At 34.2% G+C, this 72,089-nt stretch overlaps 1 protein-coding gene across 2 annotated transcripts; it reads left to right on the top strand.

Moving 5' to 3' along the window:
- The first annotated feature begins 28,890 nt into the window (after positions 1 to 28,890).
- Positions 28,891 to 70,564, top strand: LOC128211058 (polypeptide N-acetylgalactosaminyltransferase 13-like). Of its 2 annotated transcripts, none has more exons than XM_052915575.1 (14): positions 28,891 to 28,974; positions 30,675 to 30,905; positions 39,208 to 39,373; positions 42,329 to 42,501; positions 43,617 to 43,721; positions 44,375 to 44,477; positions 47,661 to 47,831; positions 49,117 to 49,234; positions 50,309 to 50,489; positions 52,990 to 53,129; positions 53,854 to 53,952; positions 56,447 to 56,572; positions 62,783 to 62,861; positions 63,643 to 70,564. In XM_052915575.1, exons 2-14 carry the CDS (start codon positions 30,704 to 30,706, stop codon positions 63,696 to 63,698), a joined length of 1,719 nt encoding a protein of 572 aa, XP_052771535.1. In that variant the 5' UTR covers positions 28,891 to 28,974; positions 30,675 to 30,703; the 3' UTR covers positions 63,699 to 70,564. The 2 variants fall into 2 exon arrangements, with proteins under 2 accessions (XP_052771535.1, XP_052771458.1); XM_052915498.1 differs by lacking the exon at positions 56,447 to 56,572 and adding an exon at positions 55,205 to 55,339.
- Positions 70,565 to 72,089: the final 1,525 nt, after the last annotated feature.

The raw sequence follows: 72,089 nt of genomic DNA, 5'->3' as shown, positions 1-72,089 counted from the left end.
ATGGCATTGTGTCAACCTTGATTGATCATCACAGATGCCCCCTGCTGGGTCAGGTGTTTCCGCCATCTAATATAGAGGTAATCAAGACGTATTCGTGTGAATCTAGGACGACTGATACATCTATGGCATTGTGTCAACCTTGATTGATCATCACAGATGCCCCCTGTTGGGTCAGGTGTTTCCGGCATCTAATATAGAGGTAATCAAGACGTATTCGTGTGAATCTAGGGCGACTGATACATCTATGGCATTGTGTCAATATTGATTGATTATCACAGATGCTCCCTGCTGGGTCAGGTGTTTCCGCCATCTAATATAGAGGTAATTAAGGCGTATTCGTGTGAATCTAGGACGACTGATACATCTATGGCATTGTGTCAACCTTGATTGATCATCACAGATGCTCCCTGTTTGGTCAGGTGTTTCCGGCATCTAATATAGAGGTAATCAAGACGTATTCGTGGGAATCTAAGATTGGTACATCTATTGCATTATGTCAACCTTGATTGATTATCACAGATGCCCCCTGTTGGGTCAGGTGTCACCGCCACCTAATATAGAGGTAATCAAGACGTATTCGTGTGAATCTAGGACGACTGATACATCTATGGCATTGTGTCAACCTTGATTGATCATCACAGATGCCCCCTGTTGGGTCAGGTGTTTCCGGCATCTAATATAGAGGTAATCAAGACGTATTCGTTTGAATCTAGGACGACTGATACATCTATGGCATTGTGTCAACCTTGAATGATCACCACAGATGCCCCCTGTTGGGTCAGGTGTTTCCGGCATCTAATATAGAGGTAATCAAGACGTATTCGTGTGAATCTAGGACGACTGATACATCTATGGCATTGTGTCAACCTTGAATGATCATCACAGATGCCCCCTGTTGGGTCAGGTGTTTCCGGCATCTAATATAGAGGTAATCAAGACGTATTCGTGTGAATCTAGGACGACTGATACATCTATGGCATTTTTTCAACCTTGATTGATTACCACAGATGCCCCCTGTTGGGTCAGGTGCCAACACCATCTAATATAGAGGTAATCAAGACGTATTCGTGTGAATCTAGGACGACTGATACATCTATGGCATTGTTTCAACTTTGATTGATTACCACAGATGCCCCCTGCTGGTTCAGGTGTCACCGCCATCTAATATAGAGGTAATCAAGAGGTATTCGTGTGAATCTAGGACGACTGATACATCTATGGCATTGTTTCAACCTTGATTGATTACCAGAGATGCCCCCTGTTGGGCCAAGTGTCAACACCATCTAATATAGAGGTAATCAAGAGGTATTCGTGTGAATCTAGGGCGACTGATACATCTATGGCATTGTTTCAACCTTGATTGATTACCACAGATTCCCCCTGTTGGGTCAGGTGTTAACACCATCTAATATAGAGGTAATCAAGACGTATTCGTGTGAATCTAGGACGACTGATACATCTATGGCATTGTGTCAACCTTGATTGATCATCACAGATGCTCCCTGTTGGGTCAGGTGTCACCGCCATCTAATATAGAGGTATTCAAGACGTATTCGTGTGAATCTAGGACGATTGGTACATCTATGGCATTGTGTCAACCTTGATTGATCATCACAGATGCTCCCTGTTGGGTCAGGTGTTTCCGCCATCTAATATAGAGGTAATCGTGGAAATCTAAGATTGGTACATCTATGGCATTGTGTCAACCTTGATTGATTATCACAGATGCCCCTTGCTGGGTCAGGTGTCAACACCATCTAATATAGAGGTAATCAAGGCGTATTCGTGTGAATCTAGGACGACTGATACATCTATGGCATTGTGTCAACCTTGATTGATCACCACAGATGTCCCCTGCTTGGTCAGGTGTTTCCGGCATCTAATATAGAGGTTATCAAGGCGTATTCGTGTGAATCTAGGACGATTGGTACATCTATTGCATTGTGTCAACCTTGATTGATCATCACAGATGCCCCCTGTTGGGTCAGGTGTCACTGCCATCTAATATAGAGGTAATCAAGACGTATTCGTGTGAATCTAGGACGATTGGTACATCTATGGCATTGTGTCAACCTTGATTGATCATCACAGATGCCCCCTGTTGGGTCAGGGGTCACCGCCATCTAATATAGAGGTAATCAAGGCGTATTCGTGGGAATCTAAGATTGGTACATCTATGGCATTGTGTCAACCTTGATTGATCATCACAGATGCCCCCTGCTGGGTCAGGTGTTTCCGGCATCTAATATAAAGGTAATCAAGACGTATTCGTGTGAATCTAGGACGACTGATACATCTATGGCATTGTGTCAACCTTGATTGATCATCACAGATGCCCCCTGTTGGGTCAGGTGTTTCCGGCATCTAATATAGAGGTAATCAAGACGTATTCGTGTGAATCTAGGACGACTGATACATCTATGGCATTGTGTCAACCTTGATTGATCATCACAGATGCCCCCTGCTGGGTCAGGTGTTTCCGGCATCTAATATAGAGGTAATCAAGACCTATTTGTGTGAATCTAGGACGACTGATACATCTATGGCATTGTGTCAATATTAAATGATCATCACAGATGCCCCCTGTTGGGTCAGGTGTTTCCGGCATCTAATATAGAGGTAATCAAGACGTATTCGTGTGAATCTAGGACGACTGATACATCAATGGCATTGTGTCAACCTTGATTGATCATCACAGATGCCCCCTGTTGGGTCAGGTGTTTCCGGCATCTAATATAGAGGTAATCAAGGCGTATTCGTGTGAATCTAGGACGACTGATACATCTATGGCATTGTGTCAACCTTGAATGATCATCACAGATGCCCCCTGTTGGGTCAGGTGTTTCCGGCATCTAATATAGAGGTAATCAAGGCGTATTCGTGTGAATCTAGGACGACTGATACATCTATGGCATTGTGTCAACCTTGATTGATCATCACAGATGCCCCCTGTTGGGTCAGGTGTTTCCGGCATCTAATATAGAGGTAATCAAGACGTATTCGTGTGAATCTAGGACGACTGATACATCTATGGCATTGTGTCAACCTTGAATGATCATCACAGATGCCCCCTGTTGGGTCAGGTGTTTCCGGCATCTAATATAGAGGTAATCAAGACGTATTCGTGTGAATCTAGGACGACTGATACATCTATGGCATTGTGTCAATATTGAATGATTACCACAGATGCTCCCTGTTGGGTCAGGTGTAACCACCATCTAATACCATCTGAGGTAATCAAGAGGTATTCACCGGGATCTTTTACTGGGGAGCCATAATAAAGTAGTGACGAGCATTTATTTGCTTTGATGGGTGCTTATTGAAAGAAATTATGCTCTCGTTAAAAGCATTTAAGCATTATAATAATTTTGGTTTGTTTCTTGTATTATATTGATATTTAGTAGACCCGATAACGGGTATATACATATTTGTAACTTTTGAGTGTTATAGACTTAAGATTTTAACAAAAATACACATTTTAAAGTCTCTGTACTGACTTTAACGTTTGCCTTAACATTAAATCCCTAACATAAGTTAGTTGAAAACCCTTATCTAAGCCAAATTTCAAAGAATTTTACTTAAATTAAGAACAAATATAAACGTTTTCAAGAATACAGTTGATGATTTGTGAATTGCTCAGTTACGATCGATAAGTAAATAAAAAAAAATAAATAATAGTTTGTCGTCAAGACCCAAGACCATTAATGCGATGACATATAGATACTAACTAAAGGAATGGTATATATCAAATAGATTTAATAAGATGGTATATAGACAAGGCCCTTAAATAAATGATATTTAGACAAGACCACAAAAGGTATTTATAAAAGGTCCTTGAAAATCTTGTATATATAAAAGCGCTAACGAGTTTAACCGTTAGAAGAATGGTAAATACAAGAGATCCTTCAAGATATTTTATATGGACAAGACTCTTTAAGAGATGATATATATATATATATATATATATATATATATATATATATATATATATATATATATATATATATATATATATATATATATATATAAAGACAAGACTCGAAGTATTGTCTTACTGTTTAATTTTCAATTAATGCACACATGCATAGCAAACATACCACTGATGCCAGAAGACATTATCATAACATATGATTTGAAAGAAATCATCCCCTGAAATATTTAAAACCTTAAACAATTGAGACAGAAACAAATAATCATTTATATATTAATATACACAAACAATTTAAAACCATTTAAACAACAATGTCATGTTTTGATTACATATCCATTAAACAATAGCACCTGACTTGTGCAGCCGCATACATTTTACGGTGCCATTCATTGCATAAAGTGTATGTATATGGTGCAGCTCATTTTTTCCGATCACCAGACAAAGGAGTGGGCTAACCTCTATTTTTTGTAGATATTCAAAACTGGAGTCATACTTTTTCGGTGTTTGCTAGTGTTTGAAAATTGGACTCCGTTTTCTATGGATAATCAAGCCTAATCGGACCAAGTATTTCGATTTATTATCGGACAATAATCGAAACTTCATAATATCATTTAGGAATACATCTATACATGGTTTTATCATGCTCAACTAAATGGTTTACCATGGAAACAGTATGGGCGGTGATATATTCATGCTTTTTGCAACAGAAAGTCAAATTCCATAACCCTTTTCTGTGTTAAAGAACTTAATGAAAAAACCAAACAACAAAACCCATACTTAATAATTGCACATCAATTGCAAAATAATTCACACCGCATCAAGTCAGTTATTTTAGCATTTTATCCATGAAAAAGCATATAAAATATTTGTTAACCAGCTTAACATTCAATATAAACCTGTTATATAGATTATTTCATTAAAATATCGGAATTTCAAAAAAGTAAATTAGTTAATTACGAACGCTATCAAAAACAAGTTTCAAGAACAGAATGCATTGAGCCGGAATCCACGGTATTTGCAGGTAAGACCGGACCCAATACACCATAAAGACTGATTATTGAAGAAGGTTTTATGGAATATATAAACAATCAAAAACACTTTGTAATTTTGAGAGAGTTTGTAAGTTTTTAAGCAAAAGGGATTTCTTTCATCTCATTTGTGTACGAGAGTGACCACCTCAGTTAAAACGAACTCAACGAGAATTTACCGGAAAGAAAGAATAACATTTAATCGACTTTTTACGCATAACAAAAAATGCGTAGTTACCGGAAGTAACATAAGCGACATCGATTTTGGAAAATCACTTTCGATTGTCTCCGACATAGCATTGTCAGCGACGATATATCGATTGTACTCGATAATCGTTTCATCACTAGTGTTTGCTGGTACGTTCGTCTGAATCGATCGTAAATTATTTTTATCAGAAAAAATGAAAAGTCTTAGATCGTTATTAGCCCACACAACATGCAAAAAGTAAATGCTACCTTTTGCGACTGACACTAGTTCAGCAAGTACGCCTAAGTGGAAAAATATGCTATTTGAAACTATTCTTGGTGCATTCGTCAAAATCGATCTACGTTAAATTAATAAGAACAACATGAAAACAATCCTCAATTGTCCATCGACTTCAGAAAAATGCACCAAGTATATGCTACCTTTTAAATATGCCTCTAGTTCAACAAGTAAGCCTTGTTGGGGAAAAAGACAAAATTAAATTTACTCTATGAAACTATTTTGTGGATGCATTCGTCAGAATCGATCAGAACATTTGAAAACTCTTTTATTGTCATTCGGTTACACACTATTACAAACACGAATATTCAATAAGGGTGATTCAGAGAATTCCCAATCAAGCATTGTCATTATTTTATACCAAAACATGTACTAGGAGGAGATAATGAATTCTCATACATCCGCAGTAAGTTCAAAATGCATTATAGTCATGAGGGTGAATGCATGCATTGATTAAACTGTTATAAAGGTATTTTATCTCTACGCTGTGTCCTGCTTTGTCTTTGAACTTGATGAAAGTCAGTTTGGAAACATGTGACAGTTAGTTAATAAACTGTGTGTAAGCTTTCAATTATACTGATAGTTCAATGTTGGCATGTCCGAGAAATATTACTTTGTAAAACATTTGAAAAATACAGTTGATTTCAATTGAATTACATTGAGATCATTTGCTGTTTCAGTGTAATTATAAATCGAAAACATGTTCCCTTACTCGAGTTAGAAGCAGCATATTGATGCAACCTTAAGCCCTTTGCGTGAATTATGGCACTGATTGTTAAACGTCCATACCACAAATGCATCCCTAATACTCCTTCTCGGGGCAGCGAAACTTCTAGCGCGTGAATAAAATTAATGTTATTAAACCATAGTGTCGCAAAAACTAAAAAAAGAAAATAATTGAATTTGTCTACAAATAATATGAATTCAAAGTGATTAACCATCAGTTTTAGAGATAATTGTGTGAAATTGTTATTGGTTGAAAAATTGTTATTATGAGGAAAACATGACCTTTGATATCTGACATTGGATTGCTGAAACAGATTGCTGAAACAAACCTGGAAGTAATCTTATGTATTGGCACTTTATCAGGATTAGAAGAAACAATCAAATTTCAAAGTAATTAAAATCACAAAACTTCTGTATACTGTCGTATCGATAAAAAATATTTATATGAAAAACTACAGAAAAAGCACAGTAGTCGAACGTTTTAACACAAACCTCGTTTAATGGCACAGGGTCAACGCCAACGACATGGAAACTCCCCCCCCCCAAACAAAAAAAAAACAAAAAAAAACAATAACCAACCAGAAACATGGAACAGTAATTCATCACAGATATTTAAATTGTAGTTGTTGTACTATTTCAGATTGTTACGAGTGCAGTGCGAGTGTTTCTGAAAAACAACAAGTTTTATCTACTATTGAACCTGAATCATTCCGGTCTTTTAATATCAGTTTTGGTACGAGCAATCCAAGTGTGTGGGTATTACGGGTAACTCTGACAGGCGAATCATCGTAAAATAAGGAAAATCAGTTTGATATGGTAATATTTCAAATTTCATTGAAAATTTGATTTACAAATTCAGGTAAGTTTTGACTGACTTCTTCTCTGATTTTTTACATAGATATACATTTTAATATATATATCTGTTCCACTCAGCGATACTAATAGCACGATTCGATCGCTGATAATGGTGTCCAATATGTATATAAGCTATTTTAACAAAGACTGTTACGCTATACCTGTCTGGTTGTCATATTTATGGCACCATGATTCAGTTTTATAGAATACCGTAAGTCAATATATTTTTATAAATGGTTTATTGAATTTAACGTCCTAGGATTGTATGGAAAGCATTCAGAGTTCAAAGCGTTCTTACAATCACGGCACCTAAACCTTATAACTACGTTAAATGCATTTCTTCATTGCGCGCAGTGACATTTATGATTTAAAGATTACAAGATCTACTTTCTTAGTGTCTTTGATGGTGATGGTTTAAAGGGCCGCTCTTACGGTTTGTAGCTTGTCTTGGACATAACAACCTTTTATCATCGAACCTTAAATGTCACATGCATTACAGTTGTCTTTGTTGTTCGACTAGGCCATACCAAAGGGATTGTTTGTTTAGTTTATTTTGTTTGGGATATTTTGAGAGACCACGAGAACGTACACCAGTGTGAGGAGCCGACTACATTTCGGTACAGAGACGGACACCTGTTTGAGGAGCCGACTACATTTCGGTACAGAGGCGGACACCAGTGTGATGAGCCGACTACATTTCGGTTCACAGGCGGACACCAGTGTGAGGAGCCGACTACATTTTGCTTCAGAGGCGTACACCAGTGTGAGGAGCCGACAGCATTTCGGTTCAGAGGCGGACACCAGTGTGAAGAGCCGACTACATTTCGGTACAGAGGCGGACAACAGTGGGGGGGGGGGACAATCCATCACGTGCCAGCCAGATGATGATAGAAACAAAATCACTTTTGCATGGCCCTAATTCGTTGAAACATCCATCACCCATTGTCACAATCTTTAAGTCAAATCAGCCAGACAAAAGGATAAAAAGAAATGGAGAAGAATCTTAATGACGTATCAAATGTTTAGAAGACCTAACCCGATGTTGGCTATTTACAGGAGGAAAATATCATGCCAAAGTGATTCTCTATAAAACAATCTGTTTATCTTAATAATAGATTTGGTACTTCAAACAAAACAGAACGAAATAAATTGCATTTTGGCGCAAAAATAGGACATAACATTATTATTATAGCAGAACATAAATAAAAAATACCGTACTACACTTAAAGGTCTATAAACCTTTGTTTTGGTGTAAAACTGTAAAAAAATAAAAATGAAATGTGGCGGAATTGGCCAACAAGTAGCGAAAAGGCCGATTTTAAGCGAAAAATGCTGACAGTGTAGCGAAAAATGCTGACATTGCGGCTAAAATTGTCGACATATTAGCGAAAAATGTCAACACTCAATAGAAATTGTATATGGCGTGTAGGCTAGGCAAAACAATTGTAGAACAAAGTTCCTTTTTTGTCTACACATTTCTCTATGTGGCAGAATGTAATAAAGAGGCCTAATGTTACACGTCATTTATTTCTTTATTCATAAAAATAAATGAATAAATTGGCAAAAACAGAGACTAGCTATAATTTAAACTTACAGAACATAACAAGGTACGGAGTTGTATTTTATATCAAAGTTTTATGCTGAATGACTTGCAACTGGTTGATGAATTTATTTACATAGAATACCATGTTTTTAACTTTAAACCCAAGTCTTAACGACGCATCATCAATGTGTCGTCTCATGTCAGGTCATGTTGTTGCGCGATATATGATTTCGTAATATCAAGTAACATCATCTCATTTCCACCATATACTCGCCCATGAACCAATTATTAAATGGATGCTTAGAACAGTGTCGATGATTACGAAATTCGGAATAGACACAGTTAAATTAGATGATGGACTTAATCTGAAAGGTTGGGGAAAATATGAGGTTGAGTTCTAAACCTGCTTCAAATCCCAAGTGAGTTCCTGTTACGCTGACGTTATCGAAACATATATGAATGAAGAAACAATGTACTTAGATGAATTCCCTAAATAAAGGAAGTCTACATGGCACCAAAGAGTGACTTGTAGTGAATTTCGATATCATTTTCAACGAAGTTTTAAAGCTGATTTTTTATATACTATAGCAATAACGTGTAGCAAGTTTTTGACAGTACGTTTATGGTTATTTATATAACAATACCCCTGCACAAGACGCTATGTATTTATAGTTGAAATATATGCTTAAAAGTCCTTCGGATCTACAAACTTTGACCAGCCCAACTGTGTTTATACCCGATAAAGACACCAATCCGGCAATTCATTCAGAGAGAATAAACACATTTGTAAAATTATTATAGAAGCCAATTGCAAACACGCTATCATTCAATAATTCCTGAAATATTTATATAATTCTACCGCAGGATTTAATCCTCAAAGTGGGCTTGATGTTTTCTTTTTTAAACTTGATGGGTTGATTCGTTATCATGAAATGATAAAAACAAAAAGGATAAGCAAATCAGACAACCTTTGAACGATCACCTTGTTTAAAGTATCAAAGTAAGTGATACAATGAACACTACAGGGACAAACCAGTAGTCGAAACAAAAAACCTGTTTAGGGACACAATGCAAGGGCTCAAAGACAATGAACTAGAGACATTAAATGTTAACAACGCATACACAAATACAAAAAACAACAACACACAGACCACACATTCATCAAAAGAGCTTTACCTATAAATAATGTGATGACCGCCTTGGAACGGTCAGTGAAACCCGAGTTCACTGGTACACGAGTCTTAAATCCAACATATAATCAATGTGAGAGACGGCACAAAGACACACACTACATTACATTCAGACATCGTTTATAACATATCCGATCCAGAAAATTATTCTTGCATCATTTGAAAGGATTGTGAATACAGAAAAATAAAGAAAGATATTCTGCAAATAATAACATAAGATTCAAGCGTGTTTAGTTGCCTTTAATTTTTGCAATATATGTAATTGTATGTTCGAGTTCATTGAAGTACTTGGGGTTTACCTAATCGCTTATTATCATGTGTTGTATTATTTAGTTTCCTCAAGTTAATGCAACACTTTCGTAAGATTTACCTTTTGCGTTTTTACTTTATTCAGGATTGTTGGGATAGAGTGAGGTTGTGAACGAAAACTGGTTTGATCCCCCAGTAAACTTATTTTACTGGCCGTTTCTTGATGAACACATCTAGTTGGTATATAGTACATATGCACTGTGTTATTTGTGCTGTTGTTCCGTGTTTCTTGTTTGTGATTTTTGTTTTTGTGTTCTATGTCTTTGGCGTTTACCCTGTGCCATTAAACGGGGTTAAGGATTAATCTTTTGGCTACTGAGATTGTTTCTGTAGCTTTTCATATAAATATTCAATTGAAATGAAGGTAAAAAAACTGTAATAACTTGTCATTTGATGGACTTATGGCAATTTATTTAACAAGTTAGTTATCGACATAATAATACATTTCCAATGATACAATAATTATAAAGGGCCTTTGTTAATTTTGATTGTGCTCAATTTGTAGAACTAAATTAATTGTGAATATTATATCGAAATAAATATTGTTTAAACCAATATAAAGGGCCACCAAACATCAGAATCATATATTATTTAAATAAATTTAATGGTACAAAAGGGGTCAAATTATTGCTATACGTTGCGCCAATCAAGTATTATAAGCACAAACAAAAAGTTTACATGCTATCAGAAAAGTTGTTCGGTGAACGCAGTACTCATGACATTCGATCCTTTCCTCGGATTCCCGTGTCATATTTCAAGGCGTATGTTAAGATCAGTTAATGGTCACCAAGCTGTACAACTCGGCTTTCTCCGAGCACTCCGGTCTCAACTTCGTTTGCTTTTACTTGATGTAAGGTTCAGAATCAAATAGACAAAATTAAAAAAAGAAACCAATAGTTACCAAGTTATTTCAAGACTCCTGACGTCTTTTCTCCAATCGGGTCTTGTTTATTAAGCCTGCTTCTCTGGTTATTGGTTTTGTTCTGAATGTTAACCGCTGATATAGTCTATGAACGTTGCTTCAGAAGTAAGCATTGGCTTAGCTTTGGCGGAGATATTAAGTGTAAACGTTTGAGCCAAACTAATTTCTTTTTGATACGGACAGCCAAGTTCCTGGATTTGGTTATAGGTAATGGTATTCACTATTGTTAGTTATTGTTGTTGTTTTTTTACTTGTACATATATCGAGTTTAATGTAAGTGTTCAAAGCGTGTACTTGCATTATTTGGTTTGTATAAATTTAACTTTTTGGTTTATTTTAATTTAAATATATGCATGTCATTGCGAATCATTGTATGGACTTAAAAGGGCTTCGTTCTTGTTTGTGGTTCATAGTGCAGAGTTATATAATCGGCCTTCAACTTTAAACATATCGGCATTGAAATATTATTAAAGAGGTATTTTCGGCATTGGAGAAGTCAGTTGTTTATTTCAAAGATGCACTCTTACTTTCAAATAAGATTTACTACAATTAATAATATTGTTTTAATATTCCAAAAAGGATGAAGAAATGTCGAAAACAATGGTTCTTAGGACGGATACCAAGTTTAATTTGAAAGAAATGAGCATAAAACACTGGTATTTCTACCTTATGAGACGATCGTAGATCACAATAAAAATTTTAGCATTCACCAAATTATTTAATATTTTAGCGCTTTCGGATATTAAATACACGGTTACAATCTTGTTATCAGTAAGTAATATTTTTCCTATGCATTATTTAGTAAGTAGTTTAAAGATTATCAGTCAAAATTGATGTTTGTTATACATGTATGTATTGATTTTGAATAAGTGTGTCACTTTCAGGAATGAAACAGTAAATCACGAGTTGAATTAGTCATCTTAGACGTTTTCCATATCTAAGTACAGCAATATGTGCCGACAAAACGATAACTTTGTTTTAAGTATCTTCCTACAACCAACATTAAAAAAATACAATAAACATTCATTTTATAAATTGTCTATCTTAAAAACTGGTTTTGGAGTAAGTGTAAACTGATATGGTCCCAGACTGCAGATCAAGTGTACCCGGATTCGAATCCTGCTACCTTCAGAGTTCTTTTCTTTTCTCTGTTTTTAATTTACTTTTTGTCACTATATTTATAAACTCATTTCATGTCAACTTATCACGTATTTTACAAAACCAAATATTACCTTTAGATGCATATAATTCGAAATCGTTTAACTATCAGAACATGCTGAAGCACTTTTAACATTTTTTTGATAGAATTTTCAATTTTGGCCATTTTTGACAGATAAAAATAAAAAAATAATTATTATTTTAACCAAACTGTCCTTCCAACCCTGCTTTTGGATATATTATATGTAAATCTAGTTTTACCAGTAACTATTTTGCTCCCTATTTATAAAAAAATAAAAGTCAACGAGTCATTTCAGTTGTTTGCATGGTGTTCATCTCACGATAAAAAAAATCTCTTCGAAAACTAGCATAACTTGGGAGAGAGATAAAACCGTTTACTCCAATAGTTTTACAGTTAAATAATGTTAATATCTGTTCAATTTCAAATAGTAATAAAATTCAGGGAAGTCCATCTTTAATATTAAACTTGAAGGACAGTAATTATGATATGAAGACTTGCATTGTTGCCACTTCAGTCGAAACACAAAATTTAAAACTATCATAAGAAACACGCCCTTACACCAAACAATGAACGTTAGAAGTTGACATCCCTTCGTATGTGCTCTAACCTAATACGATGCCCTGTCTGAGAGGTTTTCTTCGTTTTAGTAGAATTTGCGTACCGTTCTTGAACTACCATGCGGATAATCTACAATGCTATTCACTTATACCTCACTCTATTTATTGAACGTTGTCCTTGTCAACATGGTACAGAACAGTTATTTCAACCGCAACCTTCGTTATGGAAATTATACACTTACGCACTTGTATTTAAGCCCAATAACTAGGGTTTGGTGTGCCAATCATCTACCTTGTACCATTTTTGAGAGTATTTTCCTTGTATTTGTCTTATATTGACTCCCATATCGAAACTGTAACAAGAAGAATGGATGGACCGATCTGCGGATAAATTACAACACTAATTTAATAAGTTAAATATAAAAATGCATTTAAGTTAAAACGTTTCTTTTATGCATTTATTAAGTGCAAAATTATATTTTTCCCATTTAAAGGACTTTATAGAAACAAATAACGTCGTAAAATGTTCACAGTTTTGCATTCATCTTCATAGTCAATACGTTTAGATACTTCCATGGCTGAAGTGTTACTGTGGTTTGAAACATTAATCTTTAATTAATGTTTTTGCTTGCTTGACCTTCCTTTTAACACCCAATATAACACGGGCTGATTGCTCTCTATACAATGTTGTTAGAATCACGTAGTCATGAGGGAATCAAACTGAAATGAGAGGGGAAATAGAATAATAGTATGCATTACATACTTATTTTAAAACAATCCGAAATATGTAAAAGAGTTCTAATGTTTCATTGAACTTTAACAAATTAAAATAAATATGCGAATGAAAATAAAGAAAACACGTAAAATACGGGGTAATGCTAATGAACATTAAAAAAAATGGTTTTAAGAGATTATTTAAAGTAAAAAGAATTTTTTATCATTCGACTCAGTTTATTTTTCCGTCGACTCCTTTTAAGATTACTTCCTGTTTCCGAAACAGATACTTCATATCGAAGAAATGTCACATTTCTGATGGGGGGGGGGGGGTACATGATGAAAAGCTTTAACTGAAAGACTTCCAATAATAAACTAACAACATAGATTGTAGAGAAAAGGAAGCTTACTCAATGCATTAGGATGTCAAATAACCAGTAGTGTTCGTAGTTTAACAAACATGATAAAATACTGCAAGTTACTGCAATGTATAAAGCTCATCAAAATTCCCACCGCGCACATATTTAAAGGGATTTTGTCTTACCTCATCGGTGTGATACATGTTATGGAATGTTAATTAAACATGTTTGTCCTAGAATTTTACAATAATCTCTAGTATTATGACATTTATTTTCAGTTGAAGAACGTATTTGCCGATTGAATTCCATACAATAAACAACCAAGACAGAATACTTACATACAGGGTCATTTTTGTTTTAAGCGTTGACTTTTGGCCTGAAAAGAATAAAATAAAACATGCAAATACTACTTTACATACAAGTATTGCTAGTCGCCATATGTACGCAAGTTTGCTGCAAATCCTTTGGAAGGAACCCGTACGGATCATTCAACGAACGGCCGAATTTGTTTAGTGGCGCAAACTTCTACCCTAGATGGCATGCAAATGATTTTGTGAAACGGTTTGGCTCCGGGTTCGCAGGCATGGGTTCAAGGCCGGTTCGCTGGATAGATTGGAGTAGGATCTTTTCACGTAGTAATAAACGTGGTTTCGGACGGGTCAATGATTCCGGACTTGGAAAGTTGGAAGCTTTCAAAAACCATCTCTGGAGTTACGACTACGAGGACTTTAGCAAGCGGGACTCCAATGACATGCAACATTGAAATAACAGTGTTCAATTACACGCAGTTCATTTGATAAATTTAGCTGACAATAAAAACATACTAGCGAGTGCACAACGCTGTTAAAGTCTGTTATTGTAAACAAATGTATCTCATTTTGTACGGCATTGCTTCAAAGAATTATGCAATGGCCTACCTCTTATGTTAAAAGTTAAAGCAGAGTACTATTATTTTGGACCCCTTGTTGAGAGTTTTGTTTAAATTAAGAATTGTGTTAACGTCATTGTTTGAAGCATTGACATCGTCATTTTTTAGAATTGACATGGTTCCATTTGCAATCAGAATTATTTCACAATATGATTGACGTTTTATATAAATAGTAATGTTAACAAAATAGAATCCTCTCTTTTTCAAGATGTTACGAAGAGTGCATTCCAATGTTTCAATCAATTCTATACATACAAATATGAATATAACGTTTATGAAATGTCCTTTTAGTAAAGTGTTTTTAAGTCATGACATTGTTTACATCAAAATGTTCTCGCTAATGTTGTAGTGCAATATACCATCTAGTGATTGAATAATTCTTTACAGCCAGATTTGTTCTGATTAGCATTCAATAAAATTTGTTCGCTCAAACAACATGTTAAAAATAATCGTTCTTGTTAATGCATATATCAGGTTTTAGCTTGTAGCTATTTAAAGTATTAGCGTTCGATTTATACCTCCACCACTGTGATTGTAAAGATGACTGCTATGATGTGACAGCAAACATCCAAAGACATCTCAATAAAGACATTCAATTATCAGGGGTTGATTTGTCCAACAATCATATACCCGTTAAAGCAGCTAATCAGATATTTGTATCGCTTCGTATTGCAATTTTCCTTAACTAAACTTCGGGACAATTAAAACGTATATATATATTATTTGTGTTTCAAATTAAAGTTCTCTAATCAACGGCATACTCAGAAGGATGTAAACATCAGTTTACAGGTATCCTTAATAATAATATAATAAAATTTCATATTCAAAACAAATATGACGTGAAAACATGTTTAAAAACGCACGCTTACTCCCAAATTAGCTATACCACAATTAATACAATTGTTTCAATTTACCGAACACTATATTAGACATATCAAAAACAAAGTTTCTTATGAAGGATGCCGTGTTAAAATTGAAAGTGCGCTTTAAGCTATGAAATACGCGGTTAGAATATTATTATCAGTAATTAATATTCCAAGAAATTAAAGGTTTATTACTCGAATGAAATGTTTGTTATACATGATTATGTAGTGACTTTAAATACGAGTATTACTTTAACGATAGTATAATTTCTTTCCATAGCACCTTTCAAAGCTATTATATTCTCATTACCAAACAGTCAATGGTTCCTCCATAATCAATGTTGGAAAATTACACTGATAACCACGGTACCAATGTTGCCACATAGCACAAAGATGTATCAGTTTTAGAAGCGCATGCATACGTGTTGATTATCTCAATATTAGATGGCGAGGACATCTGAGGCAGCAGGGGGTATCCGTGATAAGGGCATTATTAAGAGGTTCCAGTTTAGACATAAGTTTTCTCCCATACTTTATAATACGTTTGTAAAATGGATGATTCTTTTAAAAAAAGAACTGTTTAAAAAATGGCTCTTATGGCTCTGTGTGATATTATAAGTATCTTCTATGACTTTTCTCCCACCGCAGATAAGTAGATCCAAAGATTTAGCCATGCTGGAAATCCTTATCTTGTTCTCGGGCAAAGATAAAACAAGTACCCGATTCGAACTTATTTTCTATTATCATCAAGCAATTAGCGTCCTTGCTGAAGACCGTCGTCTGTAGCATCATGGAAACTTTGTCTTGTAGCAATATTTAAAATCCAAATTAGTTATTTATATCTTCAAATGGCACAAAAAAGGTGTTCACGCTGCAAGAAATAATGCTGCACTCTCATTAGAACTATTTCAAGAACGATTCGACTCTTAACATAATCTGAATCAATACGCGCATATACATGACAGCCAGGATTTATCACATATCTATACGCAAATCGATTTCACTGCGCACAAAAGAGTTCTAGCGGAAAATACATTTTGATTTTATTTTGTTTAAATTAGGTGGGGGAAAAGCATCTACCATAGCCGCTCGTGTAAGATCGGATCATCCCAATCGCGCAGGGTGTTCTACGGAAACTCGATAAACCTCCGCTCGGGTTCGGGTGAACCTATCTTACACTCTCGGCCATGGAAGATTCTTATACTCTTAGATGGGAGAAAAAAGTTTATTGTGTGCGTTTGATCACTAAAAAAATCATGTTTGGAAATCGAGTATATGTCACTTTCGTCTGGGAAACCGGAAGACAACAGAACCTTGCCTGACGCTTAATTCCTTGAAACGGATTCCTTTTAATTGACGTCACTCTATTCAACCCGTTTTCGCCATAAAATGAGGACATAAGAGATCTTTTCTAAGTACGGTGTTATGGTTAAATTGTCTTAAGAAATGTACGTGAAGCAAACTGTAAAATAAAACGCAATAAACAAACAGAAGAAAATTGCTTAAAAGACTTCGCTAAAAGCTTTTTTGTGTAAGTTAGTACAACGGCATCGATGAGTAAAGACGTACTATAGTAGTTGATTAGACATTTGAACGTTGACTTCTATATAATTATGAGGCTATCGTTTTCAGGACATATTGTTAAGCTAATTTTGATCTAGAAAGAATATACTTATTGAACATCACGTTGTTAAATGATTACTCTCACACTTATTAACCAGCTCTAAAAGGGACTAGACACCAAATGATTCAATTGCAAGAAAATTTTATTTTTCAAAAACCCACAAACAATTGATATGGTTGTGTGCAACGCATTGATTATTACTCACCGATATATTACTTCGCTTATGTGTAACAACTCATTTATCTTTCGCAGCTGTTTTGCATATTTTTTTCCGATTCAAAATTCACTGGGTCTGTCTTCCACGTAAATCCCAGTAGACTTAAAAACAGCCTCACTATATTTTTCTGTATAAAATCATGTGAATTTCACAAGCTTAATATACACACTATAAACTGGGAAACCATTATGCGCTATTTTAAACGGTAAACTCAACTAAGACAACGACGACATAGTCTTTCAATCATGTACACGTATGTATTCCCGGCATCATACAAGCTTATATTGACAATTCTACGCTTGTGTTTAGGAAAAACTGTATTTGCCAATTTGGGGACAATCTGGTGTCTAGTCCCTCTAACTAATTGTAAATTAAACGTAAGTTAAAGTGTCTATCACGAATACCATGATTATAGGCATAATCGTAAGACCTTACAAACACCAGATGTGAGGGACACAGATACATAATAACAAGGTACATCAACATAGTTTGCAAACAAATACCGGGGTCATCAGCGTTAAAGTATTCACTTGGGGTATAAACCATTTTGTATGTATATAACCTCACAGTGGGTATACATTTATAGCAAAGGTATCAACAAACACTCTCACGCTCAACAGAAACCACAATAACAACATCAGCAACATGATGAAGTGTCATTTTCTTAATTAAAGGTCAGAGTCCATCAAAACCAAAAGTTTGCCCTCACAAAGAGGTCGTGGAGCCGAGGTGTTATATTACCTCACACAAATGGTTGCCTCTCATGAAGGAGTTTATAAAGCTGATGACGTAACTGCCATTTCTTTTTTAAGATCGTACATAAACAGTTCTCAAAGAGTTTTATTCTATTTTGAAGGTTTATAATTGACTCGTGTTTTAATGCAGACATATTATGAACGTTCATCAATGAAAGCATCTATGTTTCAATATAATTTAATGCCAAGATATGTAAAAGAGTCAACAATGTCAGTGATTTCTCAGTTCACGGTGCACACAAAAATGGGTTTGATTTACTTTTTAAATATACACACTCATTTCTTATTTACATTAATTTTCAAACCCAATTTATGAGAAGAAGTATAATCATTATCTATCAATGCTGGCAAGCTATTGGGATCCGTATTGATAAGAGCAATATCATCGGCAAACAACAACATATATACAGGCATCCATTCTATATCTTTAGCGGTTAAGTTTTCACAATCAATCGACTAACTAATATCATTGATAAATAAAATGAATAGTAATGGAGAAAGTGGTTCACCTTGTTTTACACCAAGTGAAACATAATAAATTTTTTTTTATCCATACCAAGGCAAATACATACATTACAAATGCGATTGCATACATTACCAGGGCCAATGCATACAGTACCAATGCGAATGCAAACATTGTCATAGCGAAGACAAAATGCATACATTACCACGGGGAATGCATACATTATCATGGCGGATGCATACATTATCAATGCAAATGCATACATTACCAAGGCAAATGCATATAATATCATGGCGGAAACATACATTTACAAGGCAAATACAAACATTATCATGGCGAATACATACAATACAAAGGCGAATGCATACATAAGCAAGGCAAATTCATACATTACCTAGGAAAATATATGCATTACTAAGGCAAATACATTCTTTAACAATGTGAATACAAAGATTAACAATATTAATACAAATATTATTAATGCAAATGCATACATAACCAAGGCAAATATGCATTTATTATCAATGTAAAGGCATTTATTATCAATGCAAATGCATTCACTATCAATACAATTACATATCAAGCCAAATGCATAGATTATCAAGGCAAATAAATGCTTTATGAAGGCAAAAGAAAACATAACCAATGCACATGTTTTACCACCCTGCACACTTTCTAGGCACATGTATGTAGTGTCAGGCCAATGAACAACGTTCGATCCCTAGCCAAACTAAACAAACTCTCATTTTCCGGGAGGGTGTTTAAACGGGGGTCCAGTTTGACAATGCTGTACCCTGGTACATGTTACCAACCAGAGTGGTTCTTACCAGGGTTTTATTTTTTCTGCTCACTTTGCAGGGACCGACGGCAATGGATAGCCCGATGGTGACGCAAAATAAACACACACAAGAGAAATAAAACTCACTTGGTAATATATATCTAGCTGTTAAACTACAAAAACAGAGAAATAGATCGAAATCGTGTCGCCTTGTTGAGAAGCGAGCGCGCTAACCACTGCACAAACAGGAAATCACAATAGACATACACTGCAATAGTTTCAATTAAATGGGTGGGGTCTCCTATGTATACCACGGGTAAGCTCTCGTATTAAACAGTTCCTAACAATGAGTCGATCTTTCATTTTTTTGGCGAAAAAACAAAAGAAGTGCTTGAAGTATTTCTGAATATCACAATTAAATTTCATATTGCACATGAGGTAATTTACGCAATACACTTTCAAAATTTGTTTTTTCAACACAAATTGTCAAAGCCTTTGCATACAAAAATAAGGCGAACATTTTGTAATTGCGCACAGAATCTCTCAGAATCTCAGATATATTTCCCTTGATAATACAGCTGAGAAAAATGGGTTTCAAGTTGACTAAGTCTGATCACTTTGACATTGAGGTAGCGGCGATTGTCATGTCCAAACATCATAATGTTATTGGTTATAAGATTATTTTTGCTAACGCACGTATCATTATGTACGTTTTTTCACATTGACCCATGCTTGTGATATATTTAATTGTTTTCGTCTTCACAATAACATCTATATCTTATTGGAACGGTAACAACTGGAAAGTGTGTTTTCATTCTATAACAACCGTGTGGATAAAATAAAAATACAACATTATTGTGCTTTAGGTTTTAAGATAATCGTTTAATTATAAATATTCTCACCATGATAAAAAGTATGCGTGTACCATGTTTTGGAGTTGTTTTGTTCTAATTTCTGCCGCCATGGTAAGATAGATCAATAAAGAAAGTCTTTCATTGGTTGATATTGACGTTTGCTTGATGTTACACCAGATTTTAATAGACTGAATGATTGTTCTCTATATATACCTCTGAGCTAAAATCATGTAATAAAGAAGTGAAACATTCAAGCAAAATGCATGGTATTATAACGCTTTTTTTGCTATCTAAAGAGTCAATGAGTGACTCTTTCTTGCTAGACCGGGCCATGATTTCGCGAAACCTGTCAAGTTTAACAGGCTTTAGTAGCTTAATTGGTTTAGCAAATTTTCGTACTTTAACGTGATTTTGAAACAACTATCTGTTTTTTTTATTTTTTCAAATTTTGAAAAATTCAGTTTCTGGTGATTTAAAGACAGAGGACTTCACTATACACTAAAAAAAGTTACTTTTTCACAAAATATTAATTGAAAAAATAGTGAGCTTAGCTTAATTGTGTTATAAGAGCGTTAAGTAGTTGCGAGAAATCGGCCCCTTGAGAGTCTTAAGGTAGTTAAACTCATTAAGAACGTTAAACACTATATACCGTTTAATGATGGTTTTAGCGGTAAACAAGGTATTCTGAAGAACATTTACACTTACTGTGATTTGACGAGCATTACGTCTGGTCTTCATACAAGCATTACTAATAAGAGTACACTCATGAGAGAAGTATTTGAAACACCTTTAATGATGCATTTAGTAGTAAGTCGTCTTATTGTTGGATTTCGTAACAAGTATACCCATTAACAAGCCAGCGATCAATTAGATTTCAGAGCACGTTCAATAAAAGGACGGTAGCTAAGTCGGCGCTTGAAACCTAATAAGGAGATTCATTGCATTAAATAAATAAATAAAAAGATAACTTTTATAAACGCGACGCTATAAATCTTGCAATATTTACAACTCACCTTCCATTCCTTAAATGAACGGCTTTTCAGTAACTGCGATTATCATCCGATGAACGCAACATCTTCGGATATGCTCGGATCAGGAATGATCGCGTATAAATAAACATCAAAATTGAAAATTGTTTATCTTGTTATTGTTTTTATTGTGTCAGCAGACCAAACCAAAAGTTGAATTCACATATTAAAAAATGTTAATTTATGATTTGTTAAAATATTGTTGACTTGTCATTACTGTTTCAATTTTACGTAAAAAGAGAACTATGTATTGTTTATGTTTTCCCGCGTTGTTATGACGTCAAATGACAATCTGTTTCCGGTCGATCTATTTACGGAAAGGGTGAAAAATAATTACTGAAATGTTTTCTTAAATTAAGATTATTTTTTATTGAAACAGAGACTGCAGACAATGTATGCTACAAACAGAGACTATAAACAGCTGATGCTAGAAACAGAGACTGCAGACAACCAGGGGCGTAGCAAGTCCTATATTCATGTGAATTCATTAATGTGCTGGGGGAGGGGGGCATGTCCCCTTGGAAAACCATGGTGCAATCTGGGACATTCTAGGCTTGCTGATGTGCTTTATGTAGTACTGGTAAATGGACAGTTTTAGGATCACGTAGTCAAGTACGTTTACTGCAACTTTGGCTGATTTAAAAAAAATGTCAGAATCATGTGGATTCAGCCGCATACTCGCTTAAAGACAGTTACACGCCTGAAAACGGATGCTAGAGACAGCAGACAAGGTATGACAGAGACAAAGACTGCAGATAGTGTGTGATAGCAATAGAGACTGCAGACAATGTACGATAAAAACAGTCAATGGATGATAAAAACAGAGTCTGCAGACAATGCAGGATGATAGAATAAAGTATGAGTTGATGTGGGTTTCGTGTGTTAAACAACAATAAAATAATTGCTTTCACGTGACAAACTGCAGGTTCCCGATAGGTACTGATAAGGTTCACTGGATTATCCATATTTTGTTGCTGTTGTTGACAAAGTTTTAGAATATTCTGAAAAGGCAGTTTATTTCAAGATTATTATGTGTATAATGAATTCGGGCCAATCTATTTAAAAGCCCCTTTCAGCAGATTTCCTTCTGTCCACCTTTTCATAAAAGAAGAGTTAGATTGAAAGCTCAGAATCAACGCATATATGTACTCGTCCAGATCACATGACTATAAAACCCAATTGAACTTACTCTCAGATACTGCATTTAAGAATACTGAATCATTTCAAACTGGAATTGATTAGAAAAAAAGGAAATTTATAATACTCATTACATATTAAAATTTCAAGAACATTGAATACGATATTTCGACGTACGCTCGCTGAAAGGATGGTATTACTGTGCACAAATATAACACCCGTTTCTATCTTGATTAAAGTCTGCGCGTGGGTGTTGTTTTATATTTATAAATACGTTCCGTGGGACGAACAAATAACGTTCTTAGAAAGAAAAATGACATTTGATAACGATTCTTGGACAACTCAGCACAATAAAAACACGAACAGATATCGTGACTAAATAATTGATGTTTAATATGATGAGCCCGAGTAAAAGGCGCAAAAGTATCTTTCTTTACAAAAAGAATTCTGACGTAAGCAGGTCAATAAATATAATAAAAGAGCACTTAACACTTTGGTAAAAGGTACGTCTAAGGTGACGCAGAGCTGAAAGCACGAAAATGGCTTAGACGAGAGCAACAATGTTTTTGATTTTCTTATATATATGTTTATTTTTAACAAAGGAAACACATGAAATGTTACATTGGAATAAACAAATGAACGTATCAACGCTGTGGCCATCAAGGAACAGTCACTAGATCAGCTGCCTTCTCTGAATTTCAAGTATGATATTATTTAAAACTTGAAAAGAGAAAACTGTATGTCAATAACATGGTGACATAAAAAACAATTCCATTTGAAAAAACAACAACCTTTATTTTATACTTATCATAAATCCGGACGCATTACATTACATATTGCAAAAAAAAAAACACAGTGCGTATTCCACTCCTGTGCAATACGGCTGTATTATACTATGCTGACGTCATAATTAAAATAATGATTCGTTATAATGCATTTTACTATGGGTCTTGCTTCTTGAAACATGAACTATCTGTGCTACTTTGAAGTAAACATCAATTCTTAAAAATAGGATGTTAGAAAAACGTGAAATATTTTATAAAAAAATATTTTACGTCAGAAATTTCGTCGGAAAATCATTGTCGAATAAATATTTGAACTCAACTCATCAAAACGAAGCTAACGATGTAAATTTATTTACATAAAATTAGAAATATACCGAGAAATAGCATTTATTATTTAACCGATAGCGGAACAGAGGTAATTAACGTCTCAACATTCAAAACGCTACGTAAAAACTTGAAAGTTTACGGAAGATGCACAGGTGTCCGTCGCATAGCATGATCACTTAAATATGGCTCTTCAGTCCTTTGATATTGTTTTAAAAAAAAACATTTTATTTTTTTTCAAATATGGCCTTATAGTCCTTTCATATTGTTTTAAAATTAACAAAAAAAAAATAAAATTGATTAAATGACATACATGTATGTATATCAAATAGACAAGGTTCCCGTGTCCAGATATCCCCATAACAGTTGCCCTAAACAATGTCAAATATTTCCTAAATATTTGACAAAATGCTATACTTTTTACACTGCCGGAAAGTTAAAAGACTAAGATACAAGAAAAAATGTAACTTTTATGCCAGTAATTGATACAATTCTTACATTATCGTACGAAATGCGCAGACTAAACACTGAAAACGCAAATTTTTCCCCCTAAAACACGTTAAATACAGACTGACATGCACACTTTGCGCCTGCATTTCTAGTAGTAGTAGTAGTAGTAGTAGCAGTAGCAGTAGCAGCAGCAGCAGCAGCAGCAGCAGAGCAGCAGTAGTAATAGTAGTAATAGTAGCAGCAGCAGCAGCAGTAGTAGTAGCAGCGGCAGTAGTAGTGGTACCTAGTGGTAACGGTACCCAGTGGTAGCGGTAGCAGTATTTTATCAATTTTTCATCGTGATTGATAACAAGTTTTGATGTAGATGTAAGGATTGATCGCATTCGTTCGTTTGTGTAAGCTAAGCTGGTTGTCCAGGACTCTACAGTACCCTTTTAAAACTTATCCCACCATTGTTTTCACTCTTAAATATTATCAATTCTTTTGTCCACTTCTGGAGAAATTTTCCTTTTTCAAATAATACACAATTTAGCCCATTTTATAGTTCAACTTACGCTTTAATCAGACAAAATCAACCCTAATTGTGCAACTTTAAAAGATATGGTGAGATATATGATGTTACATGTATTATAAAGTGTATGTCCATATCATTTCCTGTATATTGGCTATGAACAACAGAGGGGCGTTCTTTTATTTATTATTCAGGAATGGAAAAGAAGCAGGATGAATTAGACACGTTGAACATTTCTATGACATAAGTAGTTGATTGCAAAATCGGCAAAAAAGTCGCTTGTTCGGATCATTAATGTGCTCAACATCTAAAATTTAACTTGTTTGATTATCGGGGTCGTCAGCGTGGCCGTCATTGTGGATAAACTTATAAATATAGTATATATCGCACTCAAGCATGCACCGTACGGTGATGTTGTTGTTGTTGTTGTTGTTCTTGCTGCTACAGTAAATGCTGCTGTTGCTTTTGCCGCTGCTGTTGTTGTTATTGTTGCCTACCTTTATATAGTATGAGTAGTACATAAATGACATAGTGTTCCTACAACACGTTTTTAGACACTAAAAACATAATTATGAGCCGTGTTTACAAATAATATATGTAATAGCGGGCATAAAATCGTTGAAGTTGATAAATTTAGAGAACTAAGGTCAGCCTGTTAACTGCAACAACACTCGGTTTTCTTGTGTGTGTGTTTTGGGCTTATTTTCAGTTAAAGTTACACTCTTATTCAAAATTTATACAAACACATGTATAACAAACATACCCTATGAGTAATGAACCTTTAACTACTGACTAAATTATGCATTAATGGAAAATATTAACAACTGATAACACGATTGTAGCCGTGTTTTTAATAGCTGAAAACGCTCAAATATTAAATGATTGGTGAGTGCTAAAAAGATTTACTGCGATCTACTATTGTCCATGAGGTAGAAATACCGTTTTTCTGCACCTTTCTTTCAAATTGAACTTGGTATCCTTCAGGAGAACAATTTTTTCGACATATTGTCATCATTTTTTTGGTATATTAAAACAATTAAATTAATTGTGCTAAATCTCATTTGGGAGTAAGAGTGCATATTTAAGTATGTCATGATATTGATGCTGTATACTAAAATGTATAACTAGACGTGAAACGCAGTGTTATGTATTTTTCAGTAAAGCTATAACATTCTTACATTTATATTGCAAAATACCTTAAATAAGAGTCTGTATTTCAGAACAAATTACTAGCAGAAATATCTGTTCCATAAGATCATAGACGATCGTCAATAGACTACCTTTCCGTGTCCTTAAAAAAACAATACGACCAATCAGGATGGGCGTTACAAAGGCGTGTAGGCACAAAGCATTTCATTCCGTTAAAAAAAAATGATAAAATGGCCGAGGAGTTCCGAATGAAAGCATTTGAGTTTCACATTCAGTGTCCAACGGTGAATAACGCCTACACTATATATATAAGTATCTAAGTACGCTTTTGTTATCGTATATATATATATATATATATATATATATATATATATATATATATATATATATATATATATATATATATATATAACAAAAGCGTACTTAGACGGCGCGCGTCGAAAAAAATCCACTCAATCTCCCTCATCAACATCACGGATGCTAGGAAAAGATTTCGCTTAAGATTATTGATGAAATTGGTTCCAGATTCCTTAGAGAATTGGGCTGTCTAGCTCTTTAGCCAAATCTCGTCAGAAGCTCTCATATGATGTACGTAAAATCAAAGGAGGGGGTTATTCGTCTAAAACAAGAACGTGTTGCGAACCAGGATAGTTACCGGTGACGCGAAAATATCACATGTGTGTTGCTGACGATGTACATATATAAAAAGTCAGTCTGTCTACCTACAAACATTAAGGGGTGTTTTGTCCGCCTTGTAAAAATAATGAACTATAATGAGGGGTGGGATAATGGGTGTCCACCTATTCAGAAATGAGCGGGAGGTGTTTTGTTCGGCTCCCGTTAATAGTATAAAGAAATTGTCTCAGGAACGCTCAAAATCGATGTTTGAGATCGATAACGATTCTAATCATGTTTTTAACGAAAACCAGATGATTAAAAGGTAAATGACTTTGGGCGGACGTTTAACTGGTAGTTTTTGTTACATGAATTTAGCTACGATTGACATTTAGTGATGATTTTAGCTAATGTCATATTAAGATGATGAAATGACGCACATTGTGTGAGCTTCTTTGGGATAAAAATGTTAGCTAAAGGGATGACACACACTCTGTTCAGAGCTCTTGTGAAGTCTAAACTTGAGATTGTTCTTTTTAGATTGTTGTTTTAACTCAATGTTGTTGTTACTAAAACTAGAAAATATCAATTTCTGCTAAATAACATGATATCGAAAGAATGTGTCGTATTAAATTTGGAAGTTCGTGTGTAGACATTCTTAGTACTTCGGGGCTGCATTCAAGGGGTAACCAGGTAAAGGTAAATGTCTGTTTCTAAATATCTAAAAAAAAAACACTTTTTTTCTCAACAATTTGCGATGGAAATTAATAAACATAGTGATGAAACTTGGTATATAGCTAGCTCATATAAATGTCAAGGCATACCATTGGATTGTATTTGGATATGGTCGAGGTCATTGATATCGAAAACAGTTTCCACTCAATGACTAAATTATTAAATGTATTAAGAAATGTGTATATTGATATGGTGATTACAGCGTTTTATTGTCGCATAAATATATACCTATACGTGAATGAAACGTTGTGCAATACCAAGCAAATGTAAAGTCGTACTTCGTGATCTTATATGGGGTTGGTGGGATCAAGGTCAAGGTCGCTGGTACTAGAAAATAATACTAGACTTTGAGACTCCATTTAATAGGGTCAAAGTCAGTGGTGCTGTTTATAATATATACATCAAGAACACCGGTTTCTGCTTAAAATGGTGCAACTATGTATTAAGCAAGCTCATGTCGAGGTTCTTTTATCAGGATAATGGACGTAAGCTCAATGTCGCTGTTGAAAAGAGAACAATAACAATGATTTATGCTTAGCTAGGAGTTAGATATTAAGGCGTATAAATCTCATGTTCAGACGTTCGTTACATAAGCAGAGTCAAGGTCGCTGTATTTAAAAGTAAAAACATTGTTTTCGTTCAAAACCTTGAGTTAGGAATACTGCTAAGTGATGACATTTGGTTTATAGCAACAGATATGGAGACATGTCATGGGCTTTAATTTGGTGTTGCATTAAGGTAAAGGTCAAGGTCATTTACAAATTTACAACCCTAATTTTGCGTTATCTACAAGTTATGGTAAACGATTTTGAAAATCTGCTTACCGAACTATCGCGCATTTTGAGTTATTGCGTACCCAGTATTAACAATAAAGCTATATAATTTAGTAACAAATTCATTTTAACAATTTTGATGACATTTTCCAAGGATAACCCGTAATGTTTTGCAAGAGCTTGTTTCAAACGGGGTCCATAATTATTGCATAAATGTGTGTAATTAACAATTATTTAGTGCATCGAATTATCCGAAATTTAAATCATGTTCTCAGATGTGATTAATTATTATATGACATTGGCAAATGCACTAAAACTACCAGTACCACAAAATTATAAAACATTTCCAACATTTCAGCTCATTCAGCACACCTTGGCCAGTTTCTATTGAAAACAACCCCAGATCACGGTATGTCGGTACATCAGTAGAAGTAGTTCGTAAATAAATAAATGATACTAACACTTTATTGTAGTGTATTTTGTATTAATAAGCTAAAATTGATTGCCAGTGAATTGTTTTATTGCATAAATGAATAAGATTTTCAAGAGTAAAGTCCTTTAATTTGGATTAACTGAACATTATCCGTGACTAAAATCACGACACGATCTACTTGCAGCGTAGTTAAATGTAAAGAATTCTGACATTTTCGATGGAAAATGGCCGAGTACTTCCCATTGCATGTCAGTTATCTATATAGAACATATGTTTTAAGATAAGGAATGAAATACTTAAAAAAATATTTTACAAACTAGATGTATTAGAAAAACTTTCTGTTCTACGTATAATTTCTCTTTATTGCTGTACTGTATGTTCGTTTCAAGTTTATGATTGCCAGCAAGATGCTGATGATGATGATGATGATGATGATGATGATGATGATGATGATGATGATGATGATGATGATGATGATGATGATGATGATGATGATGATGATGATAATGATGATGATTATATGATGATGATGATGATGATGTTGATGATTATATTATATGATGATGATGTTGATGATGGGTGTGATGGTGGTGGTGGTGGTGGTGGTGAAACGAAACGTTCGATAACGACGCAATAAAACAAATCTGAAACGATAAATGTATGCGAGAAACTGGTTTCACTTTCATTTCCTGTATTGAGACGTGGAATCGATATCAGTGAAATAAGATGAAATTTTGAATATTTTCCTTCAAAGGTAAGTCATGTTGTCGCTTCGTTTGCTTGAGCATGCATTTTGTGTTTTAATTTTGCAGTATGATTAATAAAAATCTCTTCCGAAGTCAAACTACTATATTCAAATTGTTAATGTTTACAATTGCAGATTTGGCACACTAGATATTTGTTATTTAGTTTTAGGTTTAACAATAGTATTCAACGACTTTGATGACAGCACTGTATATTAGCATGAGAATATAAACTTCCCATTTATTTAAGGTCTATTTGAAATATTAACTTTTTCAAGTTCAGTTTGTATGGTCATGAGAGGTGGCCAAGTTCTAGTTTTTATATGAAATTGGTAAACATGCTGAAGTCAGTAACTAAGACTAAGTCAGCTCATTTTTATGACTATTCATCAATTCAAAATTGATATGTATACATCACTAGAATGGTAATTCAATTCATCACCAATTATTTTTATTTTATCAATGTTGCTACTTAAGTAAAATCATATTCATGACAATGAGATTTCAAAATCTACCATTTATCAACACTGCTTTATGATGAACTTCTTGACAAAAGGGGTAAAAATGCAATAGACCGCCACCCATATTTGATTGTGTATTGGCAATTAAACTATCTTTGGCTGTGTATTGGCAATTAAACTATCTTGGGCTAAAATATATTTTAAATACATTAAACATGTTGCACTTTACTGCAACAGTGAGAGTATATTTGTAATTCTTAATTGCAGTAGTCGAAATTTAAGCAGCACAAGCCCGCAAGGCGGGCTTGCTCAAATTCTGAATATTATATAGCCTGCAGGGCTTGTTTAAAAATATATGATTCCATGCAATAGTATAAGAGTTTGGGCTTGTTCATCCGAAAGTCTAATTTTGATGACTGTAATTGCAATGCATGGAGACCATTTCTTACTCAAATTCTGGTTTGAACTATTGCTCCCGTTCACCTACATGTTCTCTGCACTGTTTTGATGATGTAGTTAAGTCAAATAAATGTTTAAAAAGGAGTAGATATTATAGTATTGATCACAAATTTTATGGTTTATGTAAGCACTTTAAAGGTAACATATTAAGTGGTAGCGCTTTTTGGTAATTTGCTCGCTTGACCAACTGTGTTCATACAAAATAAATGTAAGAAAAAATTCAGACAGTACTTCTATTTACATTTAAGAAAATTATTTATTAAAAATAGCAGTATCTTCTGCGATTGAGTATTTAAGAAAGAAGAGCTGATATTTATAACGTCATACATCATTGGTAAAATGACGTTGCCCATATCCAATCAGAGCACAATATTGAAATGAACAATTACATCATCACACCTTGCATGTTATACAATATGAAATTGAAATCAACCTGTGTCTAAACAAAGGACTAGGCATAATGATATGTACATGTAAATATATTCCTTTCAACCACAGCTCACAACTGATGTTTTGCTGGCTACGGAATAGTGATTTAAGTGATCAATAAATGATGATAGTTCATTTACTATTTTGATTCTTGCGGGGGAAATTGATCATATTTTTTAATTAGGAAGAGCCTTATTTCAACTCCTATGAATTTAAGTTAAAAAAAAATTGTGCCCTTTTTTAGTATTAATAGTTTAAAAATCTGGCTTTTGCACTAGTAAGTGTCACTATTTTTGATATTCAAATGGCCTTGAAAAAAAGATGAGAAAAAACCCTGACAGTTTACTCTCCTTGTCTTTAAGGATAACTGATTGCACCCAATCGTGCCACCATGGTAAGTCGTCTCAGGTTGCAGTACTGCAAGATAATTCTGGCAACATCACTCGTCTGGTTTCTTCTAGACGTTGTGCTGCTCATGTACTTCACAGATTGTGCCACACACTCTGCTGCTGACTGCAACAACAATAATAACAATAATGAGAAACCAGTCAAAAAATCAGAAGAATCATTGTTGCAGAGGATTTTGCCAAAAGGTTTGTTCACAGACCATTTTTGATATTGCATGATCTTGAAGTTAAGTAGCGCACTCACAACTAGTATTAATTTTCGTATTTTGTACAGAGTTGCTTTGTGGCCATGATTGGAACTATTGTTTAATAAATCTTTAGTGTTATTCATAGGAAGGAACTGTATGAGTTTCAACTGAGGGTTCTAGAAATAATCAGCATAATTTTATAGGACTGAATTAGTTCAAAATGTTCTTAATTCGCATAAAGTAATCCAAAATCATCAGTGCTCATGAAATATGATTATTACACTCACAACGAGATACCATTGGATAATTGTGTGTACACAATATTTCACTATGAATATTATTTGTTTATTTTTGCCAATCAGAATGGAATTTTTTTTTCAAGCCAATGGACATCAGTCTTTGGCATTGTTGTAAGTTGTTCACTATAACCAATTTTATTTGGGTGAAAAAGGTTGTCCAAGATTGAGTTTTTCTGCTTTTGGAAGAAAAAAAAGTTCAAGTTATTGTCATAGCCTTCCTAGTATTGTTGTCATAGTGAATGTCTTAAAGAAACTTTAACCATAAACTAAGAACCTTTTAAGGTGTTTAAATGAAACTTGGTGCCAGAGACAATTCGCTCAAGTAAATCAAAGCCAAAAGCTCTGGCTTAAACAATTTTTGAATTATTGCGCTCAGCAGCGCTCAATTTTAAGTGTCCTTGTTTCGAAAATGAGTTATTTGGTATTATGGTCTTAATCACCCTTGATTCTTACTGTTTATTCTTTATTCTCACAGTTATATTTAGTTTGAAATGTAATTTATGCTTATTTTGCCTTTTCTGTTGTTTTTTTTTGGGGGGGGGAAAGGTTGAGGTATTGTGAATATGAGATAGCTTTGGCGTCATTGTCAAAATTGGAAGTGTCATCATTGAGAAATGTGTCAATAAATTCAAATGAAATTGATTACCCTTTGTTGCCAGAGGGAATGCACACATGTATAGCAAGGTCAATAATTCTAGTTAAAACAGTAGACAAATGCCCCTTTTGACTGAAACAGACAAGATTTTGCATCTGCTTAGGAAGCTCCTGTTTTGTCAAACAACTGCCTTACTGTTGTACGACATTGATTGATAATTTTTGTTAGCATACTTTTGCAGTATTGCCTGTTTGGTGCGCTTATAATTTTCTCTTTTTATTTCCTTTTCATTTTGGACAGAAATGGGGCTATTTTAATAAACTCATTGTAAATCATCACTTTAAAATTGTAGGTGTTTCTTAACCTGTCACTGACACACTAACAGTCTTTATTTATTATAGACAAGCTAATGCATGACTATTGTGGGACAGTATTAGTGCCGTTTTATGTTTTATATGATATATATAAATAATATATATCATTTGTAATGTTTCTGAATTGGTATAAAAATCACTTGTTCATTCATTTGCACAACACACGACTGATGACATAATAAAATATGTCACATTATTAATACATCATTATAAATATGTTTTTATAAAGTGCTCTCTCCCTCTATGAAAAGCTTGTTGGCTCTGGGTAGTATTTACATTTTGTAGAAATTGACCTTAAAAGATGAAAGAGGTGAACATTTTAGAATTTTGAGGTTAAATCACAGGTTGTTCTCGAAGAGTTTTCACTTAAAAGTCTAAGTATATATTTTTTATAAAAGTATAAGTTTCAATATAAAACCCCCCCAAAAAACTTTCACTTTTTAGGAAAATAGTATCTTGTTTGCTTTGGGAGTGGAGCTGATTTGGGAAAAGAAATTGCATTTTCTATTATTTTCTCCTTAAAGAAGTCCAAACTCTACAGCAAACAAATATATTTGCGCTCATAAACTATTTAGTGCATGTATATGGGTATTTTATAACAGCCGCAAATCAAAACTGCGCATGGCAAGAAATTGTCTCATGTTGAAGTGATTTCAAGGTTATCGATATCCTACATATTTACATATTTTTTTTTATAATATAACATTTCTTGATAAATTAAGTATCTATTTCTTGTTGTATATAAACAACTTGTTTTCTTGCATGTACAGTACATTAAATTTACAATGAACTTAATTCTTCTAAGTATTTTGATTGGGCCCTGAGGCTGCATTCAATAACAAACTTAAGTGAATTTAAGTGTTTTGATTGGACTGTAAAAATAACTGGCCAATAAACTGATTGGAATCACTGAGGCATGTCTGTGGATAATTATATGATCAATATTGAATTCTGCCTCAGGTCTGTTTAACAATTTTAAAAGACATTTGAAATACAGTGACTTCTAAAAGTATTGAGACTTTGATTTATTTTAATATGTCAAATCTTTCATTCAACAGATGGGTTTTATTACTGATGTGCACACCTATACCCAAAACAGAATAAATGAGCAATAGACATGCATGGAACATGATTGTACAAGGGGTATTTAATAATCTCATGGCCGTTCAAAGACGACACCTGAGGTCTGGTTTCTACCCACAGGAAACAGACTTGAAAGTGATTGTTATCAGCTTACAGCTTCCTAAATTTCAATTATGCAAAAGATTTTAGTAAAAAATAAAAATTGCTGAGATGGAACTTGCATGAAGTCGCTAAAGAAACATTATCTTAAAAAGTGTCTCAGAACTTTTGGAGAGCTCTGTATTTACTGGCTTTCTGATTCTTATAGCATTCAGGGGTTGATATTTTGGTTTGCAAACATGCAATCTACTCAATTATAATGATATATCTGATATTCAATTTTTAACCTGTTTTTTTCTTTTCATCATTAGTACCACAAGAACAAAAACAGACTCAAAAATAAAATGAACATTTTTTATGGTATAATTGCTTGGCACTGCAGAGCCTTTAGCCCCTGACGAAAATGCAAGGGACGGGGAACCTGAGCCAACAATTTACAAAATCCCGCCTAAACTTGTCAACAAGCTAAATAAATGGCCAGCTAAGCCGACTAAAATGCTTCCAAAATTTCCTGATAGAAAGGACAAAGGTATTTTTTTCATTTTAACCTTGTGCGATATCCTGTTATTTAAAGCATAGAAGTTTGCAAGCTTACATATCGGTGCATAATGGGTAGAAAAGGGCTGTGACATTTATATTGAAAAATAAATTACTAAGAACATAAACACCGAATCAATTTTGTCATCCTCTTTAATGTATGATAGTCTAATTTGGCTTGCTATTCAGTGACAGCCCTCACTTTAAGTATTTGATATGCTGATATAATTCTCACAAAAAAGAAATTTCTTTTGCATAAAAAGCTTAAGTAGTGATTTTCAAGTAGAGGCAATTTCTTCATAAAATTAGTTTGTGATTACATGTACCATAAAGATGATAATATTGCCAGTGTTTTAAGAGAGCAGAGTCTAGGATAATTAAAATGAAGTTTTTCCAATGGTAAAAGAATGATATTTTTCGATGTATTTCTCTTTATAAGGCCAGTGAAGGTTACATACACGGTAGCACTAATTTATTATTTTTGTTTGCTTTTCAAAACCTATTGTTTAACAAAAGAAATAAATATTAAAAAAACGTATCCAGAAATTTAGTCTCTGCCGGCATTAGAATATTTTTGTTTATAAATGTCACAGCATAAATAAGATTGCTATGATTTTCTTTTCTGCTTTTCCCATTATACATGTACTCACATCTCACTTCTTGGACTCCTTTCAGCACTTTGATTTTCATTCAAAATTAAAAAGTGTTCTAATTCTCTTGAAAGTAATTTTCTATGGCAAGAGTATCAAAGGCAGAATGTTTTGTCTCCTAGGCAATAAAAAACTGGCATTAAAAATATTTCTTTACACAATTAGTACAGATATGTCTTAATGCTAACTTTTGAGCTCGGTGTCCTCCATAAAGGTGCCTGATCCCTGGACCCCTGGCATCCTCATCCCTGTACATGATGTCGTTCTGGGTTGTTGGTTTTGCATACAGGTCATTTCCTATAAAATAGCAAATCCATTCTGTCATTCTTCAAATGTGCAAAGAATTTGAATTTCATTCTTTGTCAACACTGTGATGGCAGAAGATGGTTGGAATTGATTTGAATTGAAGTTAAATGTATTTTTGGTTTCAACTGCCAAATATTTGAAGTGTTTCTGTATTGTGTTACCCTTTTCCATATAAGGTGATGATTTACTTTAGGTTAAACTCATTTCGCCCAGCATTTATATCAGATAGGCATTTAATATGTTAAACACTAAATGCTGGGCATCAGATATTTGGGGTAAATTTATAACTTGCACCAAGTTGATTTATTATAAACATGAAAACAAATAATGATTAAATATTACAGTTTACATGTATAGTATATTAAAGGATAATGAGCTAAACACTTATATAATAAACATTGTGTAGCCTTGCCACTGATGAATTTGAAATTTAATGATGTAATGGTTAAAGGTTGTTAGTCTATGGACTTACAATAAATGCTTTGCTAGGACATGGTCACATTAGAATTCATCTTGTGTTAGTACATACTAACAAACTTTTTCCTTTATAGTGGTTTACATAAAATTGTGTAAACTACCCACTTACCCTATTTTTATCTACCACTTCACCTGATTAAAATCAATAAGGCTAACTGCTGATTTACTTTTAAAAATAAATGTTTTGGCAAATTTGAAGTAACTGCCTCAAAAATCTCATAAGACAAAATATTATGTTGACCACTTATTTCAGATTATTTTACAATGAAAACATTCACTGTAGTCCCTATTTTCAATTTGATTAATTCAATTACCATTATTGACGTCATGAGCTGTTTTCACCTTACTTTTTGAGTTTTATATTTTGTGATGTCTATATGTATCTGTTTGCTAGTATTCGCTAATCAATGCTATTAAAAAACTATATATTAACAATAATTCTCATTATCATATTTTGTATTATCCATTGTAAGAATTTTATTTCAGAAAGCAATCACGTTACAAGATTAGTTTGCTTAATAAAAAATGGGTTTGTTTGCCATAACAACATTAACCCTGACTCAGATACGGACTCATGCCACATTGAAGAGCCTGATAACCAGCAACGCTTTGAGGAACTCATTGGAATATCAAACACTCTGGAACATGTTATTAATGCATTTAAAAGTGAAGTGAATGACCGCTTTGAAAAGATTGAACATTCTTTTGAAGCAAGGCTGCATAGTTTTGATTTGCACTTAGAAGAAAAGCTAGACGAGTCAAGAAAACAGTCAGAACTCCTCGCTGACACCTTTGTTGTAGCAAAGAATGAAACAAAGGCTGAGACTGATGATATACCATTGATACAGAATATGAGTAAAAACTTTGAAACACTAGAATTATTGATAAGTGATAAACTTGAAGAAGTCACTCGAAAGTTAACAGGTTTTGGAACAATATTAGAATTCCAAAACAATAGAAGTGAAGCTACAACAGAGGCTGACATTAAATCAGAGGTTATGATGAAATTGGATGAGATCATTGAGAAGCAACAGAAAGGTATGGGAAAATTGAAAACCTTTGAGGATGGCATTACTGAGCTTCTTGTTGAGGAGATTGAAATAAATGCTGCAAGCATAAAAGAAGAGACCAAAGAAATTGTAAAGAAATTACGAACAGATATAGGAGAAATGCTTGATAATGAGCATGATAAAGCAGCTGGAAAATTGGAAAATGTGTTTGGTAATATTGATACTAAGATAAATCATTTAGGGATAATTTCAAGTAGAAAGTTTGATGAAGTTATAGAAAATCAAAAAAAGGTGGAGTCTACATGGAAAAACCCTGCAACTCAAAACTTTGCAACCACAGAGCCAGCCGATTTTAATCTCGGATTAACAAACAACTATGCTAGGAAAGAACTGAAGCAAGTCGAGCGAGAGATTGTTTTCTGGGATCAAGAGAGACAACACGAGCAGACAATGTCCATGTTGAGATGGGGTGACGGCTGGGTGGCAGGGGTAACAGAGATGGATGAAACTCTGAAGGCCGCTGCTGACTGTGAGAGAAAGCGCAGATGTGTGAAACCTGACTGGATTCCTTCAGAGCTGGCATACATATTCAAGGAAGAGACCTATAAGGAAAAAGATTATGGTAATGGTATCTACATGCTGGGAAGACATTCTACCAAATGCATGGTGGGAAGACAAACCCTCGGATTTTAACATGATGGAAAGAAATTCTACCAAATGCATGGTGGGAAAACAAACAAAATCGGATATGAAGAAAGCAAACATTACTGTGGGATATTAATTAATATGCTATGTCTAAGTTCTTTTAACATGTTGTCAACTTTTAACCATTAGATCCTGATGTAACACATGTTGGCCTTTCATAGAATGAATACTCCTGGATGCATGCCCCCCAGTATTGTATGTTATGTACTGGCTTTTCATGTCAGTTGTGGGATGATTTTTTTTTTGTTTCTTTGAAACATACCCATGGGCATGGTACATATAATGTAATATTGTGCAAAAGTATCTTGACAATTTGTGTAAAGTATCTTGCAAATTGTGTTTTAAATGTAAAAGTAATTCTTGATTAAGGTTGCAAAACATTACTCATTCTAGATAGTTGCTTGTATTATTATGGAAGTATGTTACATATAATTATACATAAAAGTTCTTTAATGTAAAGTTCAATTTCACTTTTATGTGTATGATAACTAACATTCTTTTAATTAAACCCTGCCCCTGTAAACATGCATATGCCCGTAAACCATTGTGGCCATTCTTATTTGGCATAAACCTAAACCCTCTTATTGTATGTAATGTAAAATATTGATTAAAATTAGTCTTATACGGAATATACAATTTCTCAAGACTCTTGTAACAATGTATAAATCATACACATTATTGCATAATGACTTTCGCTAGAAAAGTAGTCCCTATGTTTACTGGCATTATGGTCTTAGCGCTAAAGAAGTAGTCCCATTGTAGTGATGATGGTACACATACTGCTAGTAAGTTAAAGTAGTGTTTTGCAATCTTAATTTTTTTTGCTTCCATGACTCAAATACCATGATGATGTATGATCTACAATTTGTGACACTGGTTCATGTCTTTCGTCTCAAGATTTCATGATTGTTCTTGGCAGAAAAATTATCACAGCAATTATCTCTAATAATTACGTTATTTTAGTAATATCTTTGTTTGCTGTGCTGTTGTGTGTCTCTTATTAAGTGTCTGTACGGCCTTTGAACAAAGAAGTCTCTAAACCGCGTCATCATACAATAATTGGCTACTGGGCTTGTCCCTAAAGTTTCCATTGTATTAATATAATATCATAAATTTCAGAAGGTTGCCATGTAAAAAGTAGCCTCTCTTGCTTGATATCTTATTATTATGATTGTATACTATACATCTAGATAATACATATTTTGCCCAAAGTCATATTTTATGGCCTGTCTGAAATATTGTTGTCAGTCAAAACACAATCAACTAATTGTCTTATCAAAATAAGTGGGAAGGTGGTATTTTAATTAATGCAGTGTGTATAATGGACATGTCATCATTAATTATGAGGTAGAAGCCTCAGGGTTTGAAGGTTCAAGATCTAAGAGATTGCATATGTCATTGTTTATAATGAAAGTTGTTGTTGAGACATTTGAATTGTTTGCAGTGGCTCAATGAAGAATTTTATCCGTGGGTGTCGATAATCAATGTGGTCAGATAATGAGTTCATGAGATGAAGGGGGGGTGGGGCGTAGATAACTGGGGTCAGTAATGGGGTTCTGAAGGGGGGGTCAAGATAATAGATAATGGTGTCAGGTAATGAGTACTGAAGGGGGGGGGGGGTGAAGACTTAGTGTTAGTCTTTTAACACCATAAATAATACTGTTTTCTTACTTTCTCCAGAAAATACTATGAATATAATTACCTGTGGCCAGGACAAAAAACGAGTTGAGTTTTGAGTTGGGCATTTCCATTGAGTCAGTCAAAAAAAATTCCAGAGATGGCCTATTTTAATTACTTGTTATTTGAAAAAAATAAATATATAACTGCTGTGAGAAAACATTTATTTCTTATCTAAGAGTAGCAAAAAATAAAATAAAATGATAAACTTAGGTATAGTAATGGGCCAGTGTCACAAAAGATTTGTTTTATTTATTACATTATGGAATGTTCAAATATTATAGATCAGTTGTAAATATATGTTAAATAAATAAAAGATAGGTTTCAAGATCTGTTAAGTGTGTTAACTAATTACATTTTTAGTCATCGGTAGCATTGTATAATTGTAGTATACATGTACTATATATGTTTTTTTATAATTTCCTAGTTTAATTTTATTATCATAGAGTGTCCACACTTGATTCATCTCATCAAATTAATCATTGCAGGTTTGCTGGGTCGACCAAGCATGCCAGGTGACATGGGTAAACCGGTTCACATTCCCTCTGATAGACAAGAAGAGTCGAAAGAGAAATTTAAAATTCACCAATTCAACTTGGTGGCTAGTGATATGATGTCATTTAATCGCACACTGCCAGATTACAGGATACCAGGGTATTTAAGTTCATGTGATTTTGGACCAGTCAGGCCACAATTAATTAATTTGTTTTTTGGCTGTAGCCAGACTGTCTCACAAAAAAAACTATGACCAGAAGAATTATTTTAGGCTCTGGTGGTCGTATTATAATAAGTAATTTTTGTTTTGTGTTACATAACGAAGTAAAGGGGTTAGGGAGACCCGGAGTGAAATGAAAAAAAACCTACTTACCAACCTGACCAACACCCACCCAATGCAGCCCCTCGCCTCCCCAACCCCACCACCACCACCACCAAATTGATACTGCTAACATTTCAAACCTACATACATGTACAAGGCTATATTCTGTGTGCTACCAAATCATCACATTTACAGAACAATTGATTGTTTTACAATACACTTTTGATGTCTAATAACAGAGATCACAATTTCAAATTCATATCTACCTTAACGCCTTTTTATGCGCCATCATAAGGCGGGACATATAATGGATAACTCTGGCACTGGCAGTTTGCGTCCACTCAGTTGTCTGCGCTGTGACTGGAGAAGCAATTATTCTCCCACCTCAGATAAGTAGATCCAATAATTTAATCATGCTAGATATTCTTATCTTGCCCACGGGCGAAGATAAAATGCCCGTATGGAACTCCTTTTTAACGGTCGTCACATTATAATTACCTCCCTCGCTGAAGACTGTCGTCTGTAGCATCATGGAAACCTTGTCTTGTGGCAATATTTAGAACGCTAATTAATTATTTCTCGCTTCAAATGTCACTATCAAACAGTTTTCACGCACATTTCAAAAAATAATGCGTCACTCTCCTCTGAACTATTTAAAGATCGAATTGACTGTTAACATAACCCGAATCACTGCGCGCATATCCATGACAACCACGTGCTATCGCATATCCATATGCAATTATTTTCACTAAGCACAAAAGAGTTCCAGCAAAAAATACCTTTTTACTTAATTTTGTTTAAATGAGGTGGGAGAAAAAGCATCTACCATAGCCGCTCGTGTTAGATAACCTCGGTTAACCTCGTTTCCGCACAACACCCTACGCTCAGGTCGGAATGAACCTATCTTACACTCTCGGTCATGGAAGATACTTATATTCCACCATTAAGGTCATAAAAGAAGATGTACCCTGATCATAAATACAGATAGGGGAAGCCATTGAATACCAATTAAGAATTTTGCAAACTGTGAAAACACCGAAAAGGTGCGTATATTTGAGTAAACAAGATCATTTCAATATTTATTCACACGTTTTTGTTTAATAAATATATTGAACGCGTTGTTTTATACTCAGTAACCTCCAATGTAATTGGTTAATTATTTCATTAAATAAAAAAATCGAGTACCGACACTCATCACGCACATCTTGTAAACCTGGAGATTTTTATTAAAAGCACATGTTTAAACACGTGCTTCTGTCATTTGGTTCATAAAAAACACATTTAATTGATATGGTTTATTATTTGTTAAAGGCAGATATAATTTATTAACAAAACAAAGATAGTAATATACACAGTGAGACAGGTAATTATATGCTGTATACTGCGGCTTCTTTAACGAATAAACTAGTATGCACAACATGGCAGTTGAAAAAGTGAATAAAGGGTCTATATTTCGTGGGATCTTAAATTCGTGGAACACCCTACCCACGAAAACCACGAACATTAATGCCCCACGAACATTAATGATTTCACAGTAATACAACTACTTGGTGAACTAATTTGGGAGAGACTTTGAAACAAAGATCATTAATTTAAAAAAATCCGGGATATTTTAATGATCTAAAAGGTAATAGCTGATGCTAAAATTTAATACCCTTTTATTTATGAAAAATGTCATAACTTTTTTTGGTTTATAGTTCATATCTTTGTAATCATTTTTTTCTTGTTAATATTTTCATGATGGAGGTGCATATTTTAATTAAAATTTGATGAACGACAAGCTGTGTAATTATTAAGTAAATTAAGAGCTTTTTTTATTTATTTAGGACTGTTCCAATTATAAAGCTCACTATTATAATCAAAGCCATTAGTTTAGTCCCCGAGAGCTTTTGATTTTTATCCTATTCTGCAATTTCAAATAAATCTTGATTCCTGTAATTATGATCTTGATTAAAAAGAAACATGAGAACTATTAATTTCACAACAAAGTACGGTATAATGCACCAGTCAGTTGTAACCACAGCTCCCCCAGGTCTGGGTAATAGGTTCGGTCCAGCCAAACCGGGATAAAATCCCCAACCTGCGGGGACAAACTACACCCCCCCCCCACCTCCGCGCAAAATTTGACTTGTGCATATTTGTTTGCATAGTTTGAACACTAAAAGTTAGATACTCCTAATGATTAAAAAGCTAAATGGCAATTAATTTGAGGTAAACGGCTGCTTAAGCCTTGCCGTCTCACCAGCCTTGACACTTGGTGGAGATTGTTGGGCAGCAGCGGTCAAAGTTACCTATGTGTATTTAGGCCTTTTTACAAATATTGCCTGTTTCTGCAATTTACCTTTGATAGTCTTTTTAGGTGATTGCAGTGCAAATCTGGCTGATTTAAATCCATGAAAAGGCCTTTATAACCTGAAGTGCTATTCTCTAAAATGACAATTGACGGCATAAACTCAATGTTTGCCAGTAGTTATTTTCGGGGTCCAATAGATTCCTTACCCCCATTTTTCCAAAAATATTACAAATGTTTTATAATTCCTAAAAAGCATTAAAGAGACAACATCATGATGGTGTTAAACCAAAAAATGGTGTTTAAATTAACTGATACATAGCCTATGAGGTATGGCTTCGTTGAAAAAAGAAAAGTATTTTTTTGTGTTGGTTAGAAATTTTTGTGTTTTCAAGCAAAATAGGGGAAACTTGATCTCCTGCAAAATATAACTTCTACAAATGTATAATGCCATAATTGTCACAATTTAAGCATACCACATTTATCTTAAACTTTATTTCAGATGTCGGAATAAGAAGTACCCGCAGGTTTCACAACTGCCCGACACTAGTGTTGTGATCGTTTTTCATAACGAGGCGTGGTCTACGTTGCTGCGTACAGTACACAGTGTCATTAATAGGTCACCTCCAGAACTACTGAATGAAATCATCCTTGTGGATGATGCTAGTGAACATGGTATAGTAAATTTTAACATACGTTCTACATATTGCTTTATATTAAATTTTGCAAGGAAAATTTAGGGTTATTTTTTTTATTTTTTCATCTTATATCTTGTGTGTCTTTTAGTAAAAAAATTAGGTATTGTCACACCTTATTGTTATCATTGTCATGCAAAAATTTACAGCCAATTTTGCTTTATTAATTGAAAAGCAGTGGTCAAAATTAGCACAAGTCCGCAAGCCCTGTGCTTCTGAGCTTGCTCAAATTCTGGCTTTTATACAGAAGGGCTTGGTCAAAAATGTAATGCCAAACAGTAGTATATGAATTCGGGCTTGTTCATCCAAGAGACTAATTTCGATGACTTGTTAAGGTTAAATTATGCAAATCTAACTAAGTATAATTGTTGCCAGGGACCGTAAAGCTCATGTGTGATTGAGTGAAACAGATGAGCACAGATCTACTTGCATTTCTCTGATTATTGTTCACCAAAAGGGGAAGTGGGTGTAGTAATGGAAGGTGTGTGTGTGTGCGTGAGCGTGTTCCTGTCCGGGCAGTCTTGTCTGGAGCTTAAGCATTACTTGAACAGCATGCTGTGACTGCTCCTGTTATTATTTAAAACAATTCTTGAATCGCTTCCTGATATAACAATTATCATATTCAGGAAGTGATGTTTTGATTTTGCTGCATGAAAAACTTAAGTGGTCTATAGTATAAGATTTATTCTCTGGGATAAATATCATGTCATCTATCCTGTTACATATTTTATGTCAAAAATGTATGTAATGGTTTAAAAAATGGAAGAGAAATGCGTTTCAAGGACCGGGCACAATTCAAAGAATGGATCTTAAATATTGTTATTTCTAAAATCTTCAATCTGTAGGAACATTTTAGTTGGCAAAAGTAATTTGTTTTCATTTCCTTGACTGTGCCTTCCATTTTAATACAAAAAAGTAAGTTTTTACTGATATAATTACTGATATAAGAAATTAAAGAACAAAAAATTATGCCAAGATAATTTCACTTTACGACGAAGATCTTTATTCAAACAGGCCCCTGTTGTTTTGGGCATTAACAAGAGAATGAATAGAAGCCCTTTCAGTAGAAATATACACTGAACTTTTATGTTTCAGAGGAATTGAGAGAGCAGCTAGATGCGTACTTGGAGAAGCTTTCAGTTCGGTGCTATGTTGTAAGGATGGGAGAGAGAACGGGGCTTATCAGGGCACGATTGAAAGGTTTGACTTCAACACTATCAATGTCAAGGGGATGTATTTGGTATTCCTGAAGTTTTCTTTCAAAAATCTCAGGGATAAGAGAGGTCAAGTGGTATAGGGCTTGGCCTTTCACCCAAGGCTTGTGGGTGCAGGCCCCTGAATTTTGTCATGGCTTCCGAAAATGGACGCCAGTACTGGTTTCCATCCAGAAGGTGGATTTAAACGTGAATCTGCTAACTATCAGCTTTTGTAACAATTAAGACACTGAAATAGAAATTAGTATACACTAAAAAAGCTACAAGGAAAGGAAAGTGGGTTTAGAACAACACTCCTGATAAAATAAATAATATTTAACAATGATTGACTATGAAACCTTCAATATCATGTAATATTTTATGACATTTGTGATATTTATTGACAAAGATATATATATATATGCTATTGAAAATCATTTCTTACGCATTTATGGCTCCATTGTCAACAAATGTCATTGTGTTTTTTGTATGATTAAAAATGTAGACTTTCATTCAAGTTCATATGCCATTTCTGTTTATACCTGTATATTGAGTTTACTTCATCTAATTCAATGGATAGGATAAATTGGGAGGCGGTCAACCCCCCACACCTCATTAATTTTTGCATAAATGACATGTGAAAATACCTGCTTTTTTTAGGAGCTGCAAAGGCAAAGGGCAAAGTGATAACCTTTCTGGATGCACATTGTGAGGCCACTGAGGGCTGGTTGGAACCTCTCATGACGGAGATATACCATGACAGGTATGGGTAGGAGTCAGGGTGGGGTGGGTGGCATTATAATGATCTGGGGAGGTAAAACGACCCTTTTCTTATTATTTGGGGGAGAAATAAAAATCATTTGCATTTGGTTTGTGCGTAAATTGTTGAACAGAGCATGGTTCATACAGACACAATTTATCAAACATGATTGTTGAAAGGATGTTTAGTGTAGATAAAAGAAAGGATCTACATTAATATGTGAGAAAGCTAAGTTTTCGTGGCACGCAAATCCATGAAATGAACAAGCAATGAGTTCTTAAAATATATCTTAATAAACTGAGATTATTTGAAGGTTCTGCTTTCAACCATCATTTCTCGAGACTAAGTTAAATGTTCTTGTGGCCAGAGTCTGCATGCATTGTAAATATTGATTTTGTAATAACAGAATTCAGCTGCGCTAGGTTTACAACTCTCTAAAGCAATATGAAATGAAGTAATAGAAGAGCACTAATTCCACATATGTTCCTTGGTATGTGATCTGTCACAGGTGGGTAGGATTTTATTGTGTCTATATCTTTCCAAAGATATTGTTAAGCCTCATATTTCGAAGAAACTTATTAAATTGCCAGAGAAAAAATAAATTCTCATCCAGATTTTTTTTTAAATGTGCAGGTGGGCATATTTTTAACCAGGTTTTCAACGAAAACTGGGTTATTAGAATGAGGTTGTCGTCGAGCGGGCGGGCGGGCGTCAAACATTGGTTTCTGTTCAATAACTTTAGTTAGCATGGATAGATATTGATGAAACTTGGTGTGTAGGTAGCTTATGGGAAGAGCTAGCTTGGGATTGCTTTTGAGGGGGTTGGGGCTAAGGTCAAGGTCACTGTTACTAAAAATAGAAAATGGTCAAGGTCACTGTTACTTAAAATAGAAAAATGGTTTCTGCCCAATAACTTTAGTTAGGATTGACAGATATTGATGAAACTTGGTGTGTAGGTAGCTTATGTGAAGAGCTAGCTTGGGATTGCTTTTGAAGGGGGTGGGGCTAAGGTCAAGGTCGCCTGTTACTAAAAATAGAAAAATGGTTTCTGCCCAATAACTTTAGTAAGAATTGATAGATATTGACAAAAGTTGGTGTGTAGGTAGTTTATGTGAAGAGCTAGCTTGGGATTGCTATTGAGGGGGGAGGGGCTAAGGTCAAGGTCACTGTTACTTAAAATAGAAAAATGGTTTCTGCCCAATAACTTTAGTTAGCATTGACCTATATTGATGAAACTTGGTGTGTAAGTTGCTTATATGAAGAGCTAGCTTGGGATTGCTTTTGAGTGGGCAGGGGCTAAGGTCAAGGTCACTATTACTTAAAATAAAAAAATTGTTAAGGTCACTGTTACTTAAAAGAAAAAAAATGGTTTTCGCCCAATAACTTTAGTTAGGATTGACAGATATTGATGAAACTTGGTGTGTAGGTAGCATGTGAAGAGCTAGCTTGGGATTGCTTCTGAGTGGGGAGGGGCTACGGTCAATGTCACTGTTACTTGAAATAGAAAAATGTTTTTTGCCAAATAACTTTTGATAGCATTGATAGATATTGATTAAACTTGGTGTGTGGGTAGCTTATGTGAAGAGCTAGCTTGGGATTGCTTTTGAGGGGGGTGGGGCTAAGGTCAAGGTCACTGTTACTAAAAATTTAAAAATGGTGTCCGCCCAATAACTTTAGTTAGCATTGATAGATATTGATAAAACTTGGTGTGTAGGTAGCTTATGTACAGAGCTAGCTTGGGATTGCTTTTGAGGGGGTTGGAGCTAAGGTCAAGGTCACTGTTACTAAAAATAGAAAAATGGTTTCTGTCCATTAACTTTAGTTAGGATTGATAGATATTGACGAAATTTTGTGTGTAGGTACTAATAGCTTATGTGAAGAGCAAGCTTGGAATTTCTTTTGAGGGGGGTGGGGTCAAGGTTACTGTTGCTAAAAATAGAAAAATGGTTTCTGCCCAATGACTTTAGTTAGCATTGATAGATATTGATGAAACCTAGAACAAAGGTTGCTTATGTGAAGAACTAGCTTGGGAGGTGGGGTCAAGGTCACTGTTCCTAAAAATAGAAAAATGTTTTTCTGCCCAACAACTTAGTTAGAATTGATGGATAGTGATGAATCTTAGTTAGAATTGATGGATAGTGATGAATCTTAGTGTGAATATAGCTTATATGAAGCTGCAGATTGAACTTGCTCATACAACAAATTAATAGGCTATAATTTCTGATTGCCCATAACAAAAACCTGGTTTCGTCGCATTGCGGCGCTTCTAGTTATTTATTAAGAAAGCATGTGATATACATGTGTTGATATGGGCTTCATTTCATTGATTTTACACCACTTCCTGCCAAAGTCAATTTTTTTCCAAATATCATGTTTTGGGTTGAGGTCTCAGACATGTTTGGTAGGAAGATGGGAACTTAAAGATATTTTTTTTTTTGTGGCCTTAAAATTGAAAGCAAATTCCAGGAGGCACGGTGTGAAGAACATGTGGTTGTAACATTATAAATATATTCTTGAAACTTTATACTTAAACAATACCCAGGTGGTGTCATAAAATTGAAGAAAGCATACCAAAGTTATTGGGGTGATTTTACTAAGGCTAGTGGATTTCAAATAAATACAGGCACAGTTGATCAACTTTCATAGTTTAAAGGTAGAGTAATATAAATAAAAACTGCACTTGAATATTTGATAATGGAAAGTTTCTTGCCTTGACCAAGGATAGAACTCCAAGCCTGCATTAAAAACATTCTGAAAACTAATGTGCTAAGAGTCTGTATGTAGCAAAGATTGCAGATCATGCATTTACCCATATAATTAATTCAGACTATTAAGTAATTAAAAACTGTTGTTCTATTTTGAAAAAAATCATTCGTTCCATGGAATCATTCTTATTCTAACATGATACTAGTTGTTTTCAATTCACCAGAGCATGTTATGAGATCATTTCCTTTTTGTCAGTTACTTCTCAGCATAATCTAGGTCTGAGTTTTATTGTATTGTTGCATTTAAAATACCATGTTAGAATTGTTAGTGGCCTGGCCCTTGTCGTCAACTGCTCTAGTATCAGAACTTAAAACCATTTTTATTGAACAGAAAAACATATTTGCTGGAGTATTGACCTTATTGGTGATCAATCATATTTTTATTGATAAATATACGATGGATGTATAATTCTTACCACAGGACGTCGGTTGCGTGCCCCATTATCGACGTGATCAGTGACGACTCGTTTGAGTATATCACAGGCTCTGATATGACATGGGGCGGCTTTAACTGGAAACTTAACTTCCGTTGGTACCCGGTCCCACAGAGGGAGCTGGACAGACGTGGTGGGGACAGGTCCCAACCTGTCAGGTCTGTTTCTCATTTTAGCTTATCTGTTGTTGACAAAAAACAAAGGTATTCGATCTACCTTACAAAAAATTCAAATGGTTAAATTGTTAAAATGGTTAATTGTAAATTAAGTTGCAATATGTTAAGTTTGAATATTACTAAAGTGTTCACTGAAAGCTTCTTTATAGACATAAAGTTATTTAAAAAAAAAAAGATTTATATTTTAATTATAATTGCTTTATAATGTAAGATTTTCTTCATTTTATTACCTCATATAATTCTGGCTTTGATAATTGCCAATGTATGCTCTTTAATCAACTGTGAAGAACAGGAGAAGTGTTGACTTGGACTAGTGGTGTTACTTCTAATTTTGCTGGCGCTTTAAAGAGTCGCTTCTGAACCTTTGAAAAATTGGATTGTATTCCTATGACTTATAGATAATCTGAATAGTTAATAAGTAAAGAATTTTAAAGGTTGAAACTAACGTTATTGATTGCTAATTGATTAAGCGTCATAGTATTCCTGAGGTGGAAGAAATAGAAGTACATTTGTAGGTCATTTCATTGTTATGCTGCTATAGAATTCATCAAACATGAGAATTTTTTTAAGTTTTCTGTGTTGATATTGATAATTACTAGATACGACCCTACGTTGCTTTTCTACTAAAGAACATGATACAATGTGTTAAAAATCATCATTGTATGTATAAGCCTGTAACTTTTCATCAAGCAACATAGATTTTATAAAAGAAATAGTTGCCAAAGTGGTGTCATGTCTCGGTTTGTGCTTGTGCTTTTTAAAAGACCAGAGCAAGATTTTACACCACATAACTATCACCTATATTTTCAGCTTGTTTTACATATCACATCATTTCTACCTTTCAAAAATCAAGTCACAAAAAGCGTTACTCTGAAAGGTCAATTAGCTGTTAAGCATTGTCAAGTTCATTTCCGTTTCCGTGTGATATGTGTTAGACTGTCACTAGTTTCGAACAATTGAGGTGACAATAAAGCTAACACGCTGTAACACATGTATTGTTACACAAACAAAAAAGATCGACAAAATTCTGAATGTGCAACATTTTTTTTTCTTTAGTGAGGAAGAATTTGATTTCAAATCATGTTTTCTTTTCTATTGTCTTAATTGAGAAAAACATCTCACTCAGCACAAAAGAATGAACATGATTTTCCAAGAATCCGTCATAAAGTATCATCAAGCATATTATGATACACAAAGGCAGAAACTAAGCCTTTCACATTTATAATATTAAATGCACCTATAAAACATGCTAACATTCTATTTTCAGAACACCAACAATGGCTGGGGGACTTTTTTCTATCGACAGGGACTACTTTTATGAGATAGGTTCCTATGACGAGGGTATGGATATCTGGGGTGCAGAGAACCTTGAAATGTCCTTTAGGGTAAACATTATGACTTTTCTATTTTCTACTTATTCAATTAAACTCTAGTGTGAAGACAGCAGAATGTGGATATTAAACCCCACAAGTTTTTCTCCTGGGTAGATACCAGTATTGGTGTATTTTTAATGGTTCATGAAAAAGTAGTCCTGGTGGGGCTCGAACCCACAAACGCTTTGGTGAGAGATGGACAGTGGTACACCTGATGACCAGTCAGATCGCACTGTTTACTGTTTAGTGTGGACTTACGGCCCCTGAGTTATATAAAATTTGATCAATTCACTTTCACTTTCGCCTCTCTCTGTGAAGACTTGAGCATTTCTTTTAATTATATTTCCTGTTAGTTACCTGGAAACATTTGAAACCTGTACAGGTTTCTAACTGGGGGAAAAGACTATAAACAGTTAACTTTATGACATAAGGAAAGGAAACATGCAGACTTAGCTTTAGAGATTTAATTTCTTTAACATGTTCATATGTTTTTTGGATTGATGATTCACATTCCAAGTATCATGATCATATTTTAACTCATTCTGCTTGAAGTAATCATAAAAAAGGTTAAAACATTAGTCAACAATCCTACTGCTCTTGTTAACGACATTTCTTATTCTCAATTCAATTTACATGCTTTGAACCAGAATTTTTTTAAATGTGCAGGTGTTCGTATTTGTTTTTAAATCCTCGTACTGAAAAAAATCTAAAATGCTGCTAATACACTTCTTTTGTTTATTACCATTTAATGTATGTGCATGCATATGATATAGTGCCATTGTTTTGTCTCCTGCAACACGTCCTAGATGAATGGCCATTTATTGTTCATAGTGTCTTCAGTTGAACTAAAAATTAAGCTGAACTTAGATTTTAACAGAAAAGAATAGAATATTAATTTGACATAGGCATTACAAGCTTATTGTCATACAAACAAAAGGAAATACAAAAATGACATGACATTTGTATGTAGTCACATAATTATAATATGATTCGGTACGTTAATAAGAACTTTAATGCAAACAGTAAGTGTACCATGGATACAGGAATATGAGAGATGACAACCAAGTTGAACATCATTTGTTTCAGGTGTGGATGTGTGGTGGTAAGGTGCTGATTGTCACCTGCTCCAGGGTGGGGCATGTATTCCGGAAGACCTCGCCCTACTCCTGGCCTGGGGGTGTTGCTAGAATCATCAACCATAACACCCAGAGAATTGTTGAGGTCTGGATGGACGAATATAAGGCTTTCTTCTATAAAATCAACCCAAGTAAGTACATTTTTTAATTGCTTGGTATACAAGTTTGAATATTTACACTCCTTTTGTGATTACTTCAATGAATACATGAGAAGCAGCGTACAATTTAGGGCTTTATGATTATGATTATAACAAATGAAATGTACATTAACCCTTTACCCCATGCATGAGTTCGCCCATAAAAATTGCCCACTAAAGCATGTATAGGAGTTTGGCCACATTTACCAATTACTGCATACAATCAATTTTTGCCTCATCTGGATTACTGGATGTAAACAAGTTTAATATTCAATTTTCCAAGTTTTTTTTGTTTAGAATATCCCAGACGTTTTTAAAAGTAAAATTAAGTATTAAGAGTATTAAATTTCGGTTTGGAAACCTGCTGATTAAAATTAGAATGTGAATATTTGCATTGCCAATCACAGTTGTAGTTTTCCACTTTGATGTAAATAGCATGAGATAATTCCTTAAAGGGGCTGTACTCCGTATGATGAAACAGTGAAAAAAAGAGAAGAAAATTGTCGAAAACTGACATAAACTTGGTATCAATGTGTACAATGCATTAAAAGTTAATAACTTACTACTCGCAGTTTTTTCGTATTTTTCCATTAAAAAAGATTACTAGGTATGTCTACCTAGTAGAATTAATTCCTTATGCGTGATTGGCTAGTCGATGTTATCACGAGATATTACCAAGTTAGGTATAAAGCTTAAATATTCCAACTATTTAAGGTAAGTCTTTGTAGCACAGTGGATACAACACTGCACTGCAATTTTGGCGACACCGGTTTGAACCCGGTCTCCGACCCGATTTCTTTTTACATTTTGGTATTTTTATGCCCCCGAAGGTCATGGCCATCCGTCTGTCCGTGCGTCCGGCTCAATAACTCGTGTCCCGGCTGTAACTTTCCCTTGTATGGACAGATTTTAAAATAACTTGTTACATGTGTTTAACATACCAAGACGACGTGTCGCGTGCAAGAACCGTGTCCCTACCTCTAAGGTGAAGGTCACACTTAGGTGTTTATTCACAATGGAGTGCTGCATATAAGGACATAGAGTATAGGTTGTCATGTCCAGGCTGTAACTTTCCCTTGTATGGACAGATTTTAAAATGGAATGCTGCATAAAAGGACATAGAGTATATAAGTTACAGCCCAGACACGACAACCTATAGGTTGTCGTGTCTGGGCTGTAACTTTCCCTTGTATAGACAGATAATAAAATAACTTGCCACATGTGTTTGACATACCAAGACAAAGTGTCAGGTGCAAGACCTGTGTCCCTACCTCTTAGGTCAAGGTCACACTTAGTGTTTATTCACAATGGAATGCTGCATATAAGGACATAGAGTATAGGTTGTCGTGTCCGGGCTGTAACTCTCCCTTGTATGGACAGAATTTAAAATAACTTGCCACATGTGTTCGACATATCAAGACGACGTGTCGCGTGCAAGAACCGTGTCCCTACCTCTAAGGTGAAGGTCACACTTAGGTGTTTATTCACAATGGAGTGCTGCATATAAGGATACAGAGTATTGGTTGTTATGTCCGGGCTGTAACTTTTTTTTGTATGGACAGATTTGAAAATAACTTGCCACATGTGTTCGACATACCAAGACGACGTGTCACGTGCAAGACCCATGTCCCTACCTCTAAGGTGAAAGATACACTTAGTGTTTATTCACAATGGAATGCTGAATATAAGGACATAAGAATGTAGGTTGTCAAGTATGGGTGGTATTTTTTTATGTTCAGAGGCAATTTAAAATAACTTGCCATATGTATTTATTTGATCTTTAACTTTTCATGTACTGACCTTGTTTGTAGGTCAATGTCACATTCGGGGGCATTAGTCACATACTGTGACAGCTCTTGTTTATTTAATTATGATATCAAAGAGTAAATCATTTTATTAAATAATTGTCCCGAGATTAGTTACAGAAAAAACAACTTTTTTTGGTGCCAATCTGGTGTACAGTCCCTTTTAAGTCATTGATGTGTATATAATCAAATAGATAACATCAGTTCACTTGAGCATTTAAATTTCATTTTATATTTCAAAAGAAATGGTTCAAAATTACTTGTAAAACATTTCTTTAAGGTTAGAGATATCAACATGAAATTTATATTATCTTGAAATGTCATTAAACTAAAACACCCAATAAAAACAATTCTATATTTGAAGCCAAAAACATGTGACAAGGATCATAATGATATATCATCACAATTCCACTCATATTCCTGAAAAACTGTCTATACTACTATAGTTCTTGCATGTAAATGGTCGACTGGTGTTGAACTGCTGTAAAATAAATGCAACCTTTGTGAAGTCATTAACCTCATGGATGCAGCCATAGGTTGTAACCCCATATGGGTCATTTGCTCATCATGGCTTCTCAAACTGAATGCCACGGTCTTGTTTAAACTAAAGTTACACATAATCAGCCCATTAAAGCTGTCTTTGTGATGAAGCTGAAATCATTAATAATAGTATAATCTAACCTTTTCAGGTGTGAAGAATACAGACTATGGTGATGTATCGGCAAGAAAAGACTTCAGAGAACAGAAGAAGTGCAAGAGTTTCCGCTGGTACCTTGAGAATATATACCCAGAATCTCAGATGCCTGTTGAATATTATTCATTAGGGGAGGTTAGTTAAAATGCTTAAGTAATGTATGGGAGTTGGGTGGGGGGTATTTACCAAGATGTCTTGTGAATTCCTCTCATATTTCTTGAAAGCAATGAATAAAGCTACTATGTATAGGTCACTATGAAGGATTAAAAGTATATTGACTGTATTAAGCTCATATTGCAGGGCTTAATGCAAGATGGTTGGTTTATACCAATTTATTTTAGCTCGATTGCGACGAAAGCTGAGCTTATAGAGTCTCTCTCGAGTCCGTTTCCTGGGTCAAACCAGTACTGAGTGTCCATATGAGAAGTCACAAGAAAGTCCCCTGGTGGGGATCGAACCTGTGACCTCTTGGTCGGGAGGCGAACACTCTACCTCTGAGCCACCCCGACCTCTAAATATAGCAAGATGGTTGTGACTCAATATAACAAAAGAAGGTGAAACAAAAGTCTTGTGTTTAGTGCTTGATTAAAAAAAACCCCGAGGTATTGTAATAGCTTTGGCATCTTTGTTGGTGATTCAAATCGAACTTGGTACATATATTATCAGAGATATTCAGCACATCATATGCAAGATCCAAAATCCTGCCTTTAACAATTGTCCAACTATGCGGCTTGTTTGGCTGAGAAATAAAAAAATATTATTATTTTTTTAAATCAACTATTAGAATTTGGCCTTGTGCTTGTATATATAATTGTTGTTTGATTAGAAATGGACATTTAGAACATTGTTTGACTTTCAGATTAAAAACAAAGAGATAGGTGCCTGCTTGGACAGTATGGGTCGGAAGAGTGGGGAGAAAATTGGCCTAGTTCATTGTCATGGAATGGGTGGAAACCAGGTATGTAGTAGATGTTTAAAGCTAATTTTGTTTTTATAGATGTTGTTTACAAATGTAATGTTTCTGAAGAAAATATATAAAAGAAACCTGATGATTTTAATATTCAAGAATAATATTTCTGATGTGTTTTGATAATTAAAAAAATCTTTTGTGATATAACTTGAAGTAGTTTTAACTTTTTATCTTACATCATTTGTAAAGAAGGTAATATTAACTTACCATATGCTAAGTCACTGTTTTGGCACGACATTGTATGAGAAAGTGTAGGCTTGTGTTGTGGGGGAATCCACTCACCTGTAGGAAAACCCACTTGTCTGACTTAGTTACGACAAGGTGAAAGCAATGTTAAGTATTTATTAAAAGAATTTCATGTCATAGAACAAATTCAGATAGAAGCAATTGTTCATTGGCAAGTTTAAATTGTTGAAGGAATCAAATTTTAAAAAGGAGGTATGCCTTAGATATGCCCCAAGTTCCATGTGGCTGGGAATCAAATAAATCACTGTAGTAAAAATGACATATATTTTCCCTTAACCAACAACATTAATTAAAATGTCAAAGCAAGAGGAGGTTTTACTACGAAAAAAACATCTCTTCTAGTGAGTTGTCAGTTTGATGGGGACATTCCATATTGTACGATTGTCCATAAAATTAAATATTACCAGTAGCTGATCATATGGTCGAGAAATTCAAATTAAAATAAAAAAATGATCAACGTTTTTTCTTTTTTCCTCAAGGCTTATAATACATTGTTTAGGCCTAACAAAACTAAATTTGTTTCTAGTTTTCCGACTTGCCCTCTTTTTTTATGTCTATTGGACAATTTTTTCTGATTGTTAATTTGTTTAGCTAATTTGGTATATCTTTTCAGTGGTTTTGTGTTTCTAAGAGACATGTTAATGTATTGGATTGTAAAATATTTGTTAAATGTTTGCCAATTACATTTATACATATCTTTAACATAACCAAAATTAAAAGAAAGCATTAAAAAAATCTGACCTACCTGCAGTAATTTTTGGGTCAGTGAAATTGGAAACAAACTATTTATTTTGCTTGGCCTTAATACCATTTCATATCATATTTGCTTAGTAAATTGTGATAATGAAGGTCACATTAAATAGCAATGTATAATATGCAATTTCCTTCAAACTTTACCGTTTTATTACAGCATGCCTATTTATCTTCATAACAGCATATACTGTACATATACAGCTATACTGAACAACACACTAACCTATATAGAATTTTGTAGATCTTTTCATATACAAGTAAGCAAGCCTTACAAACAGATGATGTCTGTCTAGATGTATCGGCAATGGGAGGCCCAGTTAAACTGTTTCAATGTCACGGACTAGGTGGCAACCAGAAATGGGAGTTTAATAAGGAGGTAGGATTGTGAAGAGTATTCAGGGGAAACCACTCTCACTGCACAGCAGTGCAAAGAGTTTTCAGGGGAAGTCACTCTGTGGAATTGTGAAAAGTGCCAAAGGGAGGTTGATGCTGATGAAAGGGAACTAACTCACTTAACTTGCCTAACTTTATCCACATTGTAGCCCTCTTACACATACTTCTTAGTTTCCTGTCTTCTGTGTGTAGAAGAGTATGCATAATATAAATATATATTTTTTGTATGCTCGCCATATTGTACATATATGCATGACATATTTTCATTTACTGTGGTTTGAAGTCCTTTGTTCGGTATGTTTTGATATTTTGCCTTCAAAACGTACATGATGTTTTATGAAGTATCTTCATTTTTGAAGGCAAGATATTGGAATGATGTAAAAAGGAACCCTTTTTTTTACATTAAAAGAAGAAAAAAAAGTGATTATGTTACAAAATTATTGACGTAATTCACTGTTACATCATACATCACTATCAAAGGTTCTTTTTGAGGTTGTGTTGTACTAATACATGGGTTTATTTCTGTTTTAGTGGTCCATAACCCATGTGATTTTTGGTTATTTACAAATGTTGTTATATCATATAACGTTGGGTCAAACTTTTAACTTTTCACTTGGTTTTAACTTTGTATTTAAAACACTCAAGTTTTTTTATTTTCAATTAGTGTACAGTTTAATTAATATTTAATTCAAAAGCATTTTGTTAAACTGTACATTGAGATTTTATAATAAGGCTGTCTGCTACGCCAAAACTATTCCTTTAAAATGGGAAAGATTGTTAAAACCAAATGATAAAGTCTTTATGTACTGTAAAATTCCTTTTCAAATGTGAGACAACATTTTTTCAAGTAACAGTAAATATAAAATATAAAAAAATATATAAAACAGTAACAGAAATATAAAGATTAAAACATTTGTTTAAGAAGATTTTTTTCTTTAAAAGAATTTTGTAATCTGTCTCAGTAATGAAAATTTTGCAGTACATGATAATCTCGATAGTTGCATGCTTCGTTAGTTCGTTAACTATGAAATAACAGTAATATTGGTGTTGTTAAATGTACAAAGTGGTAAATGTGGTATCCTTATAACAGGTGTTTGCGTTTACGAGTAAAGGGCAGTTAATGATGGATGAAAATGTTTGCATTACCGCAAACCGAGGGCAGGTCATATTTGCGCGCTGCGAAGATGATGGACCAAAGTGGGATTTTAGTAAAGAGGTAGAAATATGAAACCGGTTTAACAATTTAAGGCTATTAACCAAATGCTACTTTTCTATAATCTGTTTGAAATGACAATACTGAATGTAACTAGCAATTAACACACTATTTTATTACCTTTTTAGTACTTTATATGTAAACAGTCAAGGTTTTGTCATAGACTAATGGCATCATTTTTTCGACATTGACTTGCAGATATAAACATTGGCTATAACTCAAAAACGTTTCAAGATATATAAATAAAACTTGCTAGACATGCTGCAAAAGACAAGACACACATACACAGCAATGCATACATTTCTGGCTTTTGTACTGGTTGAGAAATGCTCCTTTTTGGAATGAAAAATAATAGCGTTGGCGTTCCCTGCGTTGGCGTTCACTCCAAAGCAGTCTTGTTTTGTTTTGCTTTGTACATCATTATCTAATTGAAGGAAAACAAATACTAAGATAATCAAATACATTCACTTTAAAATCCTGGACATTCACTTTTGGACAAACAATAAGGCATTGCTTAAGATCTTACTGGGACATCATCTCTTATAGATTAGCTGTGAAGACCTGTGATTTGCATCTTATAGTGGCCAAAACAATAACAAATAAAAAAAAAATGAACAGTCAAGTAATTGGCTGTCATTAATTACTTTTTTTTTAACAAAAAGTCTAGTTTACTCTAAGTTGAACTCAACTCATTAAGATGGAAATATGGAACAGTTTTAGTTTTAAGTTGCTGAAAATAATCCAAGCTATCAATCTTGTTGCTTTGAAATTCTGTTAATTATTGAATAAAAAAGTATTATATTGCTACATGATAAATGTTCAATGAACAAAATTAATCATTCAAGTAGAAATAGCATAAATTCATCATGTTAAGCATGAACGCAATCAGTTTATATTCAGTGATTTAACCACCTAATCAATAAGAAAATGAGTTTGCTTATTTAACAAAAAGACTCACCAGGATGTTGTTTTAACAAAGGATTTTTGTCATATCTTAAATTTTCTTAATTCAGTATGAATTTATAACTGGCAACACATTGATTTTATTTCCTCAAATCTGAGTCTATTTTTGATTCTGGCTGAAGTTCAATTCTCACAAATATGTAGCAAAATAACTGAAATGTGACACTAAGGTAATTTCATTTTATGATTAAATTCAACTAAGATATATATTGAAACAGCTCCATGATGCTGTCATTACTACATGTACAAAATGTAGTTCTTAATATAAATCTCGAAAATCATGGACTTGCCTTCAATTTTAAACATAATTATTTCTGCTTAGGAGTCTTGGAGGGTTTTTGTTAAATTATGAGACCTTGTTAAAAAAAAAGTATGCTAACATTCTTGTATAGCATTGCGTTGTAACATATATGAATTTGGCCTAACAATGTTCATCTGATATGCTTTGCAAAGGCTTTCAATTTAAGACCTGGCCCAAATCTCATGAAAATACTCATGTCAAATCTAAATCTTAACTCATTTTACACATATATAAATCAAAGTATGATTTAAAAAAGTGTCTGTTTTTACTCCTTCGAAAACCTCCAGTTTCATAGAATATGTTGATGTAATTATTTTGTCAATTGGAAAATTAATTCGGGAGGGAAAAATAAACTTTAGTGACTTAAAAACAATGAGCTGTACTCAATTTTATTTACATTTTTTTCTTCTGAATCTCGACCAATGTTTTTAATCAATATATTCTAGTAGAGTTTGCACTTTTAAACTTAAGTTAAGGTTAAAACATATAAGAGTTTCAATCACCTTTGATGATCTGTTTAAAAAAGAGTTGAGATCAATATTGAGATTTGACCTTGAGTATTTTTGTAATGTAAGGGGCTCGAAAATTGTTTTATCTTTAGAATGTTTGTTCATGCATTCTCTTAGCAGGCAGTGGACACAAATGTTAATTACTGCTATCTTCAAAAGTCCAATTGCATGTAAACTATAATCATAGTCATGCCTGCGGTGAATAAAACAATTGTGTGAAAAAGTTATTAAATTTAACATTTTATTCTTCAAAAATCCCATTCACGGAATATGAGTGTTCCAATAAATGGCTGGGTTAAATGACTAAAACTTGTGCAGCAGAATGCTCTTTTATAATGTTCCTTGTAATTACCACAGGCAACAGTTGCATTGACATGACCCACCCTATGGCCACACCCCCTCCTAAATAGAACTCAGTCAAACTCATTTTCTCAGGCCAAAATTATTTGGAACATAATCACACAAAACCCTAAATACCAACGAAATAGGAAAAAAAATACTTATATTCTAATTACTTTTTTGGAAAAAAAAATCTTTGAATTTTTGGTTGATATTTAGGGTCTTGTGATAGATGATCATGTTCAAAATAATTTTGGTTTTGAAAATTTTTTTTTTACTAATTTTTCAAGGAGGGGCTGTGGTCATAGTGTGGGTCATGTTAACGCAACTGCTGCTTGTGGTTACGTCATGGTTATTTTTTTATTTAACACTGTGTTTATATGGACAGAGTTCATTGTTGCTTGGTTCAAGATTTTACCTCAAAACCCGTATTACAGGAAAGAAAAGAATCATTTAATGGTTCTTTTTTGGAAACCCTTTTTTTTTAAACATTAAATTACTAATATGTTACTAAAAATGTTTTCTATGAATGTCTTTAGCATGATAAAGTATTGCAATATATGCCTATGAAATTTATGTTCTCATATGTTTTTAGCTGCTTTTTATGCCCCCGAAGGTGGGCATATTAAAATCGCACCGTCCGTCCGTCCGTCCGTCCGTCTGTCCGGCCCTGTAACTTTCCCTTGTATGGACAGATTTTAAAATAACTTGCCACATGTGTTCCACATACCAAGATGACGTGTAGCGTGCAAGACTCGTGTCCCTACCTCAAAGGTCAAGGTCACACTTAGTGTTTATTCACAATGGAGTGCTGCATATAAGGACATAGAGTATAGGTTGTCGCGTCCGGGCTGTAACTTTCTCTTGTAAGGATAGATTTTAAAATAACTTGCCACATGTGTACCACATACCAAGACGACATGTCGCGTGCAAGACCCGTGTCCCTACCTCAAAGGTCAAGGTCACACTTAGTGTTTATTCACAATGGAGTGCTGCATATAAGACATAGAGTACAGGTTGTTGTGTCCGGGCTTTAACTTTCCCTTGTATGGACAGATTTTAAAATAACTTGCCACATGTGTTCCACATACCAAGACGACATGTCGCGTGCAAGACCCGTGTCCCTACCTCAAAGGTCAAGGTCACACTTAGTGTTTATTCACAATGGAGTGCTGCATATAAGGACATAGAGTATAGGTTGTCGTGTCCGGGCTGTAACTTTCCCTTGTATGGACAGATTTTAAAATAACTTGCCACATGTGTACCACATACCAAGACCACGTGTCGCGTGCAAGACCCGTGTCCCTACCTCAAAGGTCAAGGTCACACTTAGTGTTTATTCACAATGGAGTGCTGCATATAAGGACATAGAGTACATGTTGTCGTGTCCGGGCTGTAACTTTCCCTTGTATGGACAGATTTGAAAATAACTTGCAACATGTGTTCCACATACCAAGACGACATGTCGCGTGCAAGACCCGTGTCCCTACCTCAAAGGTCAAGGTCACACTTAGTGTTTATTAACAATGGAGTGCTGCATATAAGGACATAGAGTATAGGTTGTCATGTCCGGGCTGTAACTTTCTCTTGTATGGACAGATTTTAAAATAACTTGCCACATGTGTTCCACATACCAAGACAACGTGTCGCGTGCAAGACCCGTGTCCCTACCTCAAAGGTCAAAGTCATTCTTAGTGTTTATTTACAATGGAGTGCTGCATATAAGGACATAGAGTATAGGTTGTCGTGTCCGGGCTGTAACTTTCCCTTGTATGGACAGATTTTAAAATAACTTGCCAAATGTGTTCCACATACCAAGACTATGTGTCGCTTGCAAAACCCGTGTCCCTACCTCAAAGGTCAAGTTCACACTTAGAATTTATTTACAATGGAGTGCTGCATATAACGACATAGAGTATAGGTTGTTGTGTCCGGGCTGTAACTTTCCCTTGTATGGACAGATTTTAAAATAACTTGCCACATGTGTTCCACATACCAAGACGACGTGTCGTGTGCAAGACCCGTGTCCCTGCCTCAAAGGTCAAGGTCACACTTAGTGTTTATTCACAATGGAGTGCTGCATATAAGGACATAGAGTACATGTTGTTGTGTCCGGGCTGTAACTTTCCTTGTATGGACAGATTTTAAAAAAACTTGACACATGTGTTCCACATACCAAGACGACATGTCGCGTGCAAGACCCGTGTCCCTACCTCAAAGGTCAAGGTCACACTTAGTGTTAATTCACAATGGAGTGCTGCATATAAGGACATAGAGTATAGGTTGTCGTGTCAGGGCTGTTACTTTCCCTTGTATGGACAGATTTTAAAATCACTTGCTACATGTGTTCCACATACGAAGACAACGTGTCGTGTGCAAGACCCATGTCCCTACCTCTAAGGTGAAAGATACACTAAGTGTTTATTCACAAGGGAATTCTGAATATAAGGACATAACAGTGTAGGTTGTGAAGTATGGGTGGTATTTTTTTATGTTCAGAGGCAATTTAAAATAACTTGCCATATGTATTTGACACGTAAAGGCAAGATAAACTTTTCATGTACTGACCTTGTTCGTAGGTCAATGTCACATTCGGGGGCATTCGTCACATACTGTGACAGCTCTTGTTGAGTTATAGCTTTAGTGGCTTTGCCTGTTGCGTATAGAATGTCACTGATTTTGTATGGCCGTGTGGTTAACGTATGCATTGGTTTACACAATATTTATTTCAACACAACATTTCAATTTCCAGATATACAAATTTTAAGCATAATGAAAGGATTTACATTTTGGCAATAATACCTGAAAAAAGACAATTGATATATGCATAAAACAAAATTATCATGACAGAATTGAGAAGGAATCTTTATGGCTCATTCTAATTGTTTCTCTTCTGAATTGTTAATATTGTGCTTAAAAAAATATTATGTTAGATTACAATAAGCTACCATGATCACTGCAGAAAATGTTCAGCAATTTCTGTTAGACTCCTTGCATACCATGGGAAAATTGACTTACAAAATCTCATTGAGTATGAATATGCAAGAGTTAGAGGAGGCAATTATATTCCTCCAATGAAACTGCATGTTATATTTAAATACTCTTCAATAATCTTGTGTACTGTCAGTTGTCTCCGCAGGCGAGTGGTCTTAGTAGCTGGTTTAAAACTTAAAGTGATCATGCGGACCCATCTCGATCACAGCTATTTCCAAATAGTTCTTTTCTCAGGGAAAGCATTAGTATTGATGTCTGTGGATATGTGAGCGTCAGATTTCCAGAGAGTTTTGCTTGCGGTACCAATGAAACTACCTCAATGATTATTCATGATTACGAGATTTTTATAGCCAAATTGCCTGCGGTACACAACGAAGCATAGCTCAGTAGTGTATCAGGGGTATCCGAGGATGACAATGTTACATGGGCTTCAAACACACAGTGCATGTCTTTGACTTTGTACTAATCAAACTAAAATTACTATTGTTCAATGGCATGCTTTCAAAGCATTTATATCTTGCATGGTGGGCAACGCAATGGTTATAAATGCAATCTGCTTTCTAACAATTGTTCCTTTTCATCACATTATGTCTTGTTATAACAGGTTCGGATTTATTAATTTACTTTTTGATTATTTGTTTAAAATAAAATTTACAAATAAAACTGGCCAGCAACCAATTGTATAATACTGGTTTTCTGTTTTGTTCGGTCAAGGTTATCCCAACCTGATATTGATTGGCCAGTATTTATCAAAGAATAACTTTTGTCTGATCAATTTATTAAATCATTTGAATATGATTGTGATCGGGATTTTTATGTTTTACTTGATATTTACAACTCTTCATTCGTTAGGAAATATTTTCAATTATAGGTAGTGTACATTTAACAATTGCAATTTTAATAAATGCATTCATGGAAGTAAAATGATTTTATTGTAATGAATGTTTTATAAAGGACTCGAACAGAAGCATGTATCTTTTTGACTGATAATTTGCTTAAAACATTTATTTTATAATCATGATGGAATAATATTTATTTGTATTTAATTGCAAGCTATTGTTTTATAGTTCTTTGAAAACAAACACCGCAATGCTCTCTTTATTTCAGACCAATGAGTTGCGACATGTCAACAGTAATCAGTGTTTAGGAAAGTCCACATCTCAAGATAAAGAATCTCCTTCTATAGGTAAGAGTTATCTCTCTTTATTAGTGGTGTTTATATTATCTCCCTTTTAAATGTATTGAATATCCCCCATTTAAGGTTATCTTATACTAAGTTCATGTTCATTTTGGGTAGAACTGGAACACCAATGAAGGTATTAACTTGAAACTTGGTACACATGTTCTGTATGCAAATACCTCATTTATGAAACTATGTTCCATAACTTGCGCAAAAAGTATGTGTCGAGTCACCCTGTTCCAAGGTCGACTGAGAAAAAAAGGCAACTGTCGGCACCTGAGATTGGGTGGTTTTCTTGAGAAATAATGTGACCTCATAGCTTCTGACGAGGTTTTAGGTCACAGGGTAATTTAGGCTGAGGATATGTTTCCAAGAGTACGTTATGCTCTAAAAAAATAATAACAATTCAGCTGAGATTTAAAACATTTTCACATGTAACCAAGGAAATGATCTTGTATTTACCAGGGGAGGTCACTACATAAAAGATTGTCATTGCCTACCTTAGACAATCTTTTATGCAGTGACCTCCCCTGGTAAATACTTTGATTTGGCTATGCTTTACTCTTGGATAAATAACTTAATTTACTTGCGTGCATCATAACACAAGCCAATCGATAAGATGTATTAACTGAATCCCATGTGTTTTTATACCTAAAAGGTTTGAAAGTGTCTTTGTACCCTGCTACCAGGAGCTGGAATATCTTCATGTGTAATATCATTCAACACCTTTTTGTAGTGTGTTGGGCATATATCAGTTTCAATGTTGACCATGTTTTTTTTCTTTCAGGTCCATGTGATGGTTCAGAGGGACAGAAATGGGTATTTTCAGACATGAAAATGTAAAGTGTGACACTTATAGACTCACAGGAGCCAAGTGGTCGAAATTAGCACAAGCCTACAAGCACTGCACAGCTGGTGAAATGTTTCCAGGCCTTGCTGAAGTCTCCATGGCAGGGCGTGTTCAGATTTTAGATTCTCTAAACAAAGCAGTAGTGTTTGAATTCGGGCTTGTTGATTCAAAAGACTAATTTTGATGAATGCTTACTAGGACTTCTTGTTTCTATAATAGAGCTAATAGAATAGCTAAAGTGTGATATTTATAAGACTTAACCAAAATGCAAGTGTGATATGTGGCAATACTTGTAGAAGAATGATATGGGGATGTGGATTTCCATTTCTATGTGCAAGTGTGGTACAGAATAATTCAAACAAAAATGTCAAATGGCTTTAAAAAAAGAAGTGTTTCACAAAACAATTATTGAGCCGATCTTTTCAGAAAAGAATGCTTATTTCTATCAGACAGCTGTTTGCTTATTTTTACATACTATTGGTAATTAGATGGTGGTTGTAAATGGATCAAACTTAACATGATTTATATTGCTTGTATATCAGATGTTGATATCCATGTAGCATAGTTGAGTGGCCGTTATAACTATTTCAAGGGCTTAGTGCAAGATTGTTGTAACACTTTCTATTTCTATATCAAGTTACAACTGTCTTGCATTAAACCTGTGATTTTAGACAAGCAATGACCAGATAGACTCCCTGATATATGACAAGGAAAGATTTGGGGAAAAAGCAAGTTTTGCATGTTGACATTTTGATACATTTTTATTATCGAAGTAAAATATTCGGATGTATTTGCAATAATGATTCTTAATTTCCACCTTATAAAAACAATCATAGAACAGACTTTTATGAAAATGATGACCCGGCATAAAGGACTTCCCCACTGTACTGAAGGGACAAGGCTTCCACAGATTAACGCTGTTATCATTCCGTTTGATATGTAAGAAAAGATTCTAATGTATGGCCCTTTTACTAAGGTCATGGACATTTTTCATGGAATTACTACCAATTTTGGCATTGTTACATGTAGTGATACAGCGAGACAAAACATCTGTGCCATTATTATGGATGATTATATTGTAAGCTTAATAAGTTTTATTGATATATTTTCTTACATGTGTAGGGTGATATAACCAGATTTTAATAGCTTCTAAGTACTTTGTTTGGCTGTTGAAACGTTAAATTAAGTCTTGATTTGAATGGTCTAGTCTAAGGAATGTATACATATATGCTTGTGATTTTAGGAGCATTTTTCATTGAGCTCTATCCATAGCTTTTAGGGCTTTTGGGGTTTGTATGTTTTTTTTGAGTTCTGTAATTTTATCGTATGTTGGTAATTTATATGCGAACGGTATTTGCATTGAGAATTTAATGTTGATATTGTAAATATCTTCATGTTAAATTAAGTGTAGTATTTTTGATAAGTGCTGAATATTTTTTTTAAATATTTCTGCCGAGAGGGAATATTATATAATTTATTGTAGTATTTAATTGTTTCCTGTTGTTGTTGGTATACATTAATTTTGTATATACATGTAGATGATAATTATGCATTTTCATCTTGGATCTTTTTTGGTAAATTTTATTTGTAACTGTGTTAGTGGGATTATAAGCAGAACATTACCATATGGAGTATATGTGACACATATTATATGTAATTATATAATGATTATGTATAGTTTATATTATTCCTAAATTGGCTTTTTAACATTTAATAATTTATTCTTAACAATGCCTATAAAGCATAGCAAGAATTTTATTCTTCAAAAGTAATTTTCTATTGCAATTTTCTTGGTGCAAAGTTCTGTATAACATCTTTAGTGTTTGATTCTATCAAAATCTTACAATTCTGGACTTCACTTACATACATGTATATATATGTTACTGGCAGTTATATGATTAATTATGTTTATTGTTTACAACATTGTACCACCGATTTCCCCAATACTGCTGAATCTGTATGAATTTTAATTAATCGGATGGCTGTTGGGAATGCAAGCATATAGAGATTTTAAAATGAACGCTTCAACATATTTGTACTTTCTAATATATCAGAGACATTGAGAAACAAGATGTGTATGTGAACTTAAGTATGTGTAGGTACACATAGATAAATGATGCTGTTTAGTTTAAAAGTCACTTTAAACTTGTACTTGTCCACTCTCTGTTTTCCCGTAAATCACTATTATCGAGTCATGTCATTCCAAACTTGTACAATGTACATATACCTGGATGAACTACTGCACAGAAGGAAGTCCACGTGTACACATCCCTGGATGACATAGTGCACAGAAAGTAGTCCAAAAGTACACATGCCTGGATGACATAGTGCACAAAAAGTAGTCCACTCGTACACATACCTGGATGATGTAGTGCACAGGAAGTAGTCCACATGTACACCTGACTAGATGACATAGACCACAGAAAGTGGTCTATATGAATTATTGCCTGTACAAGTAGTGTTGTTTTTGCATAGTCTTTTGACTGAGTTATCTTTGCCATATTAGCAGATCCTATAATACTGATGACAGTCAGCTCTTCTATCTATGACACTTACCCATTGAAATTGCTGAATTTATTTTGTGTTGTGTTATTGAAAAATGTATCCTATAAAATTCTGTTGACTTTGAAAGACAACTGCTTATTTCCGTATAAGTTATATTTTTATTAATCTAACATATCAGAGCTGTATTAAATATTATACTAGTAACCAATATGTAATAATGTTACTTTTTCCGTCTAATTTAATCGAAACAGACTCTGATATATATATCAGTTTCATTCAATAAGGAGTCTCTAATTGTTTATACATTCCACTTTAGTGTCTGAAATTATAATGCTCTGTCTGCATGGGAATTTGCTGTATGATTGCTGTATGCGCAGCAGATGATTGCCGTATGCGCAACAGTTGATTGCGGTATGCGCAACAGATAATTGCCGTATGCGCTACAGTTGATTGCCGTATGTGAAACAGTTGATTGCCGTATGCGCTACAGTTGATTGCCGTATGCGCAACAGTTGATTGCCATATGCGCAACAGATAATTGCTGTATGTGTAACAGTTAATTGCCGTATGCGCAACAGTTGATTTCCGTATGCGCAACAGATAATTGCCGTATGCGCAACAGTTGATTGCCGTATGCGAAACAGTTGATTGCCGTATGCGAAACAGATAATTGCCGTATGCATGACAGTTGATTGCTGTATGTGGAACAGTTGATAGCCGTATGCGCAACAGCTGATTGTTGTATGCGTGACAGTTGATTGCTGTATGTGAAACAGTTGATTGCCGTATGCGCAACAGTTGATTGCCGTATGCGCAACAGTTGATTGCCGTATGCGCAACTTATAATTGCCGTATGCACAACAGTTGAATGCCGTATGCGCAACAGTTGGTTGCCATATGCGCAACAGATAATTGCCGTATGCAAAACAGATAATTGCCGTATGCGCTACAGTTGATTGCCGTATCCGCAACAGTTGATTGCCGTATGTGCAACAGATGAATGAAGATCAGATTCATGTCGTCAGTGTTAGTGTATCCCATTGGTGGATTCATTCCAGGATTGGATTAGTTGCCCCCATTCATCATGGTTAGTTCTATGAAAATATAGGTATTGTTAGGTTTCATATTTAATTTTTATCATATAGTGTCAGAATAGTTGCAAAGCTAATGGAGGGAAAATGCGTTAACTATTTAATTTATTCTTTGTTTATTATAGTTCAATTATTAATTCAATTATTATTGCTTGACATCTAAGAAATCAATTCACATCTTTTGCTATACTGTAATGTTGTTTCTTAGTCTTCCGTTTTATTCTTCTCAGTAATTCAGCTTTATTCATTAGTCAAAGAAATGTTATTAAGTAAAAATGATGCAAGTTAAGGGTTTAAGCCAGGTTTACAAATGGACAGGGTGCTGCAGAAAAAAAACAGGGTGCTCACATTGTATCCGACTGAATTCAATTTGGTACATAAGGAATTGATAGAAAATGTTAAATGTTTAATTGGGGTGATATTAGGGTTAGGTGTTTTATTTTAGGTATATTAGATATCATGTGTCGTGTAAATGAGTGTTGATTTCAGTTTGGCTATACCTTATATAACTTTCACTTTTGAACTAAGTCTTGGAAAACCTACTTAAAGCTGCATCCTCACAGATTGACTGTTTTGACAACGTTTTATTCTTTCGCTTTGGAATCAGCCAATCATTGCATAAATGTCTGGAAAGCAGTTATATAAGACTGCGGACGATGGATTAATCATCAAGGTTTTCATATTTACGTTCAAAAATTTATGTTTTATGCTGAAAAACTCATTTTTCTTAATGCGTTAGTAACGCTTTTAGGCATAAATTATTAAATTTTAAACGTAATTATTAAAATTGGATCTGTTCTTTTGACAGGAGTCTTATATCACTGGTTTCCAGACATTTACACAAAAATTGGTACATTACAAGACAAAAAAATAAAAAAAATGTTGCCAAACGTTCAATCTGTGAGAGTGCAACTTTAAAATCAATTTATTGTTTGAGTTAGCTCTCTTCAGTGAACTTACAGATCCTGTATGTTCTGTGATATCTTATATAATTAATTGTAAACTTGTAATGATACATATAGTTTTAGCTTTACTGTATCTTGCCAGGATAATTTACAGTGTGAATGGGTTATCTGCATTTAAACATTATTTTAGACCATGAACACATAGATTACTTTAAAGAAAATATTTTTCTGTTAAAAACACTTTCTACCTCCTGCGTTGAAATCCACCAGCCTGTTGCAAAACTGGTGTCCATCTGTAAATTGAGATATTTAATTTAGTCTGGCAGTTATCTCTCTGTTACTGAAATACAGGATTTTAAATAAACAGCAGAATTTGACAAAATGAAGCAAACATCATTCAGAAATATTAATATTTTTTTATAATTGATGCATTTCACAATGCTTTCAGATTGGTTAACTTGGATAGTATTTAAATAGTACATTACTGTTAACGTTAATCGCAAGGTGATAATGATTTCTTTCATTTATTCCACATTGTTTTCGACTATTATACTGTAAAAAGCTCCATTCAAACAGATATATAGCACAATAACGAAAAAATAACACTTTCTGACTAAGATTCGTTCTGAAAAGAGCCCCCTATACACTAATATAGCCAAATATTAGTTTGGTACTAAGTGTTTTGTGTTCAGCAGGTGATATACTTAAAATGATATAAACAAACGAGTGTTTTGGATTTCAAAGATTGTGTCACATTTTAGGATGATGGTTAAAAGAGCTGTCATACGGTTTATGACAGTTGAATGCCTTAATGAATGTTGGAGGTTACATTTTGTTTGTCTTAATGAATAAAATTTGTATGTGTCTATGTGAGTGTGTAAGTCAACAAGCTGTTCAATTGTTACATCATTATTGTATCGAGTTTGAATCATCAAACTTACTGTGTATATGCAATTTATTAGATGTTAGTACAACAATTTATCTGTTAAATTTCTGTGACTGAATGTTGTTATTGACCTCAAAATTATCAAGTGTTGTCTTCTATAGATATATTGTATATATACAAATATGTGTGTATAATTTGTGTACATTTTAAAGTGCATGTGGGGTTCAATGATTATGTAAAACATCTTCAATCTTTAGTAGTAGGTTGGGTAAACTTGTACATTGAGGGCTGAAAAGTGGGTGAGAGTGGTCTAGTGGTATAGGTGTTCGACTTTCAACCAAGAGGTTGTGGTTTCGATCCCCACCAGGGGTATTTTCTCGTGGCCTCTCAAAATGGACAACAGTACCGGTTTCTACCCAGGAAACGGACTCAAGAGTGATTCTATTAGCCATCAGCTTTTGTCACAATCAAGCTAAAAAGAAATAAGTTTAAACTAAGGGTTGAAGTAGGACTGTCATGACTTTTAATAAGGATGCCAATATAATATTTTTGCTTTCGCAACTTGGAGTGTTCATGTTGTCCAATTTAAAAATGCTGTGTGGAGGACACTTCATAAAACTTCTTTTTTACTGATGTGTTTGACATAATTTAGAGATGACTTAAGTTGTTATAGATATGCAATGTACAGTCATGCCTGGTCAACGTTACACTCCGATGTCCGCTTGTTTCCATCTCCTGTATATGTCTGCCTGTCTGGTTAATGTCTTGCTGGAATATCTGCTGTATATGACTTGTTTAAGTAAATTTTCATCCATTGTTATCATACCTGGTCGACGTTTAAATATCGCCTCGAGTTAACGGGTGCATTATTCTTATGCGTGGTCAACCATGCTCTTAAATATCGCCTCGAGTTAATGCAACGCACTCATGCCTGGATAACTTCCTTCTTGAATATCGGCTGTGTAACATACACATGCATATTTTATCTCACACTTCAATATTAGTTGGATATAATCAGTTCGATATAAACTCTAGCAGCATAGACTGTCAATGTTACTCTCAAACATACACTTGATTTTATCTCATTTACTTACACATATCTTATTGCTAGTGTAAGCCTTCTTAGAAGTAGTTTGTACATGTAGTTTATCGCATCCTCCCTATTAGTGTTCATTGCTTTTTTGGTCGTATATATGTGATAACTTCGGTAGAAATTGTTATATAATAATTATTATATATCTTATTTAAAGACACACAACTGAACGGTTGAAAGTGGTGATTAGATAGTCCTGTTGTGTCCGAAACTTAAAACCATCTGCGCAAAATATTGTAATCTTGTATAACCAGGGCATGTGCGTTTCCCAGGTGTGTTGATGTCGATTTTTTACTTATGTACAAGAGATCTATTGTTGGTGTCTTTACTCCTGTTAAAATATTATATTAAAGATGATGCAAATTAAAATGAAAACATATTATTTGTTCTAGTTGTATATGTTTTGAATAGTTTCCTTAGAATTGGATATAACCTCAGCCGCAAAGTTTTTAGTAAACTCAATGTGGTAAACCGGTACATGGGGTGCTGCTGTTTTATTTTATTGAATATTCTGCCTAGTAAATAGTTTCATCTTGAACATAACCTCCAAATTAAGCCACTCATCTCTAGATTATTAAGCTCTACACCTCAAAATTATTTAGCCCTGCACCTCTAAATTAAGCCATTCATTGTGATGTAATTTGAACAGTTTCTCGTTACGGTAGGGTCGATCTATTGACAGATTGAGTGAGAAAGAATTACTGTTAGGTTTTCTTAAATCAAATGAAGTAATTTTTAACAATTTTTGAATGAATTATTGGTGTAAATTTAAATAATGAATTGCGTAATTGATGTCATTATCGGGGATATGAACGCAGTTGGACTGGTTAAAGTACGCGTGGAATCCTTCGGTCCCCACACACTTTCACCAGCCCAACTGCGTTCATACCCCGATAATAACATCAATCTCGCAATACATTCCTAAGTTAAACATACACGTGTATTGTGCACCAGGGGCCTGTTTCTCGAAACTACTTATTAAGTCTGTTACAACAAGATTAAGATTAACCCACTATTTTTGTTCTATTATTTGTGAAATATTTACCATTTCGGATGATTTGTGAAAGATATAACTATAACGGATGATTTGTGAAACATTTACTATTTCGGGTGTTTTTTTTATTGTTAAGTTATCTGTGTGATAATTATGAAAAACTAAGTGTGATATATAAATATCAGATTAAAGAAAAAACATTGCTAAACAAAATAAGGTTCTTAGGCTTGTTTGGCTTCGAGAGTTTCAAGAAATCAGGGTCAGTTTACAATATTCATAAGTTTTACTACTTAAAGAATTTTACAATCAATTTATACAATATCGTGAAAAACCAAAGCTGATTTTACCGTAATGTATGTCGTTAGAGGTGATTTTATATGTTCAAGTATCTTATTTTAAAAGCTGTGGTACATAAAATAGCCAACCCTATTAACAAAGGTTTATTATCAGAAAGAAGTCAAGATATAAATTTATCATTCTCGGATTTCTGACATAATATATAGATATATAATTCTGTCGTATATCATAATACATTGAACAAACTAAAACACAGAAATTCATCTTCAGTATCGTTTAAATAAAACAGTGTATATTTCCTATCTTGTCTATGCATATTGTTTTGTCTCCCAAGGTCAATATCTAAAATGTGACTTAAATATTTCTATTGTTAATGTTTCCAGTAAAACTTTGAACGTGTTCTTCAATTCCTTATATAAATACAAGGATGAATGTGTCTCCATGGTAGTACGCCCATTGTTATATACACATCTAGTAATCTGTCTATGCGCATGGGGACAAATATTAACATACTATGGAAATAGCCATACTTCCGCTAACCCGGATGACCGAAGGGCATTTCTTACCTTACCGGCCCAGTTTAGACTTGGGGTTTATCACGTAGTTCCCGTGA

Source organism: Mya arenaria, chromosome 1 (assembly GCF_026914265.1).
Source record: "Mya arenaria isolate MELC-2E11 chromosome 1, ASM2691426v1".
Lineage (NCBI taxonomy): Eukaryota > Metazoa > Mollusca > Bivalvia > Myida > Myidae > Mya > Mya arenaria.
This window is presented reverse-complemented; position numbering and strand designations above follow the sequence as displayed.

Coding starts and splice junctions, on each gene's coding strand:
- LOC128211058 (XM_052915498.1), top strand. CDS start 30,704: ATGGTAAGTCGTCTCAGGTTGCAGTACTGCAAGATAATTCTGGCAACA. Junction 53,130..53,853: donor AATATTATTCATTAGGGGAG/GTTAGTTAAAAT, acceptor TTTGACTTTCAG/ATTAAAAACAAAGAGATAGG. Junction 55,340..62,782: donor AATGGGAGTTTAATAAGGAG/GTAGGATTGTGA, acceptor TCTTTATTTCAG/ACCAATGAGTTGCGACATGT.